We start from the raw sequence: 57,104 nt of genomic DNA, 5'->3' as shown, positions 1-57,104 counted from the left end.
AGCGTTGGCTAGTTACTATAGTAGCCTAATTAGGCTAGATGCTATATGGAATGGTGCATTTAGCCCGTAAGTATTTATGTAATCGTCTATTACTGTGATGTGTCAGAACATCTCACGTTGAATTAGGCTATTACCAGAAATTGGCCTTGACCAAAACTAAATTGTTGTGAATAACCCTACACCGCCCCTGCCAGCAGCATGCTTGTCTGTGCTCTGAGTCGCTGAAGGGTGGAGTTTGATCGCCGACTCTGAAAGAAGTAGGGAGTAGTGAGGGAGCTGAAAAAAAATCACTATCTGACATTTACCAGCGTTTTAGAACACCATTTCTGCTGGGGAAAGGGATTTAATATCGATATTTCACATTTAAAAGCGTAGAAATCGTCGTGGAAATAGTAAATAAAGGTAAGAACAAAAACAATGTGTTTTATTTGTTTAGAACTTTTGCCAAGCTAGCCTACGTGTGAAGTGTTCTATGTCAAACTTTAAACCAGTCAGTCTAGTTGGGCCAAACTCGAACGGCTCTTTTGACAGCTGTTTGCGTGAATGAGTTAAAAGTTAAAGCCCAGTTAAGAACGTTTACCATGTACTAAACGTTTTGGTCAACTGATTCACTTTCCCGGGGGTTTAAGAATAGCTATCCGGTTCATGAATGTAGATGTGAAACGTAGCTTCAAGGCATGCCATTAGCCTGTATCAAGAAATAGCTTTCCATTGAGGATGAAGAAATGTTTTTCAGTTGTGGCCCATGTTCCACGCATTTGGTAACAAAACAACAATAAAACTAAGGCTTCATGTAGGCTACTCAGCTCAACAGTTATCTTAACATGTCGGCTATAGTCCTATATTCGCCAATGCCGTTGATTGGTCTTTCTTATTCCCATTACATATAGGCCTAGTTTTTTACAGGCCACTTGTGTAGCAAGAAGCTTAAATTATATCCAGTCAGCTCTAATATTAGTCTTTGTATGCTGGGTCACTTTTTGGGCAAAACTACTGCAGTCCGCTCTCAACTTTTCTTTCTTAAATGAATTAGACCTAAGAGACTAGTTTATTTGACTAAGTATCCCAGTTCAAGCTTGGGTGTTTAGTTCTTATCTAAACGGCTTCCTTGAATCAATTGTATCAACGTTTTTTATGTACGTGTTCTACAGTTGTCAAACAAGTTGGAGAAATATGCAGCCTCTGGGTGTGAATTCCAACACCAAAAGAGGTGTGGTGTCACAATTTCTGTAACCTAGAACAGAGTTTAGGCCTATATAATGGGGACCCAACGCGATCATAGTAAATGAAGCCAATGAATTGCATTGATTTATAGGTAAGCACTAGTGGACATTTGTAAATTTGGCACAGATGCAAAAAACATTCTATTCTGAAGTCTTGGCCGACTCAGCAATTTGTTAGTGTTGCTTCAGGGGATGTTCCTACATGTTCCTGCATGAACGTGTGTGAAAGTACACCATGGAGCATTATAAAGCACTATTGTCTTTGGACTGTTACACATTGCTATTTATGTCTCTGTTTTTCATCGATGGACCACTAAACGTATCTTTTGGTGACATTTTTATTTTCTGTACAATATTTTAGGCATCACTCCAACGCTCCCCATGTTAATTGATAAGGACATTTATATATATGTTACAGCTTTTGGTTCAAATAGTTTATGGTCTCACAGCCAGACATTCATTTTAATAGCAAACATCCCAACTGTCCTTGAGTGTCCCAGTCACTCATCACAACAGTGTGACAGTTGGTGTGGATAGAGGGGGAGGGGATGTAGGTGAAAATTGCACTTAACACAGTGAATACTGTCATTTATTCTAAGCACAAGAGCACAAGAAACTTCCCTATGCTAGTAGCCAGTCCCTAGCAGTCTGAAAGTGTAAGAGGATGGCTTTTGCCTGTTCGCTATTTTACTGTCTGTAAGGCTTTTTCAAGGTCGAAATATTATTATTTTCAGTCATGCCTTCATGCCTGCAAATAAAAGCAGATTTTCTTTAACTTCAACGATTAGTTAGTGAGCACAAGCATTCCTCGTGGAGCAACAATGTTTGTGTGTTTATAATAGTTTACATCTTATGCTTGTGTTCATTGTATCCAATTTGCACAAATTAGTTGAGATGTTTTATATAGGTAATCAGTTGTTACGGTTACAGACTACAGAAAAAAGACTGCCATGTCAAATAATATAACAACCCACACTCCTATGTTGAACATTTTTTTAGAAGCTCAATGTCCATGCAAGGTCTGTTTTTCTATTTGATTGCTATGTGAGTGCTTAGTTCCTGAGAAGAGTGATTCAGCTCAATAGTATGCCAACAGTCTTTGAATGCCTGCAATGTTCCAGTCTAGCCAGCAATGAAGATAGTGTAGCCTAACTCTGCTCCCCTCCAAGAACAATCAAGGCCAGATACTCACTGCACTTTGTACAATAGTCATGAATTATGTAGCATGTATGCTTCTGCTCTCTGAGTATGATTTTACAGATGGAGCATCTCCAATCTACCTTTGTAACCTGACTACCCTGTTCTGTTTGGAAAGCAATGCCTTATATGCAATTGTCTTGCAGTAATTGCATTTTATCAACATAAAGAACAGCTGGTATCAAAAGTAAAGGAAATGTGTATTGTTGCTTTGTTTTAAACACATTAAAAACATTGCCAACCAGGCTTAAAGAGCTTGCACAACTAACATATTTAGCAACAAAGCCCCACTGTGTCAAACCTTTCAAGGCTTTGATGTTGAATACCACTCAATATTCCACCATGAAGTGTTAATAGAGACTTGTAATGTTGCTGCTTCTGCAGATGAAGAGCATAGCCAGCCAGGCTCCAGACAGACAAAGGCTTGCTGGTAGAAGCATGTGCCACAGACTCTCCTGGGTAACAAGGTTGTCATTGTGGACCCACTGTGTGTAATTGTGTCAAAGAGGGTGGTGGGGGTAAAGGACTTCTTTGTTGTCGGGAAGCATGGGTGCTGGAGGAAAATTCTGCTGCTGTGTGCACAGATGTGCACAGTGGGAGGCAACTCTCTCTGCCTCTGGTGCCCAAAGGTGCTCTTACACCGCTTGACTCTTACCGCTCCCTTTTCATTAAACCTGCACCTTGACCCTCATATTGGCCAATTGGTGCAGGAACTTCAAGTACCAAGGACCTCCAAAGAATTTGATTACAATGTTATTATTTGCAATGCGAGAAGCATCTCGTTTCGGGTTTTTATTGTTTCGCTACCTTATTAAAACAGGAAGCATAACTTTATACCCATGGGAAAGACATTGCTGATGGCTGTCAAGCAATGCTTTTGGATTTTGTTATTATGGACGGTTAAGTATGGGATTGAAGCAAAGCAATAACTGTCATTTTGGCAAACATTATAGTTGTGTTGAAGACAGTAATTTTTGGTCCTTGATGCATAAAAAGTGTCCAAGCCCGTTTTCGTGTGTGTCAAAGCACCCATTAGACTTGGTTGCGTGTGGCCTAGTGTGTTTGTTGACAGTCATTTGTGCAGGTCAGTAATCTCAATGACCCTGACAATTTAATAGAGCAAAAATGCAAAGAAGATATTAGTCGTGGCCTGTTTTACAAACAAGCAATGCATTTAGAATTGATGGCAGGTCTGGCAGTGTGGCTACAGTGAAGCATTGCATTGTTGAAACTGGTTGCAAAGTGTTTAACCCTTGTGTTATCTTCGGGTCATTGTGACCCACCGTTGTATTGCGACAACTTTACCGCATACAAAAACAAAGTGAAGCATTTTCTTTTAACCGTTGGGCTGTCTCAGACCCCCCACATTGCAAAGGTTAAAATAAAATTATTTTTATTTGTTTTTGTATTGGGTAAAATTGGGTAAACACAACAATGGTTCGTTATGAACCTTTGGGTCATGTGACTCGAAGGCAGCACGAGGGTTAAAAAGTACTTTTTAGTACTATTAACTTTAGCTAACTTTAGTTAAGTGTTTTATTTTGATAGTACAAAAATACTTCCTGTAGTGTTGGGTAGGCTGTCCACTGATTTTGTATTTGCATAATACGGATAGTTTAACTGAAGCCACAAAATGATTTAATCTATGCAAAGCAGCTCAATGCAAACCTCAATTTCCTAAAGCAGCATCTGACTTAGTACGGCCAAACTCTAATAAATGGGCAAGTGTTTTACTATCTAAACAAGATGTAACTCATGACTCGGAACTCGAACAACGAAGCTGAAACAAAGAAAAACAATAAAGTCAAATGATAGACATTATAGTACCTCGATCTAGTTAAAAATACAGATGGGAGGAGATGACAAGATGAGGTCAGGTCTAATGTTGACCCCTAGCCTGCACTGCACCAGGATGTTTCCCCTGGACACCAAAACACACATTCCCTGGAGGAAGCCCAAAGGGCGGGAGATTGGCAGCGTCAACAGGAAAAACATGGATAACTGCTAAAAGACCAGAGAAAAGAGAGGTTTATGTCTGTTCTGAATCTGCATCTGACTGCTCAGATCTTATAGTGTGTCACTCAAACTTAAGGAAAGCTCACCTTTTATTTGATAGTGTTTTCGACAGCACATCAAGTGGTTATTAATCAGCGAAACTAAGACCCTTTGGAAATTGACCTGATCATAAGCAAAGCATTTGGAGTGATGTTGGTACAGTATGGGGCCTGGGCCACTCTCTCTCCCGTTTAGGAGATCTGGATGTGGATGTGTGTTTCATTTCAAGGTGCAGGAGGCGCCCCTCCGTGGCAGTGTTTTCAGCCAGCCATATTTGGTCAAGGCAACGTGGACTGTTAGTCATCCAGCAGAATGGGTTTCTTTTTCTCCACCCCTCCCAATAGCCAGCTCATTTAATCTGTCCAAGAGAATTTCAAATACCCTAAACACCATCTGTGTATTTGGTGTGGCATGTCACACTTAACACTCACATACTATTCAAGAAAGTTAAAATACGTATTTAAAATATAATGTATTTACCATATGAAAATATATCAAGAAACCGAACATGTGTTTTTGGTGCATGAGCAGGTTACATGTGTGAACACTAAAATATATTTTGCATAGCTCACGGACTGTCATTGCTTATATTAGGAGTCCTGCCTCGGGTCTCATGAGTTCTGTCGTGCGTAAATAGTCTGTTTCGGTCACAGATTACTCATGTTTGTGCTTTCTGTAGTGTGAGGTCAGCCTATTTGACATGCTGAGGTGGAATGGAGAGCAGGTGTGAAGGTAACAGGCAGTTTGAGCTCCCTCAATGACGAGCGAATGGCCTCCATTCCTCTGTAGCCCTATCCTGTCTTTCCCTTACAAGGTATTGCCTTGAGAACCATGTGTATTTAACAAGAATGAAAGCTATGATTTTGGAATGACTTTGTACTCAAACCATTTATCACTATGTGGCATGTGGTTCACAAACATTGCTCTAGACAGAAAATGTAATACTATGGATGAGCTGCCCAGTGCTCCAAACATTCTTCATATTATGTTTTTTTTAAATTATGCTTTGCTGACTAGAATATTTAATTAAGTTTGCATGTACAGTGTAGCTGCAACCCTCCCAACCACCATTCACTTTGTCAAGAAAAAATATCAGTGTCAGTGACTAGAAGTGAATAGAACCGTTAAAATACAAGAATCCAATGTAATTGGACTTTGACTTTCAGCATTAGCTGCTGGATACAGTTGCACTGACAAACGTGTCAGTCTCTGTGAACTCGAAGGAGAACATGCATCAGTATCAACTTCCTGTTTCACTCTGGGAATGGAAGTGCAAGAATGTGGATGTGCTGTTGGTTTCAGTATAGTGTGAGGTTCAATGGTCCCTTAAGCAGCTCTATTTTCTCATTTGTCGGATCGCTTGAATACCAGACTGCCAATTAAGGATCCTAAGCGTATTTGGGCAACGTCACTTTGAAATGATAGAATGGAGCAAATGAGAGTGTCATACATTCAGCACAAACTGCAGTCTTCAGTGCTGTGGCACCAAGGCAGTAACAGGACTAAGCCAAGTCCAACACCTATGTGTTTACAAGGTTCTCTCTGCACACGCAAGTGGGAACTAACCTCTCCTACTTTGTGTTAGCTTGTGTTCTTCCTCACTTCACCGTCTTAATCAAGCAACTTCAGTTTTACTCAGACTGAGGCATTATTCAGACTTTGCTTCCTCTAATCCCCAAATGATTCTAGTACTCACAGGACTGGCGAAATGTATCTGGGTTTGTTGGGTGTCCACAGTGGTAAACAGATTTGGAGGAATGTTGAGCATCAACAATAACACTAACTGGATAGAATGCTTATCAAAATGAGCTGTTATGTGGACGATGGGTGAAGAATGCATGACTTCCCTGTGACCCTCCCTCACTGAAAGCCACACAGAAGTCAAAATTGACAACGCTTTGTTTTTCTCAAAAGCATGGTCATGGTAATCTTCTCTCTTTTCTAACATCCTATCAGTTTGTTGCATGAGACTGTGTTAGGGTTATTATAACTTTGGAAACCGTACATTTATAAAACCCTGTAGCATTTGATAACATGCAGGACAGAAAGGTTTGGCAGTCTTTTGCACAGACACCACAAGCAAGTCTGTTTTAGCAAGCCTATATTTTACATTTTCCTCCTAAGTTTGCATGGGCTACTATTTTCAACTCCCTCTTTGTCCCTGTTCCCTTTTTCCAGATGGACCTGATAATGTTTAGAAGATTGCCCTGATAAGTTCTCTGAATATGTGAACCAGAGTTCTGAAGCTGTTCTCTTGTCCCATTCCCATGGTCCTTTTAGGAACAAATTAGTTGTGTTCCCCTCCCTCTCTCCAATGACAAGGGCCACCCTTCCCTCTGCTCCTCTCCCTCCCTCCCTCCCTCTCATCTGCTTCTCCAGACCCTGGACTCCATAGAGAATTGTTGCAGAACTCCAAAGGAATGTGAGATGGAATTCAGCCATTGGGGCTGGCGGGCCCGAGTAGTCTGGCTGTCTCTAGCCCAGCTCATGTTGCTGTTCTAAATCCACCAGCACTTTATTTATGGATGGAGGACTGCCCGTGTTGTGGGGGGGAGATTTTTTCATATGTACCCCCCCCTAGTTATTTTATGCTAGTCACTATGATAGCAGGCTATCAAGTTTGGTGCTACAATCCATGTGTTTTCATCAATTTCTTTCTGTTCTCCAACAACTTTGAACTAGAAGAGTTTAGAATAGACAGCCAAAGGAAAAATCATTTATTTTTGTTCCTAAAAGTCATGCACATTTTTGCCATAAAAACATTACCACAAGGTCCCCAAGTAATTGTCCTCCCCAAATAAACAAAAATGTATGACGGTTACCCAAGCTGAAGTAACCTTTGTGTATGGTTTCAAAATAAAATATCATACAAAATGAACGGGACTTTTTGGTCAGCAACCGGAAGATAAAGCAAACTGGCATGTTTTTAGACTACAAAAACAGACTTATCATTGTTCATTTGTATGGGGTTTCATACATCAATGTGGTACAGTAGGTTAAGGACAACTCAAACCATAGGACTAGGACCAAGCAGCTTCTACTTTTTCCCCCTTTGCTCTGACCAGCCACTTGGTTCTCTCCACTCCAAGACCAGTTTGCTTCTCTTGGCGCTCCACCACTCAATGCACTCCATTTATACTAGAAAGAGTCAACTCCTCTGATGTTAATATGTACAGAGAGATTAAAGGCGTGAAATGTAGGCCCGCACGGATTACACTCAAACAGATGTTCTCTGTTACGGCTTCTGCTTCCACTCCCCCATTGGATGATCCTTAGGAGCACCACAGAGCCTGCCAGGAGAAAACAAGGAGACCAGTAGTGGTGAACTTCACGTCGGTGTGGTGAAACTCACCGTTTGCCTGCATTCCCCCTGGGCCCCTGGGTGTGTTTGTCCATTCTGAGAAAAAAATAGCCCATTCTGGGCTATTTTTAATAGGGATGTGACTACGCCGGCCTACCTGAGGAAGCACTTACAAGGTTTTTCCATTTACTTGTATTGGAACACCAGATCACGAGAAGGATATGGAAATGCGCACACCTTTCTTTCCTGCATATTTTAAAGTACAGCTGTTACAACGCGAGGAAAACCGTATGAAAACATACCACAGATGCCAGTCTTGTGTTTTGTAAATATGTGGAGATTTGCCACCATATTTATGAGCGCTCTTGGAATTCAGACGTTGCTGATAGTACAGATGTAATATACCCCTCTGCCCTCTGGCATACACAGATATGTCATATTAATACTCATGTTGTTGTTTTGGGCTGGTAACTTCAAGTCACAGTCAAAAGATAGGGATGAGGGCCGTTCTTGATGGCATAAACGGAGATGGCCGTGTGGTTGAGATAGTGAGAGCCTTTAGGTCATATTGTTGTCAATCATGCCTGAAGCACAGGAAGTGATTTGACACAATGCAATGAGTGAATGGGTGTGAGGTCTTTTTCTGGATCTCATTAAGTTGTCTCTTGTTAGCACCTATGGAAATAATCTCCACGCCAAGGAGGAAGGAGGAAATACTGCAAGCTATCGGAATGCAATGTTGGCAGAGATTGCCTTGGGGTGCCTCTACACTTAGGGGTGGCATATATTTTTTTGGCTCATATTCACTTTTGTCAGAAAACCAATCCTTATTTTACAAAGCGGGGGTGGGTTTGGTGTTTGTTTGGACACACAGGCACACACACACACTGGGGACTTCAGTGTTGAGAATATGACTGTTTGTGGGACTAGGAAGGCCAGTGTCATAGCTGACATAACTGTGTGTGTGTGTGCGTGTGCGTGTGCGTGTGTGTGCGCCCACACGGGTGTGGCAGGCGGCTGTCAGGACACATAGAGAAAACATATTGTCCTAATGGTCACTTCCCATAAGGTGCTTAGGTTTCAAAACGTGGCCGGTGACTCATTTTCCATGGTGGAGTCATGTAAAGTCTAAAATCAGATTCTCCCATCACAACCTCCCAGTTAATCAAAATGATTATGTACATTGACATTTGTCTAGCATGTTTTGAGTGGCTTACTGTAATTTTATATATTCATCCCAAAGACCACCCCCTTGTCCCTAACCTACTTAAATAAATGATGAACTACATTTAGCAGGTTCATCTCAAACCTGTCATGTTCTTTCCAAGTAGACCAAATGTAGGAACTAATGTGTACTCCCCAGTGTCCTAATTACAGTAGGCTGTACCAGCTGTTGGATGTCTGTTGTGGAGAAAGGCTCCCTGACCTGTGCAGTCACCCAGACTAAAAAACTATGGGGGTGCATTGGAACATAGTGTGACCTCTTACAATGTGTGACATATAGAGTACTCTGTTATTGTAGTCGACTATTGAGAACAGACCTTCCCTTGGTAGACTAGGAGCAATAAACTGTACCATTTCAAGGTTTTTGAAGATTAGTATTTAATACTGTACTCAATACTGAAATTAGCAGGTACTGTATGTTTAACAAGGCCCCGAAGGCTGAAGGTTCACAGCTAAAGATTCTCGGATAAACTTGTCTCGTGGCTGGCTAATTGGATGAGCAAATTCACTTGAATTGGCTGATTGAAAGTCTGGGCCCCATGAACATCAATTCATGGGGCCCAGTAAGATAGACCAGTAAGACTGGTGAAAGTTCTTTCTGAACAAAGTAATGATTTCTGAGTGGAGAGGATTTTTGGGTGGGACAGTAGCTAGAATTGGAGACTGTTATTGATGTTTATATTTGGGTGTATAGTAAGAGGCAGTGAGAGATGACCAGTGAAAAGATGTGATGTTGCAAAATTTCACCTCCAAAGTGATGCAGCTGAGTGGTCTGGGTTTTTTCAATTCCCTGCTATAAATAAAAAAGAATAGTTTGTTACAGTGATTCACTACAATCTAAGTGGATCTCGCTTGTTTCTGGTTGGCAGGTCATGAATATCCCTTCCTTCCTTGTAACATGTAACCTTGAGCTGAGACACCAACTGGTCTTTACAGGGGGGCTGTTTTCTGCCTGCCTGGTTACATTTGTGACAACGATGCATAATCACCAGGTTTATTGGAACATCAGTTATTGTTCAGTATTTCACTGGGAATCATTCCATTGGGAATGATGGCATGGTCTTTGACAGGAAAAAATCGTTGTCTGGTATTTCCTCACACCTTGTTGCCACTGTTGTTGGTTGTATCACTGCTTCTTACCTAATTAACAGTTATATGACACTGCTAACTTCCAGTTGGCTCCTTTATCCCACTCAGGCACATGCCGGGATTGGGTTGCCGCGGTGACTCTGTGTGAGAGTATGTCCCCATGTCACCAAGCTATATTTTGATATCAATATATGACCCCTCCAAAATAAAATGGCTGCTATCTGTAAACTTGTGTGCGGCTCACTGTTGGCCTTCAACATTCTACATCATAGGTAGGCAAACATTAAATAAATTCACATTTTGAGATTCCCAAGTTAAAACTTGGGTTCTTGTTTGTTGAGTTCTACTTAGTTGCTGTATTATGTTCTGGTGTGGTGTGTTGTGTTTTAGACTTGAAGGTGAATTGCATCAGTTATTTTGGTCTATTTAGCTGCATTCTCTTGTAAACTAATAAACATTGTATTTTTAGTTTGCGCATTTTTCAAGCTTTTAAAAAGCCTAACTGAAAAAGCTGAACAACAGATTTCAGCACAGCAAACACAATGTTTTAAGTTTGTATTTTCTTGCATAAGAGCAAGTTTTAATAGAAGAATTGTACTCTATTGCATTTAGTGCATTATGAACCGCATTATGAAGCTAAATCTAGCTTCTATTGAACAAGTTGCAGTTACATTGAAGGGCAAAAGACAGTTTGATATTGCATTGAATTAGTGCTTCTGCTCTCTCTCTGTCTCTCTCTTTCTTTTTAAACAGAGACTCAATTTGTTGGGGTCATGCTTAAAACCTCCCAGATGTCTTATTGGTACTTCAGACAAACTGATACGCGGTTGTTGTATTGTTTTAATGTGCATTCAACTGAACCCTGTAAAGGAAGTACAGAAGTAATTGTTGCTCTGGTTAAGGACTTCCTATTCTCAGAAAGGGTGTGGTGGCATGTTTTATGAACTCGGACATAGACAAGCTCCAGATAGCTGCTGCACACATCAGCTGCCTTTTATGAAAAAGAACAGGAATTAAAATTTCAAAAACCTCGGTATGCCAAACGGTACCTCAAAAGTTTTTGTTGCGCTGGAAAAATCAATGATCTGGTTTACTTTGAACTGAATCGAAGTCATCTTAGAGTAGTCTTCAGAGACATCTCTAAGGTTCTATCAAATTTAAATGTCTGGGATTGTATTATTTAACTTCACCATGTGCCTTTCCCTCATTACTTACAATAGCAGTCCTCAAAAGTTAATCTTTCATTTAAAATAGCTTCTATCCACTTTGTAATATCTGGTGCTCAACCACAGTTCTGAATACATATTTGCTTGCTTTCTTACAGTACTTTCACATCTTTCTAAGAAGCTAAACAAACCCTCCCTTCCTTCACTACTAACTAATTGCACAGGATACTAAGATCCTGCTGGAGGAAAGTCGTGTGTTCTTTAAGCCTGCAGACGGCAAACAAATTCCCTTTTATGGCATTGGAGGGCTTTTGAAACAGGAAATGACATCACAACATGCTGAAGTAGTGAGGGGGAGCTAGTTACAACTCTGTAGCATTCCAGACAGAGTGAGTTGCAGCTTGCCTGGTAATGAAGCTCCTGACACATGAATCGCCTAGACTCACTCAAACAGAAATAGCTGAGGACATAAGCAGGATGTAGCTCGATTGAGATGTTATTTCATCTATGATGGGTTGAATGATACCGACAACTAAAATAATTAATGGCAATCAGCAGTTTATGGTATCAGGAGGTTGCGTTGAGAGACGACCAAAAAAAGATTTGTTGAAGACTGAAAGGTCCCTAGCAAGAAGTTGATGTTGTGTTTGGCAGAGTCAAGGAGAATGGGAGTGGACGATGCTGAGAGGTCCAGAAATTGAGCAAGAGAGAGAGAACGGAATAGTCCTAACAGAAGAGTCAGAGGGCGTACCATGTGCGTGTGTCACTCCCTGGGAGTGGCTATGTCTTGACTGGGACAGCTGACCTACGCACACACACATAGCCACTCCCTCCAGGAAGTGAGTGGTCTACAAGCTTGAGGTTACACTGCTAGTTAGAGGATCTGAGACCTGTTGATTCCTTTACCAGCCTTCTAAGGCCTCAAGACAGAGATTACACTAATAGGTGCACCGTCAACAGGGATTTTGTTGTCTTAACATGGCACTTGACAGCTTTATTTGCAGAACATTTTACATCATTACAAAGTGTATAGTTCTAACCAGTTAGGCTTTTCATTTAGCCTCGTCCTTCATACAGTTGGCCTTAAAATGTGGACAGTCCTAAATAAGATGAACACTCTGAAGTATACAGTATTGGTATGCCTACTGGCTTAATGAGTTAGGCCTATTACTGAATGTCAACATCAGATGCACAGAGCTCAAATCTGACCTGGAGAGGCAAGCAGTCATTTAGTGTGATGCCTTCAGAAAGATACTGACAGTGATCAAAGTAAACTTTTGGCAGAGTTGTATGCTCACTGACTGTGTAAATAGAGCACTACAAGAAGACTAAGGTTGTGTCATGATTCATGAACATAGTTGCAGGGGTTGTATTAATTTCAAAATGTGTTTTTTTACATGTGCAATCTTGATTATATTTGTGTTCATTGAGAACATCCTTCATGAAGCATGTATTGTACAGTACACTGTATTGTACAGTATTTAATTGTCCTGAGTATATGAAAGTCACTCACGCTTAACAGCCTTCTTTGTTAACCTGCAGCCGAGGAGAGGAAATCCCGAGTGCCACATCTGACTGGGAGGACATCTCCCACTGAGACGAGTTTCTATCAGGTAGGACAGTGCTGCTTCTCCTCTACCCCCTTTCTTTTCTTCCCTTTGCTTGTGGGTCTCCCAGCAGCACATGCATTCCTAAAAAAACTGTGAACACTTTGGATCTTAAGAAAACTGGACTCATTTCATCAATCTGTTTTTACTTGTAGACCAGTTTGGAGTGACCTAGAGAGGCTTTTGTAGCTTGGACAGCAGGGACTCCTTTTTAGCACAGCAGGCTAAGATTAAGAGCTGGATATTCTATCACTTTTTAATGCTGATGGGCTTCTTAAGTTTAAACTTACAGCCTGTCAATGTAGTCAAGTGAGAACGTGTTTACGCATAAGAGCACTAGCGTGTCATTAGCGCTAAATGTTTGAGGCATAATTGGCACTGTCAAGGGTCCATTCAGCAAGTTAGAGGTGGAGAAAACCAAACAGCTGTGAGGAGAAACCCGGACACCCCTCTCCAAGTCTTGATGACTTTTCCTCTTCTTTAGGCCATTTCTATCCATTCACAAACAGTAGTGACTTTCACAAGCAGAAGCAACAATGTCTGGTTCCATTGTCTGAGCTATAATTTCACAAATCATTCATATTAAACACTAGCTACATAGTCAGTTAAGGTAATGTCAGAATAGTGTCCATTAGAATTTGAACTGCTGACCTTCTTCTATTCACAGATCTAGTGACCTTTGGATAACCAATACACTCATAGACTTTCTACCCACAAAGAAAACATGATTCTTCAATGATGAAATACAGAAGTCTAATTACTCATGCTTTGACTAAAACCTCTTACACCCAAATCAAGGGATCATTTAAATATCCAGGACTAGGTAGCAATATATAAGTATTATAGTATTATAGTTACATAGGAACTGTTCTGTAGTTACTATATAGTTCATTTATGATTTAGACGTAAGTGACACTTGGTCGGGGGGAGTTTGGGCTTTCCAGGGGTAAGTGGATGTTGACACTGTAAAGGAGAGTGTCGCCCCTTTATAATCAAAATATTAGTATTGGTGTGCCGCTAAGGCATGCAATTGGTGGATTAGTTTTGTTCTCAAAAGCATTGTTTTGTAGCCAAAGCACTTTGTTTCTTTTGTGAGCACTCTGTCCTCAATTTTTGGCAGCGACCAGCAAGCTTCTGTCAGTCGTCTAGTGATCGCCTGATGTCTTTTTTTGGACAATTTCCTCAGTCATCACATGTCCACAAGTTGTGTTGAGCACAGACAGAAATAAGCACACTATTTACTTTCACAGAAAGCAAAAATACCATTTGAAAGTCAAAGTGAATGCTGTGTCTGAATTTTAATACTTTGGATGATATCAAAAACGTCCTCCCTAGTCATCTTTCAGTTCTTGGACAGCTTTTATGTTTGTTTTTTCATTTAATTTAACTGGAAGTCTTCATGAGAAGCGCAAATACATTCATTCTTTGAGGTTAAGGTCACTGACCAATGCATGTGATCTTCTTCCAGGCCCATATAGGACCACAGTGGTCAATGAAGGCCTCCAAATCCAGCCACCAGTTCAACAGAAGTTGCACCAAATATTGTGGAAAATTGACCCGTTTCCTTATGAATTTGATATCCCAGTAAACTGTGCAATGTAAACGTTTTACTTAATCCTCTTTAGAAATATTTTGCCTTCCATGATTTTGAAGAGGCAGAGACTCCCAGATAGTGGCCATTGTCAGTAGATGTCTGTAATGATGCAATCTCCTTACCTTAATACTCAGCACAATTTGGCCTTGGAGCTGTCAAATGATATTTCTGTTGTCGGTTTTATACAAAGTATAAATATGGGATGTGCCTGGTGTAACATAGTCAGGATTCACAAGCCTTAAAGTTGAATTCCTCTGAAGAATGTATTTGGAATCCCGGGGAACCCACAGATGGAGAAGGGACATTAAAATGTCACTGAAAATAAATAATGTTTTGGCTGGATCTGTAGAGAATGGATTAGTGTGTTTATGAACAGTGGTAGCCTTGCACACAGCTCCAACTCCAAGTCATTTTCAAATTAACTCCAAAATTCCAAATATGAATGGTATATTCTTGAACTGCTGGCTTTAGAAACTTTAGGAAATGAACAGCATAAAAGTTACAAGCAAGTTAGAAGATCTGTAATAATTTTGCCATGATGCAAACTGTTATTTAAATAACTTGACGTGTTAGATCTGTAACTGAGAGGTGGCCATACTGACCATTGTAGTGACCACAATCCCCTGAACATGAGTTATTTTGTATAGAGATAGACCTATTTTTATATTTGACACCCTTTAATGCTTAACAAGCTGCTGCAGGAACTACCTGCACTGCAAAACATGTTTGTATAAAGGACTCAAACTCATATCTGTGGGTGTGAACAGTTAAGGGTGTTCTCAGAAGGCACACATCTGAGTAGATTCTCAAAGTATTTACATTTTGTTTGGTCAGACTGCTACTGCACCAGACTAGATACATACATCATTCATTTCCAATTGAACTGAGGGGAACAGTAGTAATTCTATAATAAGCTAGATAACACACAAAGAATAAGACTCATCCACAAGACTCATTTTAGGATGGTGATGGTTGTATACTCTAGCTACACTAGCACCCTAACGGTTACCCTCTATAGTCAGTAACAGCATTTATGTGTTAGAAGTCATTGGTCAGTATGCGAAAATGTGCACTTTTAAAAGAGCAGAAGTCACACTTCTGCTAAACGTCTGCATTTTCCATGAACGTTAACTTCGTTTTGGGACTTTTGAAATGAGTTCCCCCTTTCTAGGCTTGTCATGGAGACTTAAGTGAAGATTCTATAATTCCCCTCAGAAAGGAGGAAGTAGCTTACTGTCTGAAAGATTCGACTTGGATGCTTAACACCATGGCCCTCTTCTCCCATTTCCCCATCAGTTTGAATATTGCCTTAGTTTCTTGCACAGTACAGTAAGAGGTGAAAAAACACACTTTCCCTTTGCCTCTCATAATGAAATGATTTCACAGAAACTACTGTTGAAGGTAGTGTTGAAAGTATCCTGCTTCCCTTTCCTCAGTCACTAAATCATGCATTTTCAAAGAACTGTTTTTAAAATGGCATGTAACATCATACTGTGGCATATTTACACGGTTTTGGGTACGCCTAACAAACCATCCGGCTCGTGTTCTGACGGCAGGTGTAACAGCGGTGGAATCAGAGAACGGCAGTCATGGTGGCACTGTCACTGAAGATCGGCGTGGGGAACGTGGTGAAGACCATGCAGTTTGAGCCCTCCACCATGGTGTACGACGCATGCCGCATCATCAGGGAGAGAGTACCGGAGGCACAGCTGGGCCAGCGTGAGTAGTGAGCTGCACACACAAATAATGTTCCTTTCACGGCTCATATCGTCGATAGCCAATATATTCGTTAGTTTACCGACCAGGTGTAAACGAACCGTAGATGGTCCGTGATCCGTAAACGGATCCCCATAATTCCCTAAATCTCGATGCAAAAATGCAGTGAAAAAATAGTGTGTTCAGTGTTTTGCTCTGAAGTGCTAAAGTTTACTTTGATACGAATTAGCGGCCACCTACATTTGATACGAATTAGCGGCCACCTAACCTACAGGCCCTGCAAGCATGTCATTTTTGTGAACTGAGCGACCGACAGCGCGAGCAAGTTGTTGCAGTAGGCAAAAAAAAGAGAACAAAGTTTTGTTTATGAACCGGGCATGTCCCAACAAATAAATCCAGGATGCATTGCAGAAAGCCAATAAGAAAAGCGCTATCTTCCGAACTGAGTTTTCTGCTCCGTTGCACTGCATGTGCACAACATAGGCCACATGCCGAAGGGTTTAATTGTGGCACAAATGTTGCCTTCATCAACGCTCAAGAATGGCGTAGCCTACACTAAAATGACAGAGTAAACTTTAAGCTGACGATTACAAATATCAGCATTGTCAAACGTTGTGACAATGACGAACCAATGTGTTTTTGACCTGAGTTTATACGTCAATTACACTCGGTGCTAGAATTAATCATCAAAACATTACACACAATATACCAAACTATGGCAACAAGTGATGATTCGTTGGTAGTCTAACACCACCCTGACAAAAACATTTAGAAATTTGAAATTGGGAAAGCCTGTGCATCCACACCCATCTTTCCTCATACAAAAACGCCTTCTTGTGTCCTGTCATTGTCCCCAGCCAGTTGATTTCCCTCGTGTAATTGGGTCATATGCACCTGGTCCAATTGGAATTTTGCAATTGCTAACGACCATAAAAGTTACACAAGTCTTTCTAAACTTGTGCTTTGTGGATAGTCTCTTCTTTACTTGTCCCAACCTGTAAGTCATTTTCCACTTAAAGCAGGGGGGAGAGAGACTGAGCCAGAAAGAGCTAGAGGGAGCATGAGCGAGAGAGGACAGAGCTGGCCAACATTAACAGCTAATATGGAATGTTCAGCAGCTTAAATGGCAGAGACCTATGTAGCTCTGGGGTGCAAGCTATAGGCATTAAATATATATATATATATGTCCCTGTGTCCCTGTAGGGTGTTATATATAATGCCCTACAGGGACACGCTGTTACATTCTTTCTAATGTGGATCAAGGTAAAGCACTACAGCTGTTAGTTGTTGACACCATTGTAGCTGTCAGTGGTTGCCTCATGCTTTCTAGATTGTTTTTGACAAAAGCCACACATCATCCAGATGCAGGCATATTTAAATACATCTGTCCAATAAAGGTTGGTATAGCTTACATGGATGCATACACACACACAGCCTTTGACAGGCTATTTTGCTTGTCTTCTACAGCCAACGACTATGGCCTGTTCTTGTCGGACGAGGACCCAAAGAAAGGCATCTGGCTGGAGGCAGGCAAAGCCCTGGACTACTACATGTTGAGGAATGGAGTGAGTAACTTCCAGTTGACCAGTTTATGCTGCCCACCAATATGAATCCCAACACTCCTCAGTGGTTTTGTATCCTTGTCTTCTTTTTCACCCAATACAACATAACCAGTACTGAAGTACTTGTCACCTACTTTTCTTCTTAGGGCCATACATGTTCGGATTAGTATTCTGAAGGGCTGTATGTGAACTTGGCATGTTCAAAGTTATTCTACACCAGAGTGTGTGGCACACAGCGGTATTTAGATATGTGCCGTGATGATTCTAGTAGCAAAATCGAATTACAAATTGTACGCAGTCAACTTATAAATCGACTACCAGTGAATGCAATGGCTAATGTCTAACCGTGTATATTTTCTTTGTCAGGACACTCTGGAATACAAGAAGAAGCAGAGGCCACTGAAGATCCGCATGCTGGACGGGACAGTGAAAACCGTCATGGTGGACGACTCCAAGATTGTCAGCGACATGCTTATGACCATCTGTGCCAGGATAGGTAAGTCTGGATGTATGGCAGTATCCTCGTCACTAGCTAGCTAACACAGTCACAATCTCTTAGTTGTGGTAGTATGCTAATGTGAGTTGGTTGACTACCTAACTAACTAAAGTTTGGTACACCTTATGATGTAGTTGATGAAAAGCATTTTGACAAGAGTTGTCAACTGCCTCCTGACAATCCATTTTATTCAGGTATCACAAATTACGACGAGTACTCATTGGTTCGTGACCTTGGTGAGGAGAAGAAGGAGGAGACCACAGGCACTCTGAAGAGGGACAAAACCCTCCTCCGAGATGACAAGAAGATGGAGAAACTAAAGCAGAAACTTCACACAGATGATGAATGTAAGACGCATAGAAACTCGTTCACTCAAAGGCTTCTCCTCACCAGGATAAGGCATCTTATATCCTTGCTGCTCACTATATCCTGAACTGTCATCTATTGACATGAATTACATTGTTTCACATGAGCGAAGTATTTGACATTGCTTGACAATAATATGCAGCCATACTGCACAATAATACAAATTTATTGATTGTGACTATTCATTGATTGACAGTGGTCTAGTGATTGACTGACTATCACTGTATAACTGACTGTCCAACTGCTGACTGATTGCTGTTATCAGTGAACTGGCTGGACCACGGGCGTACCCTGAGGGAGCAGGGCGTGGAGGAGACTGAAATGCTGCTTCTCAGGAGAAAGTTCTTCTACTCGGATCAGAATGTGGACTCCAGAGACCCCGTTCAGCTCAACCTGCTCTACGTCCAGGTAAATGCAACCACAGACTCAGAACTCAGGCTGATGCCTCTACACCTGTGAACAACCTCCGACACCACATATCCATAACACGCCTGCTCCGCAACACTGAAAGAAATCCTAGGGGAAACACTGGGTGTCTCTTTCTGTCCTTTTACTCTGTCAATTTAAAAATAATTAGCAATTTTGCGGAGGAATCCGACATTGCAGCATGAAGCTATATTTAGTTTTGTATTTTCATTGGAAGTTACTCAGAAACCAAAGGGAAACTCCACAGTATCCAGAAATGCTGTTCTCCTCCCTGTTTCTTTCTGCTGGCTCTGTTGAAAATCCTGTGTTCTCTCTTGATTCATCATTTTGTCATGTTTTGCTTGTAAAATGGAGAGACCTGCAAATAATGACCCGATTGTGCCTTTTTATCCCTATGCAGGCACGTGATGACATTCTGAATGGCTCCCATCCTGTCTCTTTTGAAAAGGCCTGCGACTTTGCTGGTTACCAGTGTCAAATCCAGTTTGGTGACCACAACGAGACAAAGCACAAACCAGGATTTTTAGAGTAAGAACCTATTTGATCAAAACATCAAACAGGTTTATAAATGGTATCTTGTTGGATGAATTGCAAAGATTTAGTTTTTGCCCATCAACTCTTTTTTCTTCTTCTTTGTAAAAGTGTTTTTCTATTTAATAATAACCTCCCCCTTTTGTCCTATTCATTCCTGCTCTCAGTCTGAAGGAGTTCCTCCCTAAAGAGTACATAAAAAACAAGGGCGAGAAAAGAATCTTCCAGGTAAGGCTTTACAGTTGGCCAGTACAGTGTCTAGACCCTCAGCCCCATGTGAGGGGGGTCAATGTCAGGTCAGTCATACTTAATCTGCTCTGGCGCTGATCCAAGGCCATGCAAATAGAAGTCCTTTGGGTCTGAAAATATGGTAGTCTTTTCAGCGGGTGTTTGTTATAATGTAAAATAATAACAAAGGCCTGCTCCTCTGTCTGCCATCTTTTTATCATTGTCAAAATATGCATGATAACAAGTAAAACGAGTCTGACTTTGTTGAGTTTATTGTTGCACATAATACCAACCTTATTGATGTAGATTTATTGTACCTTGTTTTATATCACTTGTTGTAAATAATCTAGCCTTTGATTATTGGGCATATTTACTTTTTCCTTTCTCTACAGGCACACAAGAACTACCAAAACATGACAGAAATAGAGGCTAAAGTCAGCTATGTCAAACTGGCCCGGTCTCTCAAGACCTATGGAGTGTCTTTCTTCTTAGTCAAGGTAAAGTAAGACCTCCCGAGATGTAATTGAATGTTTGAATGCTGTGTGCTTGTGTGCAGCCTACATAGTGCTATTATGCAGTCAACAAACAAAAGTGCTATAGTATGACATTATGGCATCAATTGGCAATCCTTATTCAGTCCAGTTTGTACGTTTTTTTAAGCCCCTCTCAAATGCCCCAGACTGTTGAGGATATGAAAATGCTGTTTGGCTCTAAACGCTTGTGTTCTTTGTAAGGAAATGCTAAAGTGATTTATTGTCATTTTGTGTGCATTGGCCTTTAACCGTTTATGTGGACAATCTCTCTCCTGCAGGAGAAGATGAAGGGCAAGAACAAACTGGTACCTCGTCTGCTGGGCATCACCAAGGAATGTGTGATGAGGGTGGACGAGAAGACCAAGGAAGTGATCCAGGAGTGGAACCTGACCAACATCAAGCGCTGGGCTGCCTCACCCAAGAGCTTCACCCTGGTAGGTCATCTTTCTCACCTTGACCCACTTAAAACTCAGTATAACTGCTGGTAATCAGCTGTCCTGAGAGTTCACACCTCAGCACACTGTACTGTGTACTAGACTGTTAGTGACCAGTATGTTGTACTACTTGGAATAACCATAGTATATACTAGGCTGTAGTTTTGACCCAAATGCTGCATTCTACATGCCACAGGGACATTTTAATTAAACATATTTATCTTTTCTGACCATGTTCATGATGTTTTTTCTAACCACAATACAGTTTAAGTTATCTGAATTCAAATGGGCATAGAGAGATGTGTACTGTCACTTCCTCTGAATATTCTTTCGGTGAACTCAGTGATGAGACTAGTACAGTAGCACTAAGGCAAAGCATCACTGTATTATATTACTAGTAGATGAAGTGGTAGTGATGGGAAACATGAGCAACAATGTTAATCTCAGAAACGGATGAATAATGACAACAACATAAATATTTGTTCTTATTATTTCATATTTATTTTTCATGTAGTTTTTGCTTTATCTTTGTTCATCTTGAATATTTTGAATGCTTTAAAAAAAAAAAGAATTAAAGCAGTGTTTGGCAGGCTTTGATGATTTTGTTACAGCCCATAAATTCATGGTCTCCATATATTTTATACTGTGATTTATATATTTCTAATCCTGCTGTAGGATTTTGGGGACTATCAAGATGGCTACTACTCTGTCCAAACCACTGAAGGAGAACAAATTGCCCAGCTGATTGCCGGTTATATTGACATTATCCTTAAAAAGGTAAATGTGCAACATCAAGTCACACCAAATGTTGTTTGACTCATGAAGCTGGTTGTGGTCTAAATACTCTTTACTACATTAGGACAATTAATTATTATCTAGTGATGCATCCTCTTTATGTGGCACAAGTGGTGTCTGCAATGCCCTTTGTGTAACTTCTGTAGGGAGGGACAGCCAGAGATCTTGCATCCTCACATATTTTTTATCCTGCACGGAAATAGCAGAGCTTCATGGAAATACTGAATGTACAGTCCATAAACAATACATGCTGTGTTTTCTAAGTTAAGCACATCACAGGCACCATACTGAAAGTGAAATGTGCTCTCCAAGAAATTGTAACCTTCTAAAGATCCAGCCAACAGATTCAAAATGTCCCTTTGAACTTCTTAAAGATCTTGAACTGTAGATTCAATGACTAACCCTTGGTGAGTACTTTTAAGGTTGAGTGACCAGTTGAATTACTACATAAACTTAAATATCTCATTTCCTGTCCTTCCTCAGAAAAAGAGCAAAGACCACTTTGGCTTAGAGGGAGATGAGGAGTCCACTATGTTGGAGGACTCTGTGTCGCCCAAAAAGTGAGTGCAGCTGTTCTGCAGCAGTGTGTTTGTGTGTGTCAGATATTTGTCATCCGGTAGCATAGCTTCCTGTCCGTGGGTGTGTATTCAGAGTGGAATGGAGTGAAGTCAGCCCTGTCATTGGCTACATTCTTGTTTGTAGGGCGTATGCAATTTTTTAGGGGCTTGCTATTTTTTTTTTCATGTTTAGTATGTTTTATAATATGCTTCTGAACTGTGTTGCTTTAATCCTTATTTGTAGCCATGAGTTTGATGGTCCATGAAGCACAGTATCGTATTAGTTGCCTGATATTTTCCCTCTGCTCCCTCTACCCTTCTCTCCGTTTCCCTATCCTCTCCCAACCCCTTTTTACCCTTCCACTCCACTCCTTTTTACAGGTCCACAGTGCTACAGCAACAGTTCAACAAGGTGGTGAAGGTAGAAACGGGCTCTGTGGCCCTGCCTGCCATCATGCGCTCGGGAGCCGGGGGCCCAGAGAGCTTCCAGATGGGCTCCATGCCTCAGGCCAAGCAGCACATCACCAGTGGACAGATGCACCGGGGACACATGCCCCCTCTGGTGAGACCTAATGTCACAAGATGAAGTAAATGCCAACATATGAGGCTAGATGTCGTTGCTGTAGCTGGTTATTCCAGAAATACAGTAGGACTGTCATTTTGCCACACAGATTTTTGTACCATTTGAAGGCTCGGTTTATAAGGAAAGTCGCATCACATATGTAAATAAAAGATGTCTTTCATATGGTTGTGCTGTAATGAATACGATAGCTGAAAATTGAGTATAAAATAGCATAAAACAAAATGTATATTGTGAAATGTATCCGTGTTTTGGGATAATTTCTCTAATTCTGTCTCCCTCCCCTGCAGACGTCTGCCCAGCAGGCCTTAACTGGCACCATCAATTCCAGCATGCAGGCAGTGCAGGCTGCCCAGGCCTCGCTGGATGAGTTAGATGCCTTGCCTCCGTTGGGCACGGACGCGGTAAGACACAATTGAAAATCTGTGTGCAATATGACTTCTGCCTTTTTGTTTAGTGTTGATGATGATCTTACTTAGTTTAGCACATTTTTTGCAGTTAAATGACTGCAAAACTTTGAGGAATTCCAATCATACACACAAACAGCATTTGTTCAACTGCTGCTAACTTTAAGAAGACCAATCCAAATGGAAAAATGTATATTCAGCTTCAAGCTGAGTCTTGTTATAAACTGTTACCGGTTCCTCCCCATGTCCAGGCCTCCCAAGCCTGGCGCAAGAACAAGATGGACGAGTCCAAACACGAGATCCACTCCCAGGTGGACGCCATTACTGCAGGAACAGCCTCCATGGTCAATCTCACTGCAGGTGCGGATAGCCCAGCATGGCCAGCACTGTCTTGGACTCTAGAACCTTAGACGTCTGGTGGTACTGGTGGTGAAACTGCTCCATCTCCTTTCAAGAAAGGGGAAAGTAGCATTTCGTTTTATTGTAATTTCCACCCCATTTTTCCAGGTGATCCGGCGGAGACTGACTACACGGCAGTGGGCTGCGCTGTCACCACCATCTCCTCCAACCTGACAGAGATGTCTAAGGGTGTCAAGCTGCTGGCGGCCCTCATGGAAGACGAGGGCGGCAATGGACAGCAGCTCCTGGGCGCCGCCAAGAACCTGGCATTCGCCGTGTCCGACATGCTCAAGACGGCGCAGCCGGCCAATACTGAGGTAGGGTCAAGAGGATGAAGGGAAATTAAGTAGTGTTTGTTGCAGATATATTTATCAGGTATTCGATATTCCAAGTTGTATAGTAAAAGTGTTTGGTCATATGTTCTTGGTTTTTACATTGCATTTCATGAATGGATTGCATTGGGTAAGCATTTTAATTTAACTAGTCACTTAACAAAATTGTTTTGTAGTTACCCTTTTAGCTATATGTATTCAATGTTTCTACTCTATATAATATTTGAATTCAAGTAACAGACACATAGTAAAGAACATTCTGTCATGTGACCTGTGTTTTTGTTGTCTTTTCCCCCCAATCAGCCCCGCCAGAACCTGCTGCAGGCTGCAGGCAATGTAGGCCAGGCCAGCGGCGAGCTGCTTTCTCACATCGGTGAAACGGATGCAAACCCTCACTTCCAGGTAGGACAACCATAACCCCACCCAGAGTGAACCAGACCAGACTAAACAGTTTGGCTATGCTGATTCTAATGAACACAATCAGACCTGATGTATATTTGTCTTATTTAAACTTTAGTGGAAATACGTAGCCTAATGACTGGCCAAGTTCATATTCTAAATAAACAAGGCCTTCATACCAAAAAATAATCCACAGTTGTTGTGGACTAACTATCTGTATAAGACTACCTGGCCATCAAATACTATAACCTTATCTTTTATGACTGCGTTATTCAGTTTTTAGGTAAAGGATCTTTCAGGGCTGCCATGTGGAACGTCCCTCCTTATTGTCAAATGATGGTAACAAACTTGTCCTTCAAAACGCAAGCAAATCAGTCTCACTGGCCAATCATACTACTGTGTAATTCAACATCAAATGATGGAGATCCTAATTGTGCCTATGCAATCTCAGTAACAGTCTCCTTTTTTTCAACTCGCTGTCAAATGATTTGCATTTCAGAAATCAATAGTAGTTGCATCTGGTTTCTCCTTTTGTCATGAAATTGAAACAGTCCCGTTTTTGTGAACTATATTGTCAATAAAGGGTACACCATTAGTGTTCCGGGGTTCTCGTTTGAGCCAAGGTTCAATGTGGCTCTGTCTGTTCCATATCAGGAAGTAAAGGGTTTGTGGGTCTTTCTACTAAGCTAAAACAATGCTTTGGCAGCAGTAAAATTCTAACACTAAATACGCAATACACAATACACACTGTTAGAGCCCAGTTAGTGAGAGTTGGGACACTGAGAATATGTCCCAGACAAGATAGATGGGTCTCACACAGCAAGTGACCGTGGAACGTTGCTTGACTTCAGAAAATCAGATAAGCCCTCTTGTTCCCTCCGCCCCCTCCTCTGCTATACTTCCCTACAATAATGATGTAGCAGAGGGAGCTTCCAGACCCCCTTTCTATCTAGAAACACCCTCTCTAAATCGAACATTTTGTGTATGTCCAGAGTTGTGTTCCATATTGTACCGTAGCATTTGGACAGCGAGCACATATCCTGTATAGTGGCGTATACTCTGGAGCAGCTTTTAAACCCCTTTCTTTCCCCATGTCAATGACTTCCATGTGTTCCGTGTGCGTGCGTATGTGTGTAACAGCGTGGCCTGGCTGTCTGGCACGGCAGTGTGATAACAGCCAGGGTCTCTCCAGCTTGCTCGGATCATGTTTCACACACCTAGCAAGGCCCCTCGTCACTTTTTCTTCCAGGGGGAAAATGCTACTGTGCTGACATAACACGTTTGGCAGCACATGCATCAGTTTTCCTCCGTTAAGAAATATCTGATATCAGGATTTAAACAGTTACACATGTTTTAAGGCATTTCTACCTCTTTGATACTCAGGCCCAAACTAATGGCAAGTCCAGTTTTAAATTAGATAGAATTAGTTACGAAGCAGAAAATATGAAGATCCATTTAGACATAGTTGGTGACCTCTTCATTATAAACCTCTAAAGCCACCTCTCTTTCAAGGGCAAAGGGTCAGTAAATTCAGGAGGGGTTGGCTTCTGATCACCCCCGAAAAAGTTTAATCAATACTGTTAGTGTATTTTAAAGCCACGAACAGAGATGACTCTTCAATCTGGAAATGCGACCCACCTCTGATCCATGCAATACAGAGCTTGACTAGAGTTGAACTCTTTCCCCTTCTGTGGGTGAAATAATTTTGGGAAGTTATATATATATATAGAGAGGGATGTATAGATAGAAGAGTCACCAATACTACCCTCCTGTTTACCTGTGTGCTACCTGCTGGGGTGATGTCATATATTCTTATAGCAGATGCTTTTATCCTAGTGACACACCGAGGGGGGGACTAGAACCTTTGAAATCTTGATCTGCAGGGCTGTGTTAGGTATATTTGAATTACATGAAATGAAAAGTGTTCTATACACTCTTTCTATCCTTTGTAGTGGCAGTTTTCCCTAAAATCTTGATGCAATATTCTTAATTTACACAATTTAATTTCTAGAATTTTCCAAACAACTTAGACCATGTAATTCTGGAAATTCTTTTTTTTCTTTTTTCAAACTGTCAACATAATTTTTTTCATTTTAGGTTTGGGGTTGACTAATAATAAAGCTACCTACTGTACGTTAACAGGATGCAAAAACAGGTGTTTACCAGTGTGCTTACTTGGTTTCCAGGACATGCTGATGCAGCTGGCGAAGGCTGTGGCTAATGCCGCTGCTGCACTAGTGCTCAAGGCCAAGAACGTGGCCCAGAAAACGGAGGACTCGGCCCTCCAGAATCGCGTCATTGCCGCTGCAACCCAGTGTGCCCTCTCCACCTCCCAGCTGGTGGCCTGCACCCGCGTAAGTGATCACTAACTCAATCCTTCTGTATTTTGTTACACTCTCACTTGTTAAAAAGTTGTCATCATCATACTAATGATACTTCTACCCAGACCCTGACATCTCTCTCCTTCATCTTTACCTCTGCTCCTCCTCCCCTCCCCCCCTTCCAATCTTTCCCCTCAGGTGGTAGCACCCACCATTAGCTCGCCGGTGTGCCAGGAGCAGTTGATTGAGGCGGGGAAGCTGGTAGCCAAGTCGGTAGAGGGCTGCGTGGAGGCTTCGCAAGGCGCCACCAGCGATGAGCAGCTCTTGAAGCAGGTGGGCGCCGCCGCAACTGGTGTGACGCACGCCCTCAACGACCTACTGCAGCACATTAAGAAGTATGCCTCTGGCAGCCAGCCAATCGGACCCCACGGCGAGGCCACCGACCGCATCCTAGACGTGACGGAGAACATCTTCAGCTCCATGGGAGATGCTGGTGGGTGTGGGAGCCGGACGGGTCAATGTTTTGCTGGGGGGGTCAACCTCCAACTAGTGATTAGTTATCATGCCCAACGTAGGGAAATGTATGCATTTAAATGAGAATTTCCTTGTTGGATCCTTTCTACTTTTGCTCTTGCACCATTAAAACCAAATATGGATTAAGATCTTGCTGAATCTTTTCCTTCTCCATTCATCCCACTCTCTTCCTTAACACCCCCCTTTTTGATTCTCTCCTTTTCCACTGCCCTTCTCCTTTCCTCTTTTCTGCCTGTTAACATCTCTTTCTCCCCCTCTTTCCCCTTCCCTCCAACCCTCTTTCAGGTGAGATGGTGAGGCAGGCCCGTATCCTGGCCCAGGCCACCTCTGACCTGGTCAACGCCATCAAGATGGATGCCGAGGGCGAGTCGGACCTGGAGAACTCTCGCAAGCTGCTGTCCGCTGCCAAGCTGTTGGCCGATGCCACTGCAAAGATGGTGGAGGCTGCCAAGGTCTGACACTGAGCTACAGCCCCCCCAACATCTATTCCCTCCATCCAACTTCTAAGATTTGAGTGTAGTATTAGGCACTGAGGCCTCGATTTAGGAACTGTGTCTGTGTGTGTGGAGCAGTAAGATTTGAATGTTGGAGTTGTGTAAGGCCTTTCCTAGCGTTCATAAATGATGTACCTCCAGATCCGTTTCCAAGCTGTGAGTGTTTGTACGTGTTCTCAGGGCGCTGCAGCGAACCCAGACAGCGAGGAGCAGCAGCAGAAGCTACGCAAGGCTGCTGAGGGGCTACGCATGGCCACTAATGCCGCCGCACAGAACGCCATCAAAAAGAGACTCGTGAACAAACTGGAGGTGAGGAGGAAGATTAGGAGGATTGTGGTGTGTGCCTGTTTGTCATGGGAAAGAGAATACCCACAGGTCTGCCAACTGTCACGCATTGGCCGTGAGACACCCGCAGTATTGTATTTCTCACGCTGAGAAGGCAACGCCTACCAAGTAGTCCTGCTAAAGTTGCAAAAATGGACGAGCCGCAGGCACACGGAGTGAAGCAACATAGACCCGCGAAAGCTAGCTCCAAGGTTTTTTGAAAAGTTGGCAGCCCTGTACCCAGACAAACAAGTTGAGACTAGAGGCTAAAACGAGTAGGGAATATTTGAACATCTGCAGCAGATTTACTGGTGAGCTTGAGAGCTCCCTATTCAACCATACTGAGAGCTATTAAAGTCCGCCTACTCACATTACAATAGCCCCCCCCCCCCAAAAAAAAATAAAAGAACAATCAAAAAACATGGTAAAGAGCTCAATAATCAAATGTTTTGGTGTTATAAATTCACCTATTTGTGTTGCCCTATGGCTAGCATTAATACTACCTAATGTTTAGTAATACTGCAAGTCCACAAGAACAGTTTTGTTGGAAGTTCCCCTGTAGCAACAGGTAGCTAAGACATGTCTTAACTTAGTAGAGAGGCATAGGCGTGTAGAGCAACGCTTCTGAAAGCTTTTATTGTCAATTCTGTCACGGTCACTGTGTGTTTATGTGTGAAACACCTAGCGTCATTACCTCTTGCTGCTTGTGAGCATGCATAAACAAACATTAACATATGCACAAATATTAAATCACATCAGGATGTTTGCTTTGTAGAAGTTAGCATAATCTTGAGAATTCTGAGCCAATTTTGGTCTGTGCTCAAATGAGCAGATTAGCTTCAAGCGTGCATACAGTTAGCGCATGTGCTGTTTACAGAGGCTCAAGATTTGTATCTAACATAAATAACCATTTTATTTTTTTGTCAGAATGCAGCCAAGCAGGCAGCAGCAGCTGCCACTCAAACCATCGCCGCTGCCCAGCACGCTGCCTCCTCCAATAAGAACCCAGCTGCCCAGCAACAGCTTGTACAGAGCTGCAAGGTAAGAGAGCTGATGCCATGGCAACACCCCCCTCACTTCCTTGTCTCTCTTTTAGGCATTGGTTTAATCTCATACTAGCAAATGTTGTGGGTTAGGTGTCACACCTCTATACAATACACTGTGAGAAAGCAGTCTATACGTGTGTGTGTGTGTGTGTGTGAGGTGGTGGCAGACCAGATTCCACAGTTGGTCCAGGGTGTACGTGGTAGCCAATCCCAGCCAGACAGCCCCAGTGCCCAGCTCTCCCTCATCGGGGCCAGCCAGAACTTCCTCCAGGTCAGTTGGTGTTTCCTACAAAGAACACTCTTGCCACGAATTTCAGTTGTATGAATATAATTTCCTTTCTAAGAGGTAAGTGCTCTGTCATGTATTGTCATGCCATATCAGACAGTGCAGTATAGACCGTTTTTGCTTTGTATTTACAATATGACACTATGACTCGTTTTTGCATTACTGTATGTGTAATTGTTTCGGTAATGCTTTTTTTGAAGTTTTGCAGTGACACTATGTGTCTGAGTATCATAGAAGGATGCATGTTATAAGGAAGAGACCAGCGGAAACCAAACACAAAAGCAGGAAGCTTGGATATTTCTTCCGAAATCCTGTTTTATATGGCACACCACTGGGTGTTTGCTTGTCACTTTTGCAGCACCACTTAGCCCAAAATAACGCAAACACGCTTTCCTTTGTCTGTGAAAGAAAATATAGTAACCAGCAACACCTTTCTCTCCCTCTCAGCCCGGTGCCAAGATGGTGACCGCTGCCAAAGCGACAGTACCCACCATCAGTGACCAGGCCTCTGCTATGCAGCTCAGCCAGTGTGCCAAGAACCTGGCCAGTGCGCTCGCAGAGCTCCGCACTGCCTCCCAGAAGGTACCATACCCCACCCTGATATCACAAGCAGGGACTGGGCTAGGGTGTGTTTCGTGTTTATTCAGGGCTTTAGGATTGTTCACCATTATTCCAATGTGAAGGTGAAATTTGTTGCCTCCCCTTTTTAATTGTGTTCAACGGCTACGCTTGGGTTTTATTTATACCAATATAGCAGGACATTCAAAGACATACAATTATCATCAACATCAAACATAAAAACTGGACTTGATTTACTGCTATCCTCCAAGCTAATTGTATTTGTAACATGTCCTGCCTCTCTCAAAATGGGGTACCTATACTATTCCCCAACACACTGCTCGTATTCTTGTCATCACTTCCTGTTTTGTGGCGCAGGCACAGGAAGCGTGTGGCCCTCTGGAGATAGACAATGCTCTGACAGTGGTGAGGGGACTGGAGAAAGACATGCAGGAGGCCAAGGTCTCTGCTGCCGACGGCAAACTCAAACCCCTGCCAGGAGAGACGGTGAGAAAGGATGGCCAGCACACAAACACACCCACATGCCGTCTTACACACTCAAACAGGTCCAGAGGTACCGCCTACTCAAACAGATGGCCATCTGTAAACTTCTTGCACACGCACACAAACAAACTGTATTCTCACTCGAAACAGGAAAAAGTTCATTTCAAACTTGAAAACAAATATAAAAGAAGACTGTATAAAATGTTATATTGAGTTGAAAATGTACAGAGTAAATGAGCTAGTGTCGATGCGGTTCTTGTTTGTTCCCGTTCAGCTGGAGAAGTGTTCTCAGGACCTGGGCACTTGTACCAAGGCTGTGAGCTCTGCCATGGCCCAGCTACTGAGCGAAACCACCCAGGGCAACGAGAACTACACAGGTACCCCTACATTAAAGTACTGCAGTACACTACACTCATGTCTGGATTTAATCAAGTGATATTTTATCTACAATAGATGAGTCATTATTAAGTAAACAGGTATGTATATGATAAAGGTCCTTACTGTCGGCATTACTTGCATATGTAGATTATTTTGCTTGAGAAGCTGTGTGTGGGTGTGATTCAACTGGAAGTTATGCAACAGGCTCAGACAGAAGGGCCCATGACTGAACAGCACCCCCTAGTTACCCCTCCCCATACTTTTCATATTCTACTTTTCACTAACTGCCTTTCTCTCTCATGTCCCCCACCTCTCTCCCGCATCTCTCCCCCACCTCTCTCCCGCATCTCTCCCCCACCTCTCTCTCACATCTCTCCCCCACCTCTCTCTCCCCCACCTCTCTCTCCCATCTCTTTCCACTTTGTTTCGCTCTCTTGCTCTCCTCCCACCCTCTCCCAGGTATGGCCGCCAGAGACGTGGCCCAGGCCTTGCGTTCCCTCGCCTCCGCGGCAAGGGGCGTGGCAGCCACCACCGTTGATCCCCAGGCCCGTGAAGCCATGCTGGACTGTGCCGGCGACGTCATGGACAAGTCAGCCAACCTGATCGAGGAGACCAAGAGGGCCATCGCCAAGCCGGGTGACCCCGACAGCCAGCAGAGACTGGCCCAGGTAGGAGATGAGGGAGCAAGAGAAAGAGATGATGGGAGGTAGTGGTAGGTGGCAAGACAGCAGGGTTTTTCCTGCATAGAGAAAATTTGGGCGCACGCCTAAGCTGTTTTCCCGAGCACCTATGACAAATCCCAAGCGCCTAAGGCAATTGCGTGCAATGCATGTGAGCGAATATGTTCTCAATAGTATGTTTCAAGTAGGCTACAGTCGAACCCTCGTTCTGTTTTGATCAATAGTAATCGAGTTGATAAGCGTGTCTTCTTGTCTGATCAATACGCAACTGTGAGGTGCGCGAATGGACAGAGCGGCCAGTAAACTGTCATTCCGCTGCGAGGGCCAGCCCGACGTGCACGAATACACCTGTACAAATGCAAATGAAATTTCCACTCAAAATGCTGACAAAAGTTTGATTAACGATTTCCAACGCAGCCTCCATTGGTATTCTTAGCCTGGAATGATAATATATAGTGTAGGCACAAAGAAAATAAAAGGAAATGGCAAAACACCTGGGATAAATACATTGATTAGAAAATATATATAAAGTTCTATGTGCTCGCTATAACTTCTATTGGAGCCGTCATCGCAATTAATCACTCGTGCAGTGCATGTCCGCGAATATGTTTAATAGTATTTTTCTATTGTCTATTTCTATTTTCTATTGTCAATCTATTAGCCTATCTATTTTTATCTAAAGTGGAAGCAAAATGATTTCCTCAAGCATAGCCTCCATTATTTATGAAATGGTAAAAAATAATACATAGATGTCTGCTAATAAGGTGACACGGTAACATACTTCTTCTTTTTTTTTGAGCACCGAAGACCCATTTTGACCCAGGAAAATCCCTGGACAGTACAATATACTGTATAGACAGCACTATGTCTGTGTGTATCTGTGTGTAGGTGGCCAAGGCTGTGTCCCAGGCGCTGAACAGATGTGTGAACTGCCTGCCCGGACAGAGAGAGGTGGACAACGCCATCCGCACAGTGGGAGAGGCCAGCAAGAGGCTACTGGCCGACTCTGTAAGTCATCTTAATGTTCTGCCGCCTGACACTTTTGTAAGATGTGAAAATATTTATATAACAATTTTTATCGTTTTACTAAGTATTCTTATATTTTTAAAAAGATTGCTCTAATCACCAAAATACTGTTAGAAATAAGAATTTCTGAACCTTAATTTCCCCCTCCTCTCCCCTCCTCTATTCTCCTGTCTGCATCTCTCTCCTCCCCTCCTGGATTCTTCTGTCCCTCGCTCTCTTCTCTTCTTTCCTCCATCCCTTCCTTCTTACCTCCCAAGTTCCCAGCCAGCGGGAAGAGTTTCCAGGAGGCTCAGGCTAACCTCAACCAGGCGGCGGCTGGCCTCAACCAGTCTGCCAATGAGCTGGTGCAGTCCTCACGTGGCACCACTCAGGACCTGGCGAAGGCCACCGGCAAGTTCGGTCAGGACTTTAATGAGTTCCTGGGAGCTGGTGTGGACATGGCGGGCCACTCGCAGGTAGTGTAGGGGTAGGGGGGAGGAGAGAGAGAGACACCTACCACTAGTGATCCGTTTTCCCCCTGCATGTCTGACCCCTGTCAAGTGACATCACATTCCCCCATTATGCTTGACACAAGTGCATGTCATCGACCCCATTAACCCTGTTTACCCTCCATCTTCTCCTGCAGTCCAAGGAGGACCAGACCCAGGTGGTGTCCAACCTGAAGACTATTTCCATGTCTTCCAGTAAGCTCCTGTTGGCTTCCAAGGTCCTCTCCACAGACCCCAACTCCCCAAACCTCAAGAACCAACTAGCAGCCGCTGCACGGTAAGAACCTAAAACAGTTCCTGATCATTGCACCACATCTCCGCTCATCTAATGAAACTAGTCCCTGGTCCCATAGCATAGGTGGTTCTAAGTTCTGGAACTTGATAGAAATCCAGTACAGTTCTGTCTGTTTGGGATTTTGCTGCAGGGCAGAGTGTGCGTTCATATGTTTGTGTGGTGCACCTATGATGATGATGAATGGTAATTATGTCATGATGCCTCTAGACCTGTTGTTCTAGTATCATACACACACACACACACACAAATCATATACACGCACACACCCATGCATGGATTTACAAAAAAGAAACACCCACAAGCAAACACCCACACACAGATTCAGTATCACATACTGTTACGTAATAAACACACGCACATAAATGTGCAATAAACCAACCCTATTGAGTATGGGCAGCATCACAGTGCATAACAAGGTGCCTGAAAATACCGTAGCAGTTTTTCTGGCATGTGCTTGAGTGCTGTATTCCTTCTGTCCCCACCACACCTGGTTGTCTTTGTATTGAGAGAACTTTGACAGTGGAGATGTCTGTTGAGATGCCAAGCGGGAGAGCACTGGAGCGGGTGTGGGCGAAGTCTAATTTACAGCGGCTGTCGCTCTCCATCCCTCTCTACCCCTTTACACACACACACACTCAATCACACATGCGGTCTGTCACTGGGTCTCTCACTCACTCTCTCTTTCCCTCATGTCATTTCAACATCTCTCCCTCCCCCTCTTGCTCTCTCCCTATCTCTTACTCTCTCTCTCTTTCTCTCAATATCTCTGTCTACCTCACCTCCTCCCCGTCCACAGTGCCGTCACGGACAGCATCAACCAGCTGATCACCATGTGTACGCAGCAGGCACCAGGCCAGAAGGAGTGCGACAATGCTCTCCGGGAGCTAGAGGTACAGTCCCCCTCTTCCTTTTAATTCATAAGAGCGTCTGCTAAAAAAAAAATGACTAAATGTAATTCCTTCTCTCCTTTTTTCCCCCGCTGTTGTTTTTGTTTGCACAGTATCTTCTGTGTGAACAGTTTTTCTGAGATGACTCACCAAGTGTTGCATGTGTGAATGCTACTGAGTTAGTGGTTGCTAAGGCGTTGTGTGTGTGTGTCTGTGTGTGTGTACAGTGAATGTTTTTCATAGTATTGGCCTGACACTGGGGAGGGATTCACTGTTGATGTTCTGCTATTCTCTCCAGATGGATTCTGAGGACGCCCTCAACGTTATTCATAAAAATCGGAAATTAGGATTTAAATGTACTATTCTGTAGAGTTGTTGTAGTCTGCAAGAGGAATCTTCTGTTTTGAATAGTTATAAGTATGTCTATTTGTTTTGATGGTGGAGATCATAGATAAGAGTAGTGTGATACTATATCAACCAGAACTACAGTCGCTAGCAAAGGGAAGTATTTGAGGGCTAAATATTGGATGCTATATACTCTAGTTGTTATTCCCAAATGGCCATTTCACCCGGAGTATGTAACTGACAGGTGTGATTGTATGTATGTATGTGTGTGTGTGTGTGTGTGTCATAAGTGTCTGCAGTATTGATGTATTTGACTCTGCATGTATGTGGAGGTGTCTTGACCTGAGCACCATTTCTCTCCAGACTGTTCGAGGGATGCTAGAGAACCCAACCGAAGCCGTCAATGACCTCTCTTACTTTGACTGCATCGACAGTGTCATGGAAAACTCCAAGGTAAGCTAGACATAAAACACCTCATTTTTCCTCTCTCCTGCCTGCCTCCTCCTCCTTCCACCGCCTCCTACCCTCTTCTCCCTCCCTGCTTCTCCATCACTTATTTAAGATTTGTGCCCTGATCCATTCATATTTCTTCCATCTCCCCAACTTCTCCCTCCTTGCTTCTACCCATCTTCTACTCTTCACTGTTAACTACCTCTTCTTCTCTTCTGTGGGGAGACATGTACTTTATCGTGATAATGAAAACAAGGGCCATGTACTCTTTCAGTTGTAAACATTGATAGGAGGGAGTCAGGTGGCTGAGCGGTTAGGGAATCGGGCTAGTAATCCGAAGGTTGCCAGTTCGATTCCTGGTCATGCCAACTGACGTTGTGTCCTTGGGCAAGGCACTTCACCCTACTTGCCTCAGGGGGAATGTCCCTGTACTTACTGTAAGTCGCTCTGGATAAGAGCGTCTGCTAAATGACTAAATGTAAATGATAGGGGAAAAAATGGCTGACTTCAATACATACAGTACATCATCATAACGCCATTTCATTGGTGGCATTTAATAAAATTCATACAGTAATTACAATAACGTCTTCCTGTAACTTGAAGAATTTTTAGTTTAAAGGGTCTGTTTTAATAAAATTTCAAATGTTTTCAACTAAAACTGTCAAGTTATTTACCTTCGCCCCTTAGGTCCTTGGAGAAGCCATGGCTGGAATATCCCAAAATGCCAAGAACAGTAACCTGCCTGAGTTTGGGGACTCTGTGAGCGCTGGCTCCAAAGCCTTGTGCGGCCTCACTGAAGCAGCCGCTCAGGTAATCCATGTCGCTGTTATTGTGTATATTCCATTGTGTGTTTCCTCTGTTTTGTATTACTTATTCTCTCAACTATACACACAGAGTTTCAACTTAGACTCAAGTTGCAGAGGGGTTCTTCTAACCCAGTAGAAACTGCTATTGTACAGTCAGAGCCCATAGGGGAACAATGTGATGCATGCTAGACGATGAGTCACGCTCAAATACACCTGGCCTAATTGTGCTCTCAGCCAATTGGAAGACTCGTTACTAAGGCCCCAATGCGTGAGACATTTGTTTGAAACATCTGGAGCAAGGGGGAGTGGGGAGCTTTTCAGTAGTGGATTTACTCACTTTTCATGCATGTACACACACAATACATCTTTATCATCTTACAGCAAAGGCAAAAACAAGCACAAATATTATTCTTTGGAAGAATTCAGATCTAGCTCTTAAGTTTCTCTTCAGTATCTATTTTGCGTGCACGCACACACACACACACACACACATTGACACACACACAAAAAATACGAGGTAGATTACGTTCTGTGTGCTTTCCTCTGAAATCTCCACTCACAACCAATCACTACCTGCTCCTCTTCCAGCACTCTCTCATTGTGCTTTCAAATAGCTCTCAAATAGGGCACATGCAGTAGACAACTGCATGTGACGTCATGTGCGTTGGTTGTTGCCATGGTAAAAATGACCAAAATCCTGTAGCTAAAACTTTGCATCAACACATCTTAACTGTGGATTTCCATGATCAGGATGTATGTTTAAATGTCCTGTTTAGGTCTACTGTATAATTTGTTAAACAAAAGATACTTTGGTTTAAGACTCAATATTAAGATTGGTACAGTATTATACTAAACCTAACTGGTTTGTTTATGTCAAAACAATTTCTTATTGGCTGGATTTTTGTGAATCAACCAATGATCTTCCTTGATCTTGCAGGGTGCCTACCTGGTGGGTGTGTCAGACGCCAACAGCCATGCCGGTCAGAAGGGGCTGGTGGACCCTGCCCAGTTTGCCCGTGCCAACCAGTCCATCCAGATGGCATGCCAGAACCTAGTGGACCCAGCTTGTACACAGTCCCAGGTAGAAGAACGCACACATGCTCACACACACGAGGAATCAAACTCAAACATGCACACACATCATGAATGAATGAGCACAAACTCTCATTCTTGAATGAGCAGAGACTTCTGTGTGCTCGATCACTTACCCATCCATGTGTTCATTGTGACAATGACCTGTGCAAAGTGTTGTTCACAAAAATGATAAATCTGTCTGTGTGACTTCCACGTCTCATAACTTAAAGGTACTTTATAGGTTAAAAACTAAAACTGACAAAACATATTGTTAACAAGGTCCTTTGGGAGTTGTTTAGCAACACAGACAGCTCAGTGCCAGTGTAATGTCAACTTCAAATTTTCCAGCCAATTATATTCCAACATTCCGGTTCCTTCTCATCTGGTGAGATGGTCTTATCTTCTTGGTTTATTTAGTCAAGCCAGTTTGAGCTGAAGGTAAGCACGGTAGTTCAGACAGGATGGGGGGTGCTGTTTCTTAAGTTAACTTATAATGTTACCTATTGAAGCATTAATTGCCTCATCGGTCAATGCCAATGGACACTCCCACTTCATGACACTTCTCTTGTCATTTCCCAAGGTCCTCTCTGCCGCCACCATTGTTGCCAAACACACCTCTGCTCTCTGCAATGCCTGCCGCCTCGCCTCTTCCAAGACCGCAAACCCAGTTGCCAAGCGACAGTTTGTACAGTCTGCCAAAGAAGTGGCTAACAGCACTGCCAATCTGGTCAAGTCAATCAAAGTAAATCACAGTCCCACTGAGTTTTATTTTAAATATTATAATAATTCTGAGCGGTTGGAAATTTGGATTCGGTGAATTATATTTATTTGAAAGCAAAACGAATATATTGTGAATGTGACTGCAGATGAGAACTTTTTGTAGACTTTATAAGGCTTTTGAACTGGTTCTGGAGAATAAACTTGTTTTTGATTTTGTTGAGAACGCAATAACAAAACACAGCCGTTATTCATCAAGCTTAAGGCTGTAGTCCGTTTAGAGATCTCTGCAGACACACAGAATGTGGTGGGGCATGTAGCCTATATAGGAGGGTTGTAATATGAGTGAAATGTACGTAAAGTATTACAAAGGTAAACTAATGTTGCATGATGGTCCTTGACCAGGCCCTGGATGGAGCATTCAACCATGAGAACCGACAGAAGTGTAAAGCGGCTACAGGCCCCCTGATCGAGGCTGTAGACAACCTGACAGCCTTCGCCTCCAACCCAGAATTTGCCAGCGTGCCTGCTCAAATAAGCCCTGAGGTACCTCATTGTACTAAGTAGCACCAGTAACCTGCCCTCTTAAACTCTACAGATCAATAGTGTGACACTATTGTGACCCACAGCGGTGGTCATTCGAGTTACATTATTTGTGTGAAGATTGAATTTATAATATAATCTTTTAAAGTATTATGATATTATTGCCTTCCTGCACAAGCTGCTGTTTGTGGGAGAGTATATATTAATGTTATGTTCCGTTTACATGCCCAGCAAATTTAAGCCAATTTTGTCTCACTTTGTCAGATAAGTCATTCATCATAAAAGATTCAACCCTTAAATCTGTCAGGGTCACGCAGCCATGGAGCCCATTGTGGTGGCAGCCAAGACCATGCTGGAGAGCTCCACGGGCCTGATCCAGACCGCACGTTCCCTGGCCGTCAACCCCAAGGACCCACCCAAGTGGTCTGTCCTGGCGGGGCACTCCAGGACCGTGTCCGACTCCATCAAGAAACTGATCACCAACATGAGGTATGACTAGAGTGGAAGTTGGATGTTTATTACATCATTTGAGTGGCTAGGGATATGGAAATAGCACAGGAGCTATGAAGGAATTTGTCAAATAAACTAAATATTTCTCAATATATATACAGTTAGGTCCATAAATATTTGGACATTGACACAATTTTCATTATTTTGGCTCTGTATACCACCACAATGGATTTGAAATGAAACAATCAAGATGTGTTTTAAGTGCAGACTTTCAGCTTTAATTTCAGGGTATTTACATCCAAATCAGGTGAACGGTGTAGGAATTACAACACATTTGATATGTGGCCCCCCCCTTTTTAAGGGACCAAAAGTAATTGGACAATTGGCTGCTCAGCTGTTCCATGGCCAGGTGTATGTTATTCCCTCATGGGAGTTCGTTATTTCATTGACAAGGAGCAGATAAAAGGTCTAGAGTTCATTTCAAGTATGGTATTTGTGTTTGGAATCTGTTGCTGTCAACTCTCAATATGAAGTCCAAAGAGCTGTCACCATCAGTGAAGCAAGCCATCGTTAGGCTGAAAAATCAAAACAAACCAAACCTATCAGAGAGATAGCAAAAACATTAGGTGTGGCCAAATCAACTGTTTGGTACATTCTTAAAAAGAGAGAACGCACTGGTGAGCTCAGCAACACCAAAAGACCTGGAAGACCACGGAAAACAACTGTGGTGGATGACAGAATAATTATTTCCCTGGTGAAGAAAAACCCCTTCACAACAGTTGGCCAGATCAAGAACACTCTCCAGGAGGTAGGCGTATCTGTGTCAAAGTCAAAAATTAAGAGAAGACTTCACCAGAGTAAATACAGAGGGTTCACCACAAGATGTAAACCATTGGTGAGTCTCAAAAACAGGAAGACCAGATTAGAGTTTGCCAAAAAACATCTAAAAGAGCCTGTACAGTTCTGGAACAACATCCTATGGACAGATGAGACCAAGATCAACTTGTACCAGAATGATGGGAAGAGAAGAGTATGGAGAAGGGAAGGAACTGCTCATGATCCAAAGCATACCACCTCATCAGTGAAGCATGGTGGAGGTAGTGTTATGGCGTGGTCATGTATGGCTGCCAATGGAACTGGTTCCCTTGTATTTATCGATGATGTGACTGCTGACAAAAGCAGTAGGATGAATTCTGAAGTGTTTCTGGCAATATTATCTGCTCAGATTCAGCCAAATGCTTCAGAACTCATAGGACGGCGCTTCACAGTGCAGATGGACAATGACCCGAAGCATACTGCGAAAGCAACCAAAGAGTTTTTTAAGGCAAAGAAGTGGAATGTTCTGCAATGGCCAAGTCAATCACCTGACCTAAATCCAATTGAGCATGCATTTCACTTGCTAAAGACAAAACTGAAGGGAAAATGCCCCAAGAACAAGCAGGAACTGAAGACAGTTGCAGTAGAGGCCTGGCAGAGCATCACCAGGGACGAATCCCAGCGTCTGGTGATGTCTATGGGTTCCAGACTTCAGGCTGTCATTGACTGCAAAGGATTTGCAACCAAGTATTAAAAGTGACAATTAGATTTATGATTATGTTAGTTTGTCCAATTATTTTTGGTCCCTTAAAAAGGGGGGGGCCACATATAAAATGTGTTGTAATTCCTACACCGTTCACCTGATTTGGATGTAAATACCCTGAAATTAAAGCTGAAAGTCTGCACTTAAAGCACATCTTGATTGTTTCATTTCAAATCCATTGTGGTGGTATACAGAGCCAAAATGATGAAAATTGTGTCAATGTCCAAATATTTATGGACCTAACTGTACATTTCAAGTAGTTGTTGTGAAAGTGTTCTGTACTGAAGGCTAGGATACTGCATCTTCTTTTACAGAATCGTTTTTAACCTCATCTGCATTTGACTATACTTCACATTTCAATTAATGCAAATGTTTAATCACCATGCAGCACATGCAGAGACGCGTTGCACAAAATCGGAATTGGCCAAGGGAATGCCTTGTTTTTTGTCATTAAGATGGGGCCGTTTAATGTCTTATCTGACATTGATTATTTGTGTGTACAGAGATAAAGCCCCAGGCCAAAGGGAGTGTGACGAAGCCATCGAGGTTCTTAACAACTGTATCCGAGAAGTCGACCAGGCCTCCCTGGCAGCCATCAGCCAACAGCTCACTCCCAGAGAGGACATCTCCCACGAGGTTTGTGTACCTCTTTTGTTTACATTTAGTCATTTAGCAGACGCTCTTATCCAGAGCGACTTACAGTAAGTACAGGGACATTCCCCCGAGGCAAGTAGGGTGAAGTGCCTTGCCCAAGGACACAACGTCATTTTGCACGGCCGGGAATCGAACTGGCAACCTTCTGATTATTAGCCCGACTCCCTCACCGCTCAGCCATCTGACTCCCTGTTTAATGTGTATGCTATTTGTTTATCAAAATAATATACATAATTAAATGGAAAGGAGGCAGAGGTGTTTGCTTGACTGCTGGCTGTCGTTAGATGGTCATCAGATTACATGATACATGGAAAGTGCTGGAAGTTAATGGAACATGTGTTTGTGTGTCTGCATGCGCCCATCAGGCTCTCCATGATCAGATGGCTGCCTCAGTGCAAGAGATCAGCAATCTGATTGAGCCAGTGGCCATCGCTGCCCGCTCTGAGGCCTCCCACCTGGGACACAAGGTACACGGCTTTCAGACCTCCAATAACTGAAGTTCACAAGTTTAGGCTACATGCAGTATAAGTTGCCTGGGGGGGGGGTGCATTTACTCTTCAAAAAAACTCATTTTTGTAAATTGCCATATAACATACTGTATTTAATTGTTTTGGTAATTTCCTGTGTGTAAATACAGGCATATTATCCCTTCTTATTTTGATATATCTTGCTGCTTTCTCCAGGTGTCTCAGATGGTGAGCTACTTTGAGCCCCTCATAATGGCATCCATCGGCACAGCCTCCAAGATCCTCAATAGCCAGCAGCAGATGGCAGTGTTAGACCAGACCAAAACGCTGGCCGAGTCTGCTCTACAGATGCTCTACACAGCCAAGGAGGCTGGAGGAAACCCCAAGGTCTGCTCTAGTTCTACTGCACTGTCAAGTTGTTCAATTAACTACTGTTACACGATTACTAATGTTACATTTACTACTGTTATACTACTATTACTGTTAAAGGTACAGTAGCTAAATAAAAAAACATTCCCTAAACATGTTGTGTTAGCTAATGAGAGTAGACCTCTGACAGTTGTGTAGCAACACAGACAGCTCAGTGTCAGTGGAATGTCCATTTCTAATTGTTGGAGCAGCCCTCTCTTTCCAGCCATTCCTGTTCCAGCTAATCGCCTTTGGCGAGGCAAACTTTCGTCCTTGTCTTATTTTGTGAAACCACTGCTAATCTAACTCAAGCTGGAGGGAAGTATGGAAGTTCAGACAAGAATTGGGGGCACCGTTTCTCATATTTGAATGTATTAATAATATTACAGTATTATTATATTGTTTAGAATCAAAACTCTTAGGTAGTAGTGGCCGATGTCTCAGTATACTGCACGTTAACATGTGAAGGATATCTAATTATCATGTTATGTGCCTCCTCCCTCCACAGGCGGCCCACACTCAGGAGGCTCTGGAAGAGTCGGTCCAGATGATGAAGGAGGCCGTGGACGACCTGGCCGCTACCCTGAACGAGGCCGCCAGCGCGGCCGGCGCCGTCGGTGGCATGGTGGACTCCATCACCCATTCCATCAATAAAATGGAGGAGAACCCTGGTGAGCCCGAGGGCACCTTTGTGGACTACCAGACCACCATGGTCAAGACTGCCAAGGCCATTGCTGTCACTGTCCAGGAGATGGTGAGTCAAATTGGTTTCTAAATTCTAATAAATGCGGCCTCTTATACTTGTAATGAATGTAACTTTTTTCTTATGAGTAGTACAAGTAATAAAGTGAAATACAAAGTATTTGTTGTGTTGATTTCAGGTGACCAAGTCCAACAACAACCCAGATGAGCTTGGAGGCTTGGCCAACCAGCTAACTAATGAATTTGGAGATCTGGCCACAGAGGCTAAATATGCTGCCATCACTGCTGAAAACGATGAGGTAAAAAACGTCTTCTATTGGTTTGTTAGGCCAACAGCCTCCTCGGTCAGTTGTTGGTGTCTTATGTCAATGCGATACAGAAAATCAAAGACTATTTTACAGCAATGCATAGCACAAGGAAAAAATACAAAATGTAAACATAGCAAACACCCTTTAGGCAGAACTGCATACGCTGTATGGTGAATTAGGCCTACAATTATGACAGTTGGCTCAATCATTGTGCATGTAATGACTTGTGTAATGAAATAAATGTCTAGATGTTTGTGGGGGTCATCTTACTCACCAACTGCATCACGGGCACTGTGCCCTATTTATAATTCCAGATTGGCTCCCACATCAAGAAGCAAGTTGGGGATCTGGGCTTCACCTGTACAGGCCTGGTCACCAAGGCTGGAGCTCTGCAGTGCAGCCCCAATGATGCCTTCACAAAGAAGGAGCTGATCGATAGCGCTCGGAAGGTCTCCGAAAAGGTGAGCAATAACCACAAGTCTAGTAGGGGAACTCTCAGTATATAGTCACAGTAGTGCAGGAATTTGACTTCCTTAAGCACCATTTTATATACATTGTAGATTCCATATATGCTATACATATAGAATACAGTACATGCAATATACAGTATTATATGTAGTACTGTAAATAATGTGTGTATATATACAGGTTTGTGCAATATCATATATATATATTCCATAGTTCTCTATTTACTGTAAATTGAGATTGAATCTTCTCTCATCCTCAGGTGTCCCACGTGTTGGCAGCTCTGCAGGCTGGTAACCGTGGCACCCAGGCTTGTATCACTGCAGCCAGTGCTGTGTCGGGCATCATCGCTGACCTGGATACCACTATCATGTTCGCCACAGCTGGCACACTTAACCGCGAGAATTCCGAAACCTTCGCCGACCATAGGTAGGGCAACGACCATTTGGAATGGAGTATGGAGTGGAATGATCAAATCACTGACATTTTCCTGTATTCTGTGTTTTAATTAAATGCGCTCACTATGGCAGACACAGTATTTTATTTTATGGTAATGCTATGCTTCACTATACTGTGTCATATAGAACACAAACATAATAGTAACAGTATATTATTATGTACAATCTAAAGTGAGAGCATCTAATTCCTTCTGATAATGTGTATCTGTCAGTTGACCCTGCGACAATGCTTGTCCCCCAGGGAGCATATCCTGAAGACTGCTAAGGCCCTGGTGGAGGACACCAAGCTGCTGGTCTCTGGTGCCGGGGCCAGCCAGGAGAGACTGGCCCAGGCCGCACAGTCCTCAGTCACGACCATCACCAAACTGGCCGATGTGGTCAAGCTGGGTGCTGCCAGCCTGGGTGCAGAAGATCCTGAAACACAGGTAGAACACCTGAAACGCAACACCTGAAACACAGGTAGAACACCTGAAACACAGGTAGAACACCTGAAACGCAACACCTGAAACACAGGTAGAACACCTGAAACACAGGTAGAACACCTGAAACACAACACGTGAAACACAGGTAGAACACCTGAAACACAACATGTGAAACACAGGTAGAACACCTGAAACACAACACCTGAAACACAGGTAGAACACCTGAAACACAACACCTGAAACACAACACCTGAAACACAACACCTGAAACACAACACCTGAAGCACAGGTAGAACACCTGAAACACAGGTAGAACACAGGCTGCCTGTCGTTGTCCCGGTCTGGCGAGGGACTTCATTTAACTGTGTCTAGTATCAACAATTTAGCTTACGGTACAAGCCAACACATAAAGTACATGTTCAATTCACTGCAAAGGCTGTGTCATGTATAATTGTGTGCTCTGTGTGTGCTTGCTTTCCTTTCCTTATTTGTGGATAAAGGCCCTTTTCTCTGACCATGGGGCTTCACTTTCTGATGATGTGGGTACTCTCCTTGTATCTGAACTCACCCATCCGTCCTGTGTGTGTTTTAGTGTGGAAGAAACGACTGTCTATGATGCAAATTATTAGGATGAAGAAAGACATGTTGGGTGATATCACCCAACATGTCTTTCTTCATCCTAATAATATATAATAATATATCCTAATAATATATTCTATATATATATATACTGTCCACTTCTTTACTCCCTCCACACATTATATACATTTCAGTAGTAGAGTAGACTACAATGGTACTGTATTATACAGTACATGAAAAGGTCAAGGGTGCTTTTACCCTACCTACCTAAAGAGGGAGTTGTTGCATCAGCCTGCAACGTGGAAAGATCAATAGATTTTTTAAATGGGAAAGGCAATCAACAAAAGACAAGGATTTGTACTTGCCTTCCTACTTTCTTTTCAGTTAGTTTGCCACTCTGTGACTGGCTCTGACCGTCACAGATGAGTCAAGGAGGAGACATGCACACCACTCCTTATCATGGTTTCACAGTTGCAGAGAACACACAACACACAGCTGTGCCTTCACTTGTCAAGTTGTGAGCACATCAGCCTTTTACAAACTTCCTGTTTACAGAGTTGGCTGGCTCTGCGTTTTGTGGCCATAGAAGTACCCTTAGCCTATCTGCCGTCTTTATTCATGCAGATGTTTTGCAAAGGGTCCCGTTCTCTCATATTTGGTGGATTTTGGATGTACTTTGCTTTCTTTGCTCTTAGGCTTTGACTAACTAGGCTAACTATTTTGCATAAACCTGGTATTTATTGAGTGTTATTGGCTGGTCCAAATTCTCATATATACAATTGTTTGGCATCTTCCTGTGGCTGTTCTGCCCCCTTAACATCTTTTTTTTTTAATTATCATGCTAGGTAGCATTTGTAGTTAAATAAGAATAATATATAAATAATTATTCTTTGTTGATCTAGTTCAAGGCTGAAACTGAAAAGTTATGTTGGGCCACAATGGTCTTTTGAGGAGTTACAACATAAGAATGCCACTGGGATCCATCCCACTGCCTGCATCACAAGAACCATTCCCATCCTCACTGAGGTTGATTGGCTGGCACGTTCACAGTGGTATCTTGTCCATTCATCATGTTGTGTAGTGGAGTTAATCATGCAATCCTGTGCATGTGTGTCTGCGTGTGGCCTGTGTGTTTGAGTCATTGTGTCCTTGTCTGTGTGTAAGACAGGAAATGCCACCCAACCACATGGGTCACGTCTGCAAAATGTCAACTCACATGTAACTGTTGTGCCCCCTGTAGGTGGTTCTGATCAACGCGGTCAAAGATGTGGCTAAAGCTCTGGGTGACCTCATCAGTGCCACCAAGGCGGCGTCGGGCAAGCCCCATGATGACCCTGCCATGCTGCAGCTGAAGAACTCTGCCAAGGTAAACTAGTCCTTCTCTTGTGTAGAAACACTAAGAAGCAAGTTGACAACCTAGACTACTACTTACATGAAGGTAGTACTCTACATACAGTACAGTTACCATTTCCCATAACCCAGTTTCACATAACCCTCGCACCTGTCATTCATATAGCTCAAACCTGACCACTGTATGTGGTCATAATGAAAGTCTACCATCAGTTTAGCAATGTGGCAGGATGTACCTAATGTCATCTCGTTATTGCATAGCCAGACTACACCTCAGCAGTCCATCATCTACTTTTAGGAGAGAATAAAAGGGTTATTGGGTGTAAAGTGATGTGTGTGTTTGCTCCGTTACCAGTTTGTCTCCTGCAACAGCTCATAAACAGGTCCACACACTTCTCAGTGTCCACCTCTTTGAGGAACTGCTCGTTCACATGCAGGAGACACTCCTGACGTGTCTACAGAGACTTCTTCAATCCTGGTGTCTAGTTTTTCTGCCCTTTTCATTTAGATTTTCCGGTCATTAATCATCTTAGTTAGGGCCAGAAGTATCTGACAACAGCTGAAGAGTAACATTAGACTACCCCCCCCCCCCAACACACACACACACACTGTCTGAAATGCTCTCACAGACAGACAGAAAGGATTACGACAATATAGAAACACACACACACACCCACAGACTCTCCCAACCCCAGATTCAGACATGGAGGTAACATGTCCTACCAGTTTCAGTAGAGCTACATTATACCACGACCCTCGAACTGACACACACACAGACAAACACTTCGCAAAACTGGCTCATGCTTTCTCTGTTTACCGTCTTAGTGTTTACCTCTGTATGTCTTTCTCTCTTGACCTCTATTCTTACCTTACTGTGCATGAAAACGCAACGATACAAGGGTACAAGACGCACAAGGGGTACAACACCATCCCATTTTATTTAGAAAGCCCTGAAGTACAGGTGTCTGTCCCCCCCAGGTGATGGTGACGAACGTGACGTCGCTGCTGAAGACCGTAAAAGCAGTGGAGGATGAAGCCACTAAGGGCACCAGGGGGCTGGAGGCCACTATCGAGCACATCAAACAGGAGCTGGCTGTGAGTGCTACTGTCACAGCAGCTGATGATAGAGTTCATTAGTCAGTGTTATGATGTCATTAAGTTCAAATGAAACTAATGTTGTGATTGTTCCGGTCTCAGGTGTTCAGCAGCTCAGACCCACCTCCTAAAACAGCCACACCAGAGGAGTTCATCCGCATGACCAAAGGCATCACCCTAGCAACTGCCAAAGCAGTGGCTGCTGGGAACTCCTGTCGCCAGGAGGATGTCATTGCCACAGCGAACCTGAGTAGGAGAGCCATCGCTGATATGCTGCACTCGTGCAAGGTAAACAGAATGTTAATACAACAAAACAAACCATAACCATCAGACAACCCTTCATAAAAATTTAAAAAGTCAGGAAACCTGCCAGATAAATAATATTGACAAATTCAGGTTTATTCTAAAATATCTGTCACTGTTTTTACAATTATAGAGTATAACAGAGAGTTACACAAACTTAAAAATTCACAGACCTACTAACTCATGTTTGACTATTGATTCTTCTAACTGCTTTGTTGACTCTTCAATAACTACCATGTAGATTTCACATTTACCCTTCCTTTCTCACTATTTGTATCACATACAAATCACAGCACAACAGTGGAGGACAACAATGGAGTGTATGGATATGTACAGTATATATGACTGTCACACTAAGCTGATGGTCTCCCTCATGTCTCCTTAGCAAGCGGCCTATCACCCTGAGGTCAACATGGAGGTGCAGATGAGAGCCCTGCGCTATGGCAACGAGTGTGCTGTTGGGTACCTGGGTCTGCTCGAACATGTGCTAGTGGTGAGAGGGCTCTGCTGTCACACACACACACTCAAAAACACAACAAACACAAAGCACAACCATGCAAACACACACACTGTACATTTCCTGCTTTTGGATTCCTGCTATTCTCAAGAATCTGTAAGAATATATTTTAATTCACAGATGTTAGAATCTTTAGAGTGCACAGTTCATTGACAGCTAGCTGTTGCTAACCAATCCAGTTCAATCACACAGGTATAACTTCTTCATAATTGAAGAATGAATTTGTGGGTTCAGTAACCCAGTAACAGACCCAGTCTGTTACTGCTGGTCTGGCAATAACAAGCCTTTCAAAGAAAGGTGTCTGCTTACAGTGAAGTGCACATAAAGACCAACAGCCTTCCCACCCTGCTTACGGTCACAAAACTAACAGACCGTGCCCCCAGTGAAATATCGCCCTAGCCAACCCGACCCTGAACCCTTTGTTATTTGACATTTCATGTCCTGTTTCTACAGTGGCTAGCTCTCCGTCCACTTATGGAGTGCCCACTCAGCCACTTGTTTGTGAAGGAAGGGTACAATATAAAATAATAGGAGGGAAATGTTTAGATTAATTAGAAATCCTAATATACATTATGTTGTGAAGCATTTAAATGTTTTTACCAATTTAAACTAGAACATCTAAACAAACCATTGGTTCGGCATTAGATGTTTTTTACCAAGGTAGGTAGGCAGGTGTTAAGCTCCAGTAATATCCAAAGTATTTTTGAGATTTCACTCATGCAGAGTTGTAAAGGGTTAACCATTAACATTTCCACTGGAAGAATGAAGTATCTGTTGTTGCCAGGTATGTTAGGGGTGTCCTCATGAGAAACCCAATAGAAGATGCATCAAGCTGTTATCTTAGCTAAAATTAGTTCATTTCCAGTTTATTGGTTCAATAACATCACAGTTATCTTTCACTTGCATGCCTCCATTTGTATGTCCATGAATGCAGTGTAAATATAAAATTCCCACATATGAAAAAAAAGTTAAGAAAAAAAGAAATGATTTTGCCCCCTCTATTCTTCCTCCATCCAAACATTTTGTCAATGTTCCATCAATGTTCCATCAATGTTGACTGTGATAGCCGGTGAGTAAGGCAACATGATTGACCTGCACGAGTGTGGAGCAGCTTTGGTTGGGTGCCTTGGGACATACTTACAATTCAGCAGGTCTCATAAGAATAACCCCATCTCTCCTTACCTGACTCTGAGCAGACATTAACCCCTTTGGATCTTTAGATGAATGCCATGAACTACAGTGTATCACATGATGGAACAAAACCATGTGAAAGGTTTGATGTAAACTAACATGATCAGGCTCACAATCCTTTTTTAAATAAAATGGCTAATTTGAGAATGGTGCACCCCCCCCCCTCTTATTTTTTTGTTGCATGAAGGTTTGTGTGTGTGTGTTACCGTGCGTTTAACATACCATGCCATTCTTTGACGCTCATTTTGAAAAAATGTTCTGGTGCCATTCAAGTGGGGCACGGGTGATAGAGCAACCATCCTATGTGTGAATGTGCCGCTCATGTGTGTGAATGTGCTGCTCATGTGTGTGAATGTGCTGCTCATGTGTGTGAATGTGCTGCTCATGTGTGTGAATGTGCTCCTTATCTGTGTAAAAGGGCTGCTCGCTGCGTGATTCGTGTGTGTGTGCATGTGTGTGCAGACATGATGCATTGGCGTGTGGCTGCTGTATTAGTCACTGTCATTCTACGCATTCCCATGCAGCCACTCTCATGCGTCTCCTGTCTTTTCTTAGTAGCGCATTTATACGAACTTGAGCACGGTATGCCTATTCGCTGTGGGCCTGTGGGCACAGATAGCTCCAGTAATGTCCTGCACCTGTCATCCGCCACCCACGACCTGGCGAGGGCGCCTCAGTAGAGGACACTCTGAGGACTGTCACTTAGACTGGAGCCAGCTTCCCCCCCCCATGAGCCAGAGACAGGCAAACTGTTATTTGAGCTGAAGTGACAATGGTTGCCATGTTGGCCCAAAAGGTTCCAGGGCTTAAATTAAATGAACAAGCTTTTGGTTCTGGAACCTCTGGTTCACACTCTGTACACTCTACGATTCTTCGGCAGGCCACCCTTTGTCACAGTCAGGAAAGCCCTTTTAAATCTCTGACACTTCCCAATCTATTATTGTCCTAAACAAGACCACAATAGTAACTGGTGGTGTCCTTATATGTGTAGTCTGAATTGACCACATTTATATGTCCAAACAGTTAAATACCTTACGCTTCGTCACCCTAACTTATTCTTAACGGAAGACACAAATTTCAAAATGTTCAACAAGCCCATTTTATTATTGTGATATGGGATGGATGTTTGAGAGATGCGAGCTGTACCCCTACAACCATAGTATGCAAAGTGAGACTTGTTCTTATTACACCTCCTACTGTATGTCAATTAATTACGCATGTTTGAACACAGAGGTTGTCGTGTTTCCAGAGCCATCTGATGGTTGTCCCTTTTTTGTCCCCTTCCAACAGATAATCCACAAGCCCACCCATGAGCTCAAGCAGCAGCTGGCCACCTACTCGAAGCGCGTGGCTGGGTCTGTCACAGAGCTCATTCAGGCTGCGGAGGCCATGAAAGGTAGTTTGACCTACGGGCTTTCAGATATCCAAACTACACACACACCCTACGCGCACTCTTCCTCTCTCACATCTCCCGTTCTATAGACTGTGTATAGGTTCCATAGTTCACTTCCTCATAGTTTTCTCCTCCACTTCAGTCCTTATCCACTTTCCCTCTCTGATCTGATAGTACAAGATATGCAATACCAGTACGGACCATAGCAGTATGGATGAATATCAATAGCCTATAAACAGTGGTGGTCTGATTGGCAAGGGCAAACCAACGAGGTCAAGATGAAGTATGTCCTTGGAATGAGACGCAGCCAAAGTATGTCTTAAGAGGAGGAGGGGGGGGGGGGGGCTGCCTCGCTGTTGACAGCCTCATTTTCACCAGTGCTTCTCAGCTGATGTCCCCAGGCCCTTCTCCTCTTACACACGACCATCTCCACACTCCCCCCTGCTCTGAAGGTGTCAAGTACAAACTGCATCGTCCTCAAGGCAACAGCATGACTGCATCAACCACCGATGTTGTGATCCCACCCCCCACCCCCACCCCCCCCCACCCCCAAAAGAAAAAACACCCCCTTGCTTATTTCGACAAGCAATCTTCAACAGCTCTCATGTAAGAGGACTTAAGTGTAAGAGAACCCTGCTGGCTTTCGTGGTGATAATGCCACATCTTGATTTAAGGGCAGATGAAAATGGGATGTCTATATCTGCCCTTTGAGAGAGAAGGAGCAGGAGATTGATGTGGTTGGCTGGAAGTGGTAAAAGGCCCACTGAAAAGAACATCAATTCGCCAGTATTAAATACTGCAGTAGTCATTTCCAAATAGTTTGAGAATGGATTTACTAGTCTACGTCTCTATACTTAGCCAATATCAAATCACAGGGAATGTTATGTAATATATTTTCTTATGTATCATCATTATATCGTTATAAGACACAGAGAATGTACAAGTGGACATGTAAAAGTTCAGTAGTATATTACAGCATGTGTCCTATGCCCTAACATTCCTGAAGGATAGTAACTGTGCATGATCCCTGACTTTGGGGATTGCATGCTTTTGATGAAGGCCAAAGAGTGAAATATTTACAGTGCATGTGAGGTTTGGTCAATAGTCATTAATGACTTCGGCTGATTGTTTCTTACAGGAACAGAATGGGTGGACCCCGAAGATCCAACCGTAATCGCAGAGAACGAGCTCTTAGGAGCAGCAGCCGCCATCGAAGCTGCCGCCAAGAAGCTGGAGCAGCTGCGGCCCCGGACCAAGCCCAAGGTGAGAGGGCTTCTTCCACCTGCCTCAGGGCTTCCCATGGCTCACACCTCCACCCTGCTAGCTTAACCTCAGCCCTTCCCTCAGCCCCGCTGTTGCTCACAGCCTGCGTGCAATACTCCTCAACTGGTGGTGCAGGTCTTGACTCTTGACCTCAGGCGTAGCAGCTTCAAAACGCATTGCCTTTGTTAGCTTGTGCATTTTAAAGAGAGGACTTGGCGGTGGTTAAGTAGTTGACACCCATGGGTCCTTGTGGAAATTGCACAGAACCACACTATTAACATCAGAATGGGTGTGCTACTGTGTTGTGATGGTGTTCAAAACGGGTACTTGCACAGTCACGTCAAGGTAGTTGCATTGTGTTTGTCAACTAAAGCATACTTGCTGTCTCTGTAAACAGGAAGCTGATGAGAGCCTGAACTTCGAGGAGCAGATCCTTGAGGCGGCCAAATCGATTGCGGCCGCTACCAGTGCACTGGTGAAAGCTGCCTCAGCTGCCCAGAGGGAACTGGTCGCCCAGGGAAAGGTAAGCCTTCTCAGGTTTCATTGTAGCAAAGTGCTTAATGATCCCTGGCCCTATCCTGAAGTCTCATAAAGATTCTCATTCTGTGTTGACACTCTCTTCAACCCTCCTTTGTGCCCGTCTCCTAGGTTGGTGCCATCCCAGCCAACGCAGCGGATGATGGACAGTGGTCTCAGGGTCTCATTTCAGCTGTAAGTGTCATGATGTCTCACACTATTTGATTCTCACAGCAAATCGTCCTCACTAACATACTCCACACATGCGTCAGGCCCGTATGGTTGCAGCAGCCACCAACAACCTGTGCGAGGCAGCCAACTCTGCAGTGCAGGGCCACGCCAGCGAGGAGAAGCTCATCTCCTCCGCTAAGCAGGTGGCCGCCTCCACGGCCCAGCTTCTGGTGGCCTGCAAAGTCAAGGCGGACCAGGACTCCCAGACCATGAAGAGGCTACAGGTCGGTGTGCCCGTGTGCGTGTGTGGGGGGGGGAGGGGCAGAGAGGCGGTGTTCATATTTTGGTTGGTGTCTCAGTTTCTAGGTTTGCATGTGGCTCCCCTTATGTGTACAGCTGTCACATCAGGCTTAGGTTGTCTATATTTATCCCAGTTTAAAGCAAGACGTTATATGCAGCTTTTATTTAATACAAACTAAGTAGCACTTCAGGTTGGAACACTGCTAGGAACCACAGTTTATATTGATTGGAATCCTGCAAAGGGAGTGGGAATGTTGAATTTAGTTGGGTCGTGTGGGCATGTCGCTTTGAATAAAAGTGCCTGCTACATGAATACAATTTAAATGTTAATTCAGGAATAATGGACGTAAGAAAGAAAAATATTCCAGCACACTGTAGTTAACTTTGGTGTACGCTGAAAGTGGTCCACTCATCTCATATCCCAACTTACAGAAATGTCCTGTAAGGTTGTCATGGTTGACATATTGCCAACAATTTTCAATAGGTGACAGGAAATGTATAAAGTTCAAAAAGTACACTAACGTATTTAAAGCAACCCTGTGTCAATTCTAGATGTCCAAGTATGTGGTTAGTTTCCACATACAGTACATTTACATTACATTACATTTAGTCATTTAGCAGACACTTTAAACAACCATGATCCCATCCACTCCTTAGATATAGTGTGTCCAGGGCTGTGAATAAGTCAGCTAGCTCTAGGCACACCAAGCACATCAGGGAATCTCATAATCTGTGGTCCAATCAGCAAAGACTTATCTCCTTCTTCTCCGAGCCTGCAGCTGCCACTGGGGGTCATTCCCATTTGTTTATACCATCATCCAGTACATAGACTTGAGATGTTCAATCCGCTGCTAGAAACTTTAGCCTCTGTCTATGATTTCTGCGACACTAAAGAATTTGCACACGACAGTCATTGAGTCCTTTCCCTTTTGGAAAGAAGAGTGTGATTAGGCCTCCTCACGGTGCCTGGCCTCATTTATAAAGGTGCGTACGCATAAAAACCATGCATACTCAACCTCTGTACACAAGTCGGCATTTATTACAAAAAGGAAAAAAGTACTTGAGACTACACACATTCCCATGTGGCTCTAGATCATGCGTAGGCACATTCTGATGAGAAGGGAACAAAGCACCTTTATGCACTGCCTTTATTTAAAAAAAGATATATCAGGGGTGGGAATCTTTTGGTACCTTTCGAATCGATTCTTGGGGTCACGATTCGATTAAAAATCGATTCACGATTTTTTAATTAAATTTCAATTCAATATATGCTTACAGAATATTAAAAAACAACTAGAAAAAACAACAACTAGAAAATCTATTATTTTAATTTGTGAATCGATGTCAATCGCTAGAAGACTGAATCGAGATTCATATGTGAATATGTGTATATTGATTTTCCCCACCACCCCTACTAGGTAGTGTGCTAGTATGGATGTGGATATGAACTGAGTTAAATTAATTATCAATTGGTTTGAGTGAGATTTGAACCAGGGGTACCGTGTTTAGCAGTAGACTCAATGGTACACATGCTTACCCACTGAGCCAAAGAGGGTTCCTGAAAAGTTACTTTCTACAAGACATTGTAATTGCCGTTATGATTTTTCGATTCAATATATGCTTACATAAAAAAATATATATAATTGAAAATCGATTTTTGAAATTTGTGAATCAGTGAATCGCTAAAAGACTCAATCGCGATTCATATGTGAATCAACCCCTAATATGTTTTTTTATTTTTATATTTCATGCTTTATTGGACAGTTTGTAAAGGTCCCATGACATGAAAACTTCACTTTAAGAGGTTATTTAACATTAATATGAGTTCCCCTAGCCTGCCTTTGGTCCCCCGGTGGCTAGAAATTTCGATAGGTGTAAATCAAGCCCTGGGTATTCTTCTCCGCCTTTGAGAAAATGAAATCTTAAACGCTCGGTTTTGAAAATGCTGGTTTTATGATGTCATAAAACCGAAGGTTATCTCACCTTTTCTGCTTTGCCCGCACAGAGAATTTGGCCCACCAATGACAAAATGAGCTACGACCGTGCGAGCGCGATATTGGTTTTCCTCAAGACATCATGGCTTGCAAACGACCGAAGCATGGCAGTTAGCCCCGCCTCTTTCTTCCTCATAGAATTTAAAGCTACAGACACAGAAATAGCACGTCCTGAGGAAAGCTCATTGTGGGACTGCTCGTAGTGGCTGTAATTCTGCACCAAGGCTGAATTTTGGGAAAGAAACTTCAGATACAGTATAAGGGGACCACTAAGGCCTATATAAAAGCATCCAAAAACAGCATGTCATGGGGTCTTTAAGTGAAGTGTGACAGGAAAGGCAGAGAGAAAGGGGGGCTACGGGCAAATTTGATCCCAGGCCACTGCAGTAAGGCATCAGCCTACATTTGAAGTGTGTGTCCATAGAGTGCCAATCTTTATCCAAACTGAGCCTTTCCTCAGTTAAAACAGTGAGCACCGACCTTGCGTCTTGTACCCTTGAACAGCTGTTAAGTATCTGAGAGGTTTATATAGCATTGTGTGTTTATGTCAAGGCAGGGAACAGTCACATTCCAGCATGACATAAATCAGGAGGCGGGGAATTTAACAAAGCCAGCCTAGTGGTGCCCTTGCCAGTGCAGCGCTTCTTTCTCTTAGCAAAGCCTCAAAAGGAGAAAAAAAATCAGACTCCTTGTTTGCAATGCGCCGCCAAGAGTCTCTCAGAGATGTATGTTTTGCTTCAAGTGAGCTACGACGAGCAGCTTTCTTGCCTTTTAAAGTAATCTCCTCAAGTACAGAGAGGGGAGAGTGTTTTGGTTTGCTCGTCTGGCTTTGGTAGGGGCTGACATTTCCTTTCCAGGGGCGAAAGAGAAGTGGATTAGTCATGTTCTTAAGTCTATGTGTGCGTCAGTCACCAATGCTGTACACTTCTGTAAATACCTAACTCATCTCCCAAAACCCTTAGAAATCCAGGTAATATCTACTCAGAGCACAAAATCAGTTTGATTCATGTGAATCCCTGACTGTCAGACAGACTTCTAGGCCCCATTCTAATATTGTTTGGCCTTTAGTTCGGTGGTCATGACTCCCTTTAACCATTCTGACCTTCCACAGGCTGCAGGAAACGCTGTGAAGAGGGCCTCAGATAACTTGGTGAAGGCAGCTCAGAAAGCAGCCTTCGATGCCCAAGATGATCAGGCTGTTGTGGTTAAGAGCAAAATGGTGGGCGGTATTGCCCAGGTAAGTCCTTGAGTTTCATAATTATCCTTAGAATCAAATACTCTGTTCTAAGATTGCATGTGCAATCTTACCTGCACCGTTTGGGGTGTCTATAATCCATTTTGAGTGTGAAAGCTCATTGGTTGTGTTTTGTTGCAGATTATTGCTGCTCAGGAGGAGATGCTGAGGAAGGAGAGAGAGCTGGATGAGGCCAGGAAGAGGCTGGCGCATATCAGACAGCAGCAGTACAAGTTCCTGCCCACAGAGCTTAGAGACGATGGGCAGGAGCAGTGAGATCACACACACACACACTTTTTAGACACACAGCGGAGACAAATCAGATGCTCAGGGCCTCGCCCGGGCTATTATTAGAGAAAACTATATAGTGTTATGCTTTAAAGAGCAATATTGGGCAGAGTAATTAAAGAAATTATTGGGGTAAAAAGTGAAAGTTGTCTATTTTCAATGTGTTTTTCTTAGTTTGTCACTTTCAAGAGCCTTATTACAGTGCCACTGATTGTTTTTTGGATTATGCAAAAAATATATGCAAGTCCTTGAGGTAACTGCGCTTTTCATAGTTTCTATGTTAATAATACAATAGTTAGATCCTTTAGGCTAGCTCTTATATCTAGATTGCATGTCTGCCCAGCATCTACACTCTTTTTACTCAATAAATTGTCGCAAACAAAAAATATATTTTCCTTCACTGCTAGAGCAATACTATTTTTATAGCGAGCACAATGACCATCTGGTTGGAGGTATCTATGCTGTGTTTTTAATTAGAAAAATGCAGCCACCAAAAGTACTGCTGTGGGTGGTGGGTAAGAGTGAAAGTCATACCTGACTGCTCAATGATTTAAACTGTCCACTAGCTATATCATGAAACATAGTGATGTGATTGCCATGAACGAGTGTGGGTCTGGTCATGTTCCAAAGACGACAGTTCAACTCAAACATGGGGGGTTTGTCAGGTGCTCTTTATCTGAACCAAGGACATTTACAGTAACTGCATTTTGATGCAATTTGGACCAGAGGTGCAATGATTTACTGCGATGAAAAATTCATAGAAAGAATAAAAACATATCATTTTTTAAAGATAAATAAAGCTATGAAATGTGTTACCAATGGTATCTTCTATTAAATGTGTATATTAATAAAAGTGATTTGTTTGTCAACGTTTGGAGATCATCAGTTCTGTTTGGCAAGCTGTCTTGTTTGAAGCTCGTAAAGCCATATTTTTTCTTTCTTCAAGACATTGTATTTTTAAATCATTAATGCTATGTTTCTTTGGGTGCTATTGAGTGGTTAAATTGTTAACTGTGTTGTGTCA

General features: G+C 42.9%; 1 protein-coding gene and 1 long non-coding RNA gene across 5 annotated transcripts; both read left to right on the top strand.

Moving 5' to 3' along the window:
* The first annotated feature begins 232 nt into the window (after positions 1-232).
* On the top strand, positions 233-56,869 carry tln1 (talin 1). Of its 4 annotated transcripts, XM_062478708.1 has the most exons (59): positions 233-402; positions 12,798-12,868; positions 16,013-16,175; positions 17,640-17,737; positions 18,101-18,230; positions 18,425-18,577; positions 18,862-19,004; positions 19,423-19,550; positions 19,721-19,781; positions 20,174-20,278; positions 20,593-20,748; positions 21,424-21,525; positions 22,027-22,103; positions 22,482-22,662; positions 22,971-23,084; positions 23,339-23,447; positions 23,595-23,803; positions 24,122-24,220; positions 24,494-24,556; positions 26,404-26,571; positions 26,737-27,031; positions 27,358-27,524; positions 27,747-27,875; positions 28,818-28,931; positions 29,094-29,207; positions 29,670-29,804; positions 30,159-30,287; positions 30,559-30,661; positions 31,122-31,330; positions 32,231-32,350; positions 32,626-32,823; positions 32,994-33,133; positions 33,948-34,041; positions 34,747-34,836; positions 35,521-35,643; positions 36,577-36,720; positions 37,294-37,455; positions 37,836-37,976; positions 38,281-38,462; positions 40,506-40,638; positions 41,022-41,123; positions 41,340-41,510; positions 42,040-42,285; positions 42,413-42,532; positions 42,856-43,002; positions 43,269-43,435; positions 43,706-43,889; positions 44,387-44,425; positions 45,706-45,831; positions 46,794-46,910; positions 47,013-47,198; positions 47,599-47,706; positions 50,212-50,317; positions 51,453-51,577; positions 51,975-52,100; positions 52,226-52,288; positions 52,366-52,548; positions 55,670-55,795; positions 55,934-56,869. In XM_062478708.1, the coding sequence occupies exons 3-59, from the start codon at positions 16,046-16,048 to the stop codon at positions 56,066-56,068; spliced, it is 7,725 nt and encodes a 2,574-aa protein (XP_062334692.1). In that variant the 5' UTR covers positions 233-402; positions 12,798-12,868; positions 16,013-16,045; the 3' UTR covers positions 56,069-56,869. The 4 variants fall into 4 exon arrangements, with proteins under 4 accessions (XP_062334692.1, XP_062334694.1, XP_062334693.1 ...); XM_062478710.1 differs by lacking the exon at positions 24,494-24,556; XM_062478709.1 differs by lacking the exon at positions 44,387-44,425.
* LOC134033796 (uncharacterized) lies at positions 52,580-53,599 on the top strand. The gene is made up of 2 exons (XR_009932168.1): positions 52,580-53,135; positions 53,175-53,599. It is a non-coding gene; the product is annotated as an uncharacterized LOC134033796 (long non-coding RNA).
* Positions 56,870-57,104: the final 235 nt, after the last annotated feature.

The sequence above is a fragment of the Osmerus eperlanus genome, chromosome 14 (assembly GCF_963692335.1).
Source record: "Osmerus eperlanus chromosome 14, fOsmEpe2.1, whole genome shotgun sequence".
Lineage (NCBI taxonomy): Eukaryota > Metazoa > Chordata > Actinopteri > Osmeriformes > Osmeridae > Osmerus > Osmerus eperlanus.
The sequence above is the reverse complement of the archived record's forward strand: the minus strand, read 5'-3'. Positions and strand labels throughout refer to the sequence as shown.

Excerpts from the sequence above, each read along its gene's own strand:
- tln1 (XM_062478708.1), top strand. The coding sequence starts at position 16,046 with ATGGTGGCACTGTCACTGAAGATCGGCGTGGGGAACGTGGTGAAGACC. Across the intron at positions 41,124-41,339 it reads CCTCCCACCTGGGACACAAG|GTGTCTCAGATGGTGAGCTA; the intron begins GTACACGGCTTT and ends TGCTTTCTCCAG. Across the intron at positions 52,289-52,365 it reads CTCAGGGTCTCATTTCAGCT|GCCCGTATGGTTGCAGCAGC; the intron begins GTAAGTGTCATG and ends CACATGCGTCAG.